Here is a 72089-nt window from a genome sequence, read left to right on the forward strand (position 1 = left end):
CTAAAACAGCTAATAAGTGGCAGTAAGCAGGATTTATATTCAAGCTGTCTGGCAACAAATATCATAGTTCAGTTGGAAACTGAAAAATGAAAGGATTTAATATACAAATGGAGAAAACATGAGTTGGTGTCTGATTAGATTCAGGCTAAAAAAAAATGTCACCAGATGACTGAGATTTTAAGCCTTGGGGTCCACCTGAGGTAAATGACCAGCTTGTTTGTGTGTGATGTGCAAAGCATAGTTTGTATAAATATTGTGGAAAGGTTGTTCAGAAGGGAGTCAACTGTGGCTGAAACTCTTAGAGAATGATGGTTGACTTGGGTAAAATGAGTGAAAAGATACGGTGCCACTAGGGAGAAACACAGCATTAAAGTAAAAGGACATGTGGGGGTAAACGAGGGGAAAATTTAGGTATGAATTATGAGGCCAGATCACATTTCATCGGTTTTGACCGTTATTGATTATAACAGTGCCTGACTTTTAGAAAACACAACTACAGGAAAGAACAGTAGGGAAGCGTCAGATTTTATAGTTGGAAGGAAGGAGCTTTTTCTTTTTCTTAACAAGAGCAGTAGGAGAGACCATTTTCGTTGTCGCCTGACTGGGCTTTCCCATTCTTCTTTTAGAAAGGCCTGTTAGCTAGCTCCAATTCCAATTAAACAGATAAAAACGTGGGTACTAAAGCAAAAGATTTGGTATCTGATCTCCCACTGCTGTGTGTGTCTATGTGTGCGTCTGGAAACAATAAAATACACAACTGCAGGATTATTAAATCCATAAGAGTTGACTACAGAGGATAGTCCTTTAGGTAATCTGAATAAAACGAGTAGGCCTGAATACAATCGTTGGTCGTTGACCTTCCTTGCTTTAGGGAGCTAGCTCTTTCATGCACTGAGGGAGCCAGCAGAGACTCCGCTGCCTTCAGAGGATGAGACTACCATCATTCTCAAGGATTAGCGCTAGGAAATCTCTATTACATCTCTGCCAAGAACACTAACTGATCCGCAATGCGCCTGCCCAAACCGCAGCAGCCAAGCTCTGCAGACATCCCACAACAGCAAAAAGAGCTGCAAGAGGAAATCCGAACCCGCGGCAGAAACCAACGGCGCGGGGAGCTAAACGTTTTATCCACCACAACTGCCTCGCTAGACTACAAATCCCGGCATCCACTCCTCTCACGGAAGCCAATGAGGAAGCTACAAGTTCCTTCAGCCAATCACATCCTGACTCAGTGTAACAACCCCGACTGCATTCTGGGATTTGTGGTTTTCACGTGGCAACACTATTCCCCCGTGGTGAAGGCGAAGTAGGCCACGCGTCCGATTCGAAATGAAAGCTCCTTTTAATAATTCTTATGTTGGTTGCCACGCTGCATCTTAATTATCAGTACTCTATCGCCTTATACTCCTTAAGAATCGTACAGAAAAAAAAAAAATCAAGTTATTCTCATATTACAGCATGCTCTTCCCCCTCACCCCCCCCGTCCTTTAACCGTCGCTTTCAAGTCTCGCGAGAACAGCCCCTTTTGGTCGTTGTCATGCTTTCTGAAAGGCGGGTCACGCGAAGACTGACGGAGTCTTCAGCCAACAGGATTGCCTTTTAACTAGCGTCTCTACAGCGTGCGTGGGGAGACCTTCGTGAACCCTGACCTCAGCTTTCCGTGGCGTCCCGCGTTCGCCGCCCCCGCCCCTGGAGCGAAGGAGGCGGGTTTTGGCCTCTTGCCCTAGGGAGCGAGTGCGGAGAGAGTGGGAGCGAGACGGATCCGAGTAGAGGCGTCTAGCTCCCCGGAGAGGCCCTGCTGTATTCCTCGCTGCCCATGAGCTCGTTCTCCTGCGAGCAGCGCCGTCGTTAGGCCGGCCCCGAAGCCTCTGCTTCCTCCGGGACAGGCCCGCTCCTCGCCGAGGAGGAGGCAGCCTGTCGAGGCGCCTCCCTAGTCCGCGTCGGCGTCGCGCTGCGACCCTGGAAGCGGGAGCCGCCGCAAGCGAGAGGAGGAGCCCCAGCTACAGCGGCGCCGGCAGCGGGCAGCAGCACCAGCAACGCCAGCGGGCGGGATCGAGGCCGTCAACATGGCGAGCGCCTCGTACCACATTTCCAATTTGCTGGAAAAAATGACATCCAGCGACAAGGACTTCAGGTGAGGCCGAAATCCGACCCTGCGCCCACCTTGGGGTGCCCCATCCGCGGCCCTGGCCCTCACACAGGCCTTGCCCCACCCCTTTGGTCTTGGCGGGTCCCTCTGCCTTCCCGAGGTCTCCGGCCCACCACCCCGCTCCCGCAGGCTCCTGTGCGCTCCCACCTTCCAGCCCCCTCCCCCCATTCTTTACTCTAGGCGGTTGCCCGCCGCTGCTCTGAGGCCCCTTCTGCGTCCCCAGACGCCGCCACTGCATTCCCTGCCCCCACCCCCAATCCCGAGACATGATTCTCGCGTCCCAGGTGGCGTGAGGGGGCAAAATCACCCGCCGTTGTGGGGAAGGGAGTTGCTCTAGGCTTGGGGACCCGGAGGCCGGGCCTACCGGCCCGCCCGCCTCAGGCACTAGGCCGCCCTGCTCGCTGGGGCTCTGGCTGCTGCCCACTCCGGGCCCCAGGTGCCGCCTCTTTTCCCGCAGCTGGGAGTGGGCCTAGGTGCATTCAGCTTCAATGATGTGCTTGTTTTGGGGCGGCTGTTCCTGGATTGGGTTATAAACTTTTTCTTTGGACCATTCCTTTCGGGAAGGTGGGAAGAAGGGGGTGGGGTGGAGGGGAGCCCGGCTGGGGAAACTTGACTCGCAGGGTTTTCCCGCCAGCGTCTCTTGTCATTTTTCCTTGTCAGGTAAAAACTAAGCAGGAATTGGGGATTCCAGTCTCATTTCCTTATATCCAGAATTACTGCCAGAAAGGTGAATTCCTGAACCTTAAACAGAAGAGTAAAATGAGCAAATGGATCTTACTGATAGAAGTTTTCAAATACGAGGGTGGTGAATATGAAGCCTCATTTATTAGCAGTTGTGTTCCAGAAGACTTGTACAATCGTTTCCAAACCTTGTAGCATGCATATTGAAGAAATATTATATTTTCACGGGTTATCTTGGTTTCTCTTGGTTTCTCTCTCTCTCTCTTTTATTTTTATTTTTTGCATTACAGTAATTGTTGGATTTCTTCCTTCCTACCTCCTATCCTTACTTATCACAGAATAAATAAGCTCCTGGTCTAAAAACAAGCTTTATATTTCTTTGATACCTGTTTTGTTCTCTAAGGCTCGTTGATTGTGTTTTGTGTGCATTTTAAAGAAAAGAACAGATAGTCTTCTATTAAAATCGTGGCTGAAGTCAAAGTCTTAAGGCTATAAGTTATAAGTCTACACAAGTTTTATGTAGATATGAACAGTACCCTTTAACACCTGAAAACCCATCCAGACCTTATCTGCCAGGAAGAAATTTCCCCATTTGTGAAAAGAGAACCATGAAAAATGTAATGATCACGTTCCTAATTAAATTGATGTGCTGGTGTATTCAAATGGCCAGTGAAATACAGTTCTGGTTCTGTGACTTCAAAGCCAGAAATGAATTTTTTTAAGTTTTGCTACCTAGGGAGTTAAGTATTGCATTTGAAACTTTTTAAACCCTGTTTGCTAATACCGAAGATTTTAGTGTTGTGACTTTTTGGAAGAGACATGTTTGTTTTGGGTAGTGTAGATCAAAATCAAGATTATTGGAGAAAATAAAAGTTTTTGGTTTTTTTGTGTTTTTTTTTTTGCTTTTTTTAGAGTTAGAATTCTGTTTACTTCCCTTTGGAGCTTTGCTTGCTCCCAGTGCAAGACACTGAAATTGAAATACATATTTGGGTGATATGTACACACACACATTTAAGTGTGTGTGTGTGTGTGTGTGTGTGTGTGTGTATTCATACTTACGGCTGTGTAGAGTGTGTGGTGAGATTTGCCCCCTTCCCATTTCTGTCAGTTTGGCTCATTCTGTAAAAGTACTCAATATCATTCTGATTGTATGCAATTTCGTACTAGAGGTAGGTAGCACTTTCCTATAATGGCACTGTTTTGGTCAGCCAGTGAGACTTGTGTATGGGTAATATGTTTGGTATAAACAAATCAAGTCATGTGAATGTTGCATATGTGATTTTTGACTGAAGATACTTAAATTTCTTATAAAGATAATACATACATGCTTTCATGTTTTCATTTTTAAATAAACTATATGAAAGAAATATTGCTCTGATGTTAGGTTATAGTCCGTGTTGAACTTGATAAGAATTATCTACCAGTTTCAGCCAGAGTAAATCAAAACACTGCTTGGTGGATTATTCTAAAAGTGTAATATTGATATATTTCTAATAGTTGGTGAACATTATAGAAAGATAAGTGTGGAAACCGTGACTTGAGCAATTTGACATTAAGATTTTTTAAAAAAAATTTTTAATGTTTATTTTCGAGAGAGAAAGAGACACACACACACACACAGAATGTGAGTGGGGGAGGGGCAGAGAGAGAGGGAGACACTGAATCTGAGGCAGGCTCCAGGCTCTGAGCTGTGATCACAGAGCCCGACGTGGGGCTCAAACTCACGGAGTGTGAGATCATGACCTGAGCTGAAGTCGGACGCTTAACCGACTGAGCCACCCAGGTGCCCCTTGACATTAAGATTTTTATTAACTCTGTTCTAAAGACATGTCTTATGTTCAAGCCATCTAGTTAACAGACAAGTCTTTGGAACTAAAGCACTGTGTATATTAAATTACAGATATTTAACAGATTGATTAAAATAGTGAGCACTTGAAGTCAAGTATTTTGAACATTTTTCTGTATAATTGCAGTACAGACATTTGAATGTATGTGTTCTATTTTAAAATTATGCCTTTTAACTTCTCACTTGAAATTTATTTTGGTATAAATATCATACTTTGTTGCTACATGTTTTAAAATATCTACCAACAGAAAGATCTTGAGGACAAAGTTAAAAGTCTGGAATATCAAACATGTGCAAGGGCACTTAGCACTACTTGTGCTAAGGGCAGAAGAAAACAATGCTATATCTAAAAGGAAAAAAAAATTATTCTCATGGTGGAATCCATAGAGAATATGACCTGCTGGTCACAAAATATGGGTTCTAGTCATGGGTTCTAAGGAGTCTTTTCTGTGAACCATCTGTGAAATCTTGGGCAGGCTACTTTATTTGGGATTAAATTTTCACTTTGTACATGAGTGATTACAAAAGGTCCCTAATACGCCTGAAATCTTAGGTCTCTGGATAACTACATAGTCCATTCATGTAAAGAAATGGGTATAGGCTTCAAAATTTTCAGATGTCAGCATTTTTAAAGAATCATTTTGTAAGATTTAAATCATGGGTTCAATTGGGGTGGGGGGGTCTAACGTCCTTTTCTTTCGTGTTTTAGTATTCTGTATTCTTTGAAGGTGGTATCTTTTTTTTTTAATGTTTATTTTTGAGAGAGAGTGAGCGCACCAGCATGAGCTTGAGAGGGGAAGGGCCAGAGAGAGAGGGAGACACAGAATCTGAAGCAGGCTCCAGGCTCTGAGCTGTCAGCACAGAGCCCGATGCCGGGCTCGAACTCACAAACTGGGAGATCATGACCTGAGCCGAAGTTGGACGCTTAACCAACTGAGCCACCGAGGTGTCCCTGAAGGTGGTATGTTAAGGTTTAGTGCCAGTAGTTAGGTAATTCTGTAGATAACAAAGTGAAAACTTTAGTGTTCATGAATCATGTGAATGCTCCACTTATGAATATTAATGTTGAAAATTCAGTGAGTTGAGGTAACTAAAGTTTTGCTTTTATTTTCATATGCTTCACCACTAACTGAATTATGGTATTACGAGGAATCAAGAGCTAAAGAAAATTTACCATTATTTTATTTTTTTCTACATAATAGTTAACATTAATGCTTACTGTCGACTTCGTACACTTGATCCTAATTATCTTTATTATGATACTAGTAAAGTGAATACTAACAATCTCTCTTCCAGTTGAGGAATCTTAGATGTGGTGATATTAATTAAGTACTTGCCCAAGGTGGGTTAGACATTAGATCTGGGATTTCCAGACACCCCCAGAGCATGAACTCTTAGCTACCATGTTATGTTACTTCTCCAGAATTTTGACTAGGGTGCATTTAAGACTAAGAACTTAAATATCAGTTCCTTCTCAGGCTTATGGAATATTTTGTGCTAGAAGATGCTTTTAGTAATTCCCTGAGAAGGACTACAGAATGTTTAAGATCTAGTGCTTGCCCTCAGTAATACTCCATGCTTGTGGAATGGTTAAGACATTTTTATAAAAAGGTGAAGAACCCAGGGCAGTATGTAGTTATTAGGCTTAAGTGGCAGAGAAGATGAAAGCCAGGAGGTTGATGTTCATAGAGTGATCTGAGCTAGGCCTTGAAATTGTAGGTAGAGAAAATGAGTATAAGTATGAAAGCACACTGTACAAAACTCCATTGGGGGAGAGGGAGTAGGTAATTTTGACTGGAGCTAGGGGTCAGTATTGTGTAGGGAACTGATTGAGGGTGGGGACCTTGTTTCACTGAACTGAATCCTGTACTGTTTTGGCCTTGCGGGTTCTTAATAGGTGCTTGTTTTAGTTGAATTGGATTTTAATTCCAGAGTTGAGAGAAAAGCATGTAAGGATTTTGGGAAATGTCTTCCAGAAACCACTGTAAAATCTCCCAATCTTTTTTTTTTTAAATATCATTTGATACAATTTAAAATAATTTTGTAGTGCATTGCAGAATTTCCTAGCTTGATAATGGTTTATGTTACCAAATTTATTTATTTATGTGTTGTTTTGGACATTAGAAGGTATTTTCTCTTGGAAACTTTAAAATGCTAATTAATAAAAACCTCAGGTCTGGTATGGAATCATAGCCTTTCAGAGCTGGAAAGGACCGTAGAGGTCTTACAGCTGAAAGTACTACATGGGCATTTACAATAATGTAACAATAAATACTAGCTAGGTTCTCTGGACAACTTGTACTTGTAGAAAAGTAAGTTTAATCAGAAGAAATAGATTTGTAGAGGTTAAGAAGGTGATGTCTGGGCACTTTTTACGTACTTTGCTGGTTGATGGCAGTAAGCTACTGGATTTCACTTATGTGATTTTTCTTGATAAAGGTGTACTGCTAACGCTGATTATCAGCAATGATTAAGGCTCACCACTGAAAAATAGAAGAAAGACCTCATTGAGGAAACTGGGAAGAAGAAAGAGTGCTAAAAATTAGTCTTATTTACATGAACAATACTAAGACTGTCCTAAATTCGTGTTCTAAGGGAATAAATAAGAAAAAATGAGATAGTGGTAAGTTCTTTGAAAGATAATTGGTTCACTGCATGATGCACTTGGCCGGTATTATTTAGCTTTCTTTTGGTAACAAGGGTAAAATTGTGTTTGTACATGAGGGGAGGGTTGTGAGAGCTGCTCATTGTGCAATACGAGGTGTCTGTTTCTACCACTGTTTCTACATCTCTACCTTGGATTTACTAGAGATGAATTAATCACCTCAAGGAACTTTCAGTTCAGTAGAACAAGCCAGGTGTTCCTAACTGCAGAGCCTGGCACGATTCCTAATGATGGTACCCCCCAACTGCTTATTGAATAATGAATGAAATGGCACTGCCTGTAGGTTACATCCACCTAGGACTCCTGTAGAAGCCTGGAAGTTAACGTTCTAACTTCCCTGTCTCCCGTCTTAAGCCATTTTTATTCTTATTTTGTCCTGTTAGATTACCATCTACCAGATGGCCCAATTTGGAAAACCTTGATGTCACCCTTCTACCTTTCTCTGTCTCATTTAGTTCCCTGATGAGTATTTCTCAAATTAGTCTTCCTGTCTCAGGCCTCTTTTTAATCCAGTCTGTTGGTAACTCTTCCACTGGAGTTTTCTTTCCTAATGTTACAGCTGATCATTGCCTTCCCCACTAGTTCCCATTGACTGCAAGACAAACTCTAAACTCCTTAGCTGTTGCCCACCTAAGATCACCGATGCTACTTTTCCCCAAATTTCTAACAAGCTCTATGTAACTAATTCAGTGGATATTTTCTTTGTTTATCTACTTGATATACAAGGACTGTTTACCACTTGTTACTCCTTGAAATTCTCTTGTAGAGTCATCCCTGACACAGGTTGGGTTTATTACCATTACAGTGAGGGAGAACACACACTATGCGAAGTCTCAGTAAAAAGATGTTGGGTCCTATTCATTTGGGTAATTTTGGGAAGGGTCTGAGGAAGTGGAGTTTCACATTAGATTGGATTGTTGGAAAGTGGGGCAATTCCATCATTTGACATCCTAATACACGGAGGGCAAGGCTAAAGCAGAGGCAAAACTAATTGGTGAAGAAGCAGCAGTCACTTAATGAGTTAGAAAGGGGATGTTCCGTATTTTGTGGTAAGTGAACTTGTCTGAGATGGATGTTCTATGAGGTTGTTTATGTACAGGAAAACAATATGTTTTAGCTGTAAGCATCAGATTGGTTTGAAATAACATTGAGATAGAGGTATAAGCCTCAGATCAGTTCCTGAAGTGCAGAGCTACAGTTTTTTTCCTTCTCAGTCCTCACTTTTGGCTGCAGGGCATTGATTTATGGTGTTCACACCTTCACTCTTGCCGAGATTTTGTTGATTAGGATTCTGAGGAATGGACATTCAGTGTAGTCTGTAGTTGAGGCAGGTTTCTTAATCGTTTCTCCTGTTGTAAGGTGAGTGGTTGAACCATCCAATGTGGCAGTGGCTGTTAAATCACAATAAGACTCCTGAAGGGGTACGTACCTGACTGTAACGCCCAAGTCCTGTGGTTTTCCTCCTCCTTCTTTGCCCATTTTCTAACTCATCCCTTACCATCCCCATATCTAATCCATTTCAAAGACTTACTTTAACCTTTTAAATCTCAAATGATTGGTTCTTACTATTCTCATTAGTTAGTACTATAAAGTTACTATGAATGTTGAATTAGTGATTCTAAGCCTTCTAGAAGTACAGTGGTAGGTTCCTGTGAGCCTCTAGTCACAACATTTTCATAGTTGGTTAGCTCATAACCTTGTTTTGTGTATTCCTGTTTAAAGACACCTTATTTAAACTATGTTGTTGATTCATTCACACGTGCTCACGACCAGCAGCACTAACTTCATGCTTGAAAGAAGCTTATCTAATACATGTATTTTTTTCTGGAAGATACATCACAGCCTTGTAGTTTGGTAACACTAGACAGTACTTCACTATGCTTGGGGTTCATTTTAAACAGCAAAATTACTAACAGAAAGCACAAACATGCAAAAGATGTGGCAATACATAGAGAAGAGGATACTCTACAGTGTGTGAGCTGAAACAAGAATGCATTTACTCTGCTAATAATGAGGATCGATTGTATGTCCAATTTTCTTCCTCCATTGATTGTCATAACCCTGATTCTGGCTACCATCATTTCTCACTTAGACTGCTGCACTAACTCTCCTAACTGTTCTCCATTCAGTTTGGCTGAAGGAAGCTTGGTTCTCTCCAAACTCTTACCATAGTGTATGTAGCTGGAGTAATGTTTCTGAAATGCACATTTAATCATTTCCATAGTCTCCCCATCTCTACCTCAGATGCCTTTCAGTAGCTTCCCATTGCTTTTCAAATAAAGACTAAAATCCTCATAAGACCCCCAAATCTCTTTAACCTCCTGGTCCTTGCTTACTTGGCCATCTCCCTGCTCCCCTCCCAAAAAAAAAATTTCCTGCTCGTGCTTCAGGTCTCACTCTTCCCTGGTGCACAACCCCCAATGCAGTCTACATCAGGTTATTTTGTTATACCATTGAGTTCTCTTTGTGCCATATTCCTTTCCTTCCCTTCTTAGCATTTATCTCTGTTCATAATTACATATATAATTAACCCATATATGTAGTTTTTTTTTAATTAAAATGTCTCTATTTGACTATTGTAAGCTTCAGGACCGCAGAACTATGTGCTTTTACCATCTCTTGTTTATGCAGAGCCTAGCATAGTACCTGATACATCATAGGTTCTCACTACATAGTCAATGAGTATATAAGACCTTTCTTATCCTGACCTCAACCTACATTTCCGTCTTCTTCCTGTTAGGTTTCTATCTGTGTCCCAGCCATTCTTAACTGCTTCTTGGCCCTTCACTCTGAAGCGTTACATCCCTCAGCATTGCTGTTGGTGCTACCAACCCCACCCCCACACTAACACAGACAAAAATGAAAATTTTAAATCCCAAACCAGCTTTCCCCATGCAAATTAACACTCAAAGGTGTTAATCCTTTGAGATCCAAACCAATAGTCCGTTCTTTGGTGTGATGATTGTCAAATGTCCTTGAGTATTTTTCAAAATCTGTAAGATTGGGATTTGTACATTTACCTGTCTGCCGTATTAGATGAAAAGGTTAAGAGGAAGGGACTGAGTCTGTTTTATCATCTTCGTTCTTAGCACCATACCTAAAATAGTAAATGCTTAAGAGACATTTTACAAATTGTCTTTTGAATCTGCCATGGACAGATTTTAAGCTCGTCAAACAACTTTCTTATAAGATGATTTATAGTGCAAATTTTTATATCAAATTAACAGGAAGAAATTCTTAGAACCTTCTGGTTTTGGGGTCACCATAAAAAGTAACTTTTGGTATAACTTAATACTATTTCAATCTGTTTTTTCTCATTTGTAAAAATACCTGTTGGTAATTTTACTGGTGCTTATTTCAACTTTAAAAAAAAAGTTTAACCATTAATCATAGGTTTTAATTAAAAAATACTTCTATTGAAGTATAGTTGACATACAGTGTTATATTTCAGGTGTATGACATAACGATTCGACAGTTTTAATTTTGTACATTACACAGTTGTCACCATAAGTATAGTCACTATCTGTCATCATACTAAATTATTACAATATTGACTATATTCCCTGTGCTTTACTTTTCATCCCTGCCATTTATTTCATAACTAGAGTTTGTGCCTCTGAATCCCCTTTAATACCCTCTAGGTCCATATATGCTGTTGAAAATGACAAGATTTCATTCTTTTTTATGGCTGAGTAATATTCCATCATTCTTTATCAATCAGTGGACAGTTAGGTTGCTTCCGTATCTTGGCTATTATAAATAATGGTGCAGTGAAGATAGGGGTGCATATATCTTTTTTTTTTTTTAATTTGTTTAATGTTCATTTATTTTTGAGAGAGACAGAGAGAGAGGGAGACACAGAATCTGAAGCAGGCTCCAGGCTCTGAGCTGTCAGCACAGAGCCCGACACAGGGCTCGAACTCACAGAGTCTGAGATCATGACCTGAGCTGAAGTCAAACGCTCAGCCAACTGAGCTTCCCAGGTGCTCCGTGTATATATCTTTTTGAATTAGTGCTTTTGTTTTTGGGGGGCAGATACCCATCAGTGGAATTGCTGCGTCCTATGGTATTTCTATTAATTTTTTGAGGAACCTCCATACTGTTTTTCCTAGTGACTATACCAGTTTGCGTCTTAACCATCAGGGCATGAGGGTTCCCTTTTTTCCACATCCTTGCCAATACTTGTTATTTCTTGTATTTTTGATATTGGCCAATCTGACTGGTGTGAGGTGATACCTTGTGGTTTTGGATTAATCATAGATTTTTGAAAATGAGTAGACTCCTCTGAGGTCAGGAGCCAAGGTTTATTTACTTTTTGTCCTTTGCTCATAGTCCAGCCTTTGTAGCATAATAGGCAGTGAATAAATAAGTGGTAAATAAAGGAAAGAACCTGTGTACCAGTAGACTCCCTTCAGAACCATAAAACAACTTTTTGCCTTTAGATTATTTGCTTTTTTACCTAAGTTGAAGATTGCCATATTCTCTTCAACCAGATAATAAGCGTTTCAGGGGTCTTTAGAGCGCCTAACTACTAACTACTGTCATTTTATTTCATGGATTTTATGTAAGTTGAATGGCTAAGATGTTAAATGGCTTAAGGTGTGTAGAGTGCCTGCATTAGTATGCTGCTCATTTTTGTTTTTTATTTTCTAGAATATCGTGTGGTTTTGATTTCATTTGTCATCATATAAAATGGAGAGGAGCTTCCAATTAGAACTGTGTTCATTTAAAAAAAGTGCATGCTTACTTTACCTTGTGTAATGCCAATTTGAACACAGGCTTTTCTTTATAAGCTGTTTTATAAAACTTGCTAAGAATTGTACTTGCATTATAGTTTAAAACTTTGTCAAATCAGCATTAAGTGAATGAACATACTAACTCCTTAAATTCCTAAATAAGTTGTTTTGCTAGTCCTTATCCCATAGTTTATTGCCTATATTGCCAGACTATCTGTGTAGCTATTTATCATTTCAGCTCCAATAGTTGTGTTTTTTAATTGACCTAAACATGGATTTGACATTTCTGTACGTAACATAAAATAACTACACTTTTCCTCAAACTGGATCTGGTTCAAATACAGGAGAAAAGCATTAAGTAATTGTTATTTAAGTAAGGTTATTTCAATAAGTAGAGAAGAACCAAGAACTATGGGAAAAATTCATTTGGCCCTTAAACAGATTTGAGAGGCTTTATTTCAATGTGATTATATATTACTACGAGAAATTACTTTTAAGACCATTGTTTGGTGAGGTATATGAGGAAAAAATCTGAACATCTGTTTACCTTATTTTTATCTCCTGTTAACCCTTTACTTTAAAGCTGAGATTAGACAGTTGATCAATCTGGGTTTTTTGTCAGACTATTCAGTATTAAACTTGTCTGTGGCAGTGGTTTTTGAGTGGTTTTTGAGGAGATGTCAGATGGAATGATGTTCTAGAATCACCTCTTTATCATTTTGAAAATACACCTGATACCTTGTGATGGGAGGTGGGGTAGAGGTGAGAATTTGTATTTTGGAGGTTTCCCAGTAATTTTGTAATGTGTGACCCACCTCCGTGCCCCAACACACATAATATTAAACAAGAAGGTATTGTTAATGTTTGTAGTTAAAGGCTTCCTAGATAATATTCAAACTGCATGCAAAGAAAAAATAAAGGCACCTTTCTCCTCCTGGAAGCAATGATGCTATTAATTAGAATGAAAGAGCATTCACTGTAGGTCCTGTCAGTAACTTAAAACAGGACTAACCTGGAGGAGAATCTTTTTTTTTTAATTAATGCTTAAAAATGTTTAATTACCAATCAATTTAATTTTTTGATAGGTTTATGGCTACAAATGATTTGATGACAGAACTGCAGAAAGATTCCATCAAGTTGGATGATGATAGTGAAAGGAAAGTAGTGAAAATGATTTTGAAGTTACTGGAAGATAAAAATGGAGAGGTACAGAATTTAGCTGTCAAATGGTAAGTGTTTTTTTACTTGCTTCCCACCTCCACCACCCCATTAAAAAATTTAGTGTAATAGTTGGTAAATTATCTTAGTCTTGTGCTGTGTCTTTCTGTAGTTTTCTTTAGGGTTTGCAGGTGAGTCGTGGGTGTTTAATGTTTGTAAGTGGTACATACACACTTCTTAAAGTTTCTATATTGACTAGATGTGGCTTTTTATGGTATTTATTATTTAAAAAAATTTTTAATGTTCATTTATTTTTGAGAGAGAGACACACACAGTGTGAGTGGAGGAGGGGCAGAGAGAGAGAGGGAGACACAGAATCCGAAGCAGGCTCCAGGCTCTGAGCTGTCAGCACAGAGCCCAACGTGGAGCCTCGACCCTTATACCTAGAGATCATGAAGTTGGACACTTAACCGACCGAGCCACCTAGATGCTCCTATTTATTTATTTTTAAAGTTTTGAGAGAGGGAGGGAGGGAGGGAGGGGAGGGGGAGAGAGAGTGGGAGAGAGAGAGAATTCTGTTGGCATGGAGCCCAATGCGGGGCTCAAACTCATGAACCCTGAGATCATGACCTAAGCTGAAGTTGGGTGCTAAACCGGCTGAGCCACCCAAGTGCACCTATGGTACTTTAATTTGTGTGAAATATATATATGAAACTTCAGAAAGAGTGGTTCTTTCACTTGTTTGACTTGATTTTTTTTTAGCTGGGTTACAAGGCCTCCCTGCCTCTATTCATCTCTGTATGAAAATTTAAGAACCAATGATCAAGGGAAATAAAAAATAAGAAGACTTCGTAAACAATAGCAGCAGTTAAAACCATAGTTAGTCCAAATTAACAGTGATGACACAGCAGTTACAAGAATTGTTCCTAAAAATTGTGGGAATTCCAATTGTCTTTGTGTACAGTGCAGTAGGAGCATCTAATTGGGCATGATATTGACAGTTTGACTCTTACTTTTAGTAATCAGGTACAGAATTTGAGTTCTCAGTAAATTCTGTTAACAAATAGTTTAATTTATGCATATCAAATACTAGAAAACCTTAACAATTTACATAGTAAGGTATTAGAAAGTATAACGTTTAGTTTCATATGACAGATTAGGGAATTTTGTCATTTTGTATGCCCTATGATAATTAGGCATCAGTTTAAATAAAGCATTGTCTCATGATTACTTTTTTATTGCATTTTATTTATAAAGGTTTTAAGTTTGTTTTAGGCTAAGCTTTTACATACTTGCTGTAAAAACAGGCAAAAATGTGAGAAATCATTGGTCATCATAGAATTTCTAGACCTGCAGTACAATTTTCTTTAACTTGGGACATTTGCAAGTTTAAAATAAAATGTGTCTTCAAAAGATAAGATGCAGAATAATGTAAATGAGTATAATTTACTTTAATCATGATTTTTTATCTTTTATTGTTTTTGTCTGTGCTTAATAAAATTAAGTTCTGTTCAAAATATATGCTGAGCATTTACCAGCTTTTGAAAGTAGTGTTTGTCCCAGGTTGAGAGTTGAGAGGTACATAGCTCTTACTTGGATGTATCATTAGGAACCTGAGCTTTTGATGTTTTGAAGACCTTTTATACTTAAAATTAACAGGTTGGGGGAAGAAATGACATATGTTCAGGAAAAAAGAAAGGAATTAAGATGTAAACAAAAGTAATACAGTAGGAGATAAAACCCAAGAGTGATTCTTGGAGGAGGGAAAATCACAGTAGGTAAATTACTAAGTAGCCTTATTGAGAATTTGGGAAAATTGTTAAAGAACCTATCACCCAAAAGAAACTCAGGCCCAGAAATCTTTCACACAAGTCTTTGAAACCTCAAAGAACAGATAATTCCAGTACAGAGAGTTCTAGGACTATTTCAGAACATAAAGTATGAAAACTTCCCTGTCTTTTATTTAAACCCAACTACTGATAACAAATCCTGACTGAAGATAATACTAAAAAAGAAAGGTACAAACCATTTAAATGTTAAAAGTATAATCCAACAATATAGTAAGTGTAATAGACCACGATCAAGTGAGATCAATCCCAGGAATATGAGGACAATTCAGTATTATGTGCTTGATCAGTATATCTCATCATGTTAACAGATAAGAGGAAGAAAAAACAGTTGTCAATGCACTGGTAAGATTCAGCATTGACAATTAAAAAACAACAACACAAAACACAACACTTAGGTCAACAACAACAACAACACAAAACAGAACACTTAGTTAGGTTACTTAGTGTAATTAGAGGAGTGAAACACCTTCCAAAGACCAATATCCTACTTAATATGTCATTGGAGTGAAGAACAGGTCAGGTCAGGGATGCTTTATCTGACTAGGGAAAATTCACTACCTGTTTCAAGGGAAACATTTAATAACATGGAGTTGACAAGACCTTTTTTAGCATTACAAGTACACAAACATATACATTCATACCTCAGCCCAAAAGCCAATAAATTACCAGATACCTTTACACTAAAATCAGCTACAAAGCAAAGATGGTCTCTATCTCCACTAGATTCTCTTTGAAGGTATTAGTCACTGTAGGACAAGTGGGTAATAAAACTGGACACGTAAGAATTGGAAGAGGTACATGGGAACGTGGGAAAAATCAAGGCAGTCAAAAAAATTTAACGCAAATAGGAAGAATTCAGTGAAGTAATACGATGTGAAAGTAATGAACAAAAATCTGTAGCTTTCATATAAGCAAGCAGTAACCAATTGGAATATCTCATGGAATCAAATGTTCATTTATTACAGCAACAGAAAGACAAAATGCCTAGGAATGAAATGTAACAAGAAATGTGAAGTGGTGACCTTGAGTAAGGGTATTGTATGGTGTATGTAAGGTTATAGTTTTATCTTTTTCAAAACTTAAGGAAAACTTTAAAATATTTTTGACCCCTAACAAAAATGTACTTGGAATAAATGGAAAGACATTCCATGACCTTGGATAGGATAACTCAACAAAGTTGTTGGTTCTCTCCAAGCTTAGTGCTAACTTACTTGTAAAAATCAGTTATTTCCACAAGCTAGACAAGTTGATTCTAAAGTACATTTTAATAAATATTTTTAAATTTTCTTTTAACGTTTATTTATTTTTGAGAGAGCACGAGATGGGGAGGGGCAGAGAGAGAGGGAGACGACGAATCTGAAGCAGGGTCCAGGCTCTGAGCTGGCAGCATAGAGCCCGATGTGGAGCTTGAACTCATGAACTCTGTGAGATGATGACCTGAGCCGAAGTTGGACGCTTAACCAACTGAGCCACCTAGGCGCCCCATTCTAAAGTATATTTTGATGGGAGAGGGAAGGAGGCAGGTGTTTGCCAAGAAAAGTCTGAAAAAGTATATCAGTTGCTGAAGTTGGAGAGGTATTGCTTAGCCCTACTAGATATGAAGAGACTTATGTTTCTCTAAGCACAGTAGTGAGGCATTAATGGACAAATGGAGTAAAATAGAATAGAAACTACGTGATGGAAAGTTGAACTTTTTTTTTTTTTTAAAGACTGGTTAACCATTTGAAAAAGATAAAATTGTATCCTTATCTCACATACAACATTCCTACTTAAGGTCACCATTGTTTTGTTTACCTTAAAGTAGTTTTGCCTGTTTTAGAACTTCATATAAATGGAGTTATACAGTATGTCCTCTTTTGTGTCAGCTCTTCTCACTCACCATATCTGTGAGATTCATCCATGTTGAGTGTATTAGTATTTCTTGACTTTTTATTACTGGTTAGTAGTCCATTGATATCTATTTATGTATTTGGTTTCTTTCTTGGGTTTGGCTATTTTGAATAGAGATAAAATGAACATTCTTGTATGAGTCCTCTTTAGGATATAGGTCTTTCCTTACGGATAAATACCTAAGAATGAAATTGCTGTTGTCCATTTAGATTTTTAAGAAACTGCCCAGTTGTTTCCCAAAGTATTGTATCATTTTACACGAATGTCCCAGTTGTTTCCACATTCTCCTCAGCGTTTGGTTTTGTCACTTTTTAATTTTAGCCATTCCAATAAGTGTATAGGTGTAGTTTTTTTGTTTTTGTTTTTGTATAGGTGTAGTTTTAACTACATGTCCATGATGACAGTGCTGTTTTGTGTTTGTTATACTTTTTTTTTTTTTTTTGCTGGACTTTTCCCAATTGAGGCGGGGAAATATATGCAATTCATATATATACATATATTTTATATTTTCTCCCAACTTGATAAGCTTAAGTTTTTAATTTTAGTTTTAAATTCAATTTTGTTTGATAATTTATAAATTAATTTTAACTTTCATGGTAATTGTTTTCCCTATCATAAGAAACCTTAGTTTTACCTTTTGTTGCAACAATTTTCTCTTGTTTTTTTCTAAAAGCCTAGGAGTTTCAGCTTTTACTTTTAGTCCTGTGATCTGTCTTGAATTTTTTGTGAAGTAAGAATTGAGTTTTTTTTGTTTTTTTTTTTTTTAATTTTTTTTTTAACGTTTTTATTTATTTTTGAGACAGAGAGAGACAGAGCATGAACGGGGGAGGGGCAGAGAGAGAGGGAGACACAGAATCGGAAGCAGGCTCCAGGCTCTGAGCCATCAGGCCAGAGCCCGACGCGGGGCTCGAACTCATGGACCGCGAGATCGTGACCTGAGCTGAAGTCGGCCGCTTAACCGACTGAGCCACCCAGGCACCCCTTGAGTTTTTTTTTTTAATTTAATTTTTTTAATGTTTATTTAGAGAGAGAGCACGTGTGCAAGTGGGGGAGGGAGAGAGGGATACGCAGAATTGAAGCAGGCTCCAGGCTCCGAGTTGTCAGCACAGAGCCTGATGTGGGGCTTGAACGCAGGAAATGCAGTATCATGACCTGAGCCAAAGTCGGATGCTTAAGCAACTGAGCTCCCCCAAGTTCATTTTTTTCACATAAATTTCCAGTTGCTGAAGCAACATTTCTTGAAAACACCTTCTTTTCTCTATTGAATTGCGTTGATATCTTTGTCAAAAATCATTGACTATTAAAATGTGGGTTTATTCCGAGGCTCTGTTGTGTTTCTGTTTGTGTATTCTTTTGCCAGTACAAAACTGTTACATTAGTGTAGTGTGTTAGTCAGCCTTGCCACTATTGACTTTTTGGGCAGATAATTCTTTGTTGTGAAGAGCTATCCTGTGCCTCCTGTGTACTGTAGGATGTTTAGTAACATCGTGGCCATTAGCCACTATTTGCTAGTACCATTCATTCCTTCTTCCCCCGGGAGTGACAACCAAAATGTCTCCAGACATTGGTAGCTGTCTGTTGGAGGGTAAAAATTGCCCTTTGTGCAAAAATGCTGGTATAGATCTGTAGAAGCCTGATGTAAGGTAGTGTAAGTTCTGTAGCTTTATTCTTCCTTTCCCAAGAGAACTTTGATTTTTAGTTGATGGTTTTTATTTTTGTTGTTTTGAATTTCCATGTAAATTTTAGAATCAGTTTGTCAATTTCTCTTCTTCAAATAAGTTTGCTCAAATTTTGATGGGGATTGTGTTGAAGCGATAGAGATTTCTGAAGAGAATCAACATCTTAACAATACTGAGTGTTTTCACAGGGAACCATAGTATCTCATACTTACCTGGTTAATAGTAGTTTTTGTTAATTCCTTGGGATTTTCTACCTAAACAGGGGTCATCAGTGTCATCGGTGAATATCCTCTTTCAGTTCTGATTTTGATAATTTGTGTTTTCCCTTTTTTTTTCCCTCAATTCATCTAATTAGGGATTTACCAACTTTACTTACTAAAGAATTAAGTTTTGTTAATTTTCTCTATTGTTTGTTGCCTATTTCATAGATTGCTTCTCTTTTACTATTTTCTTTTCATCTTCCTTTCACATTTTTAAGCATTTAAAGACATATATGTGCCTCTATTTACTTCTTGAGCTACATTATACAAATTCTGGTAGAAATCTATCTTTTAAGATTTTATTTTTATTTTATTTTTAATTTTTTTTAATGTTTATTTTTGAGAGCAAGAGAGAGCACGAGCAGGGGAGGAGCAGAGAGAGAGGGAGACACAGAATCCGAAACAGGCTCCAAGCTGTCAGCCTAGAGCCTGACGTGGGGCTCGAACTCACAAACCATGAGATCATGACCTGAGCTGAAGCCGGACGGACGCTCAACCGACTGAGCCACCCAGGCACCCCAAGATTTTATTTTTAAATAATCTCCATATCCAATGTGGAGCTTAAACTCACAGCCCTGAGAACAAGCGTTGCATGCTCTACTGAGCCAGCCAGTGCCCCTAGTCTGAAACATTTTTAATTCAGCGTGATTTTTCTTTGATCCATGGGTTATTAGAAGCAATTGTCAAATGTTTGGAGGTTATCTAGATGTTTATTTTTACTGGTATCTAATTTAATTCCATTTTGGTCAGAGAACCATACTCTTTAAAATTTCAGGATGTTTGTTTTGTCTACTTACTGAGGTTTCTTTTATGGTTCAGCGTGTGGCACGCCTTGGTGAATGTCCCATCTATACTTGGAAGAAAGTATATTCTGCAGTAGTTGGGTATAATGTTTTAGAAAGGTCAGGGTAGTTGATAAGGTTCAGATTTATATCCTTTGTGATTTTTTTTGTTGTTGTTGGTATTAAATACCGAGGAGTGTTTAAGATTTCCAACTATGATAGTTTATCTTTGATAATCAGTTTTTGCTCCCATGTATTTTAAAGCTATATGACTTAAGGGCATATACATTTATAATTATGTCTTCTTGATGTTTGACCTTTATGGGCATAGAATGTTTCTCTTTAAATATACCTTATTGTGAAATATATTTTCTCTTATGTTAATATGGAAAAGCCACCCTAGCTTTTTTTCAAAGCTTTTTTAAAAATGTTTTATTTACTTTAGAGAGAGAATAAAAACAGGTAGGTAGGGGAGGGGCAGAGAGAGGGAGGTGCCGAGGATCTGAGGCAGGGTCCGCACTGAGAGTAGTGAGCCGGATGTGGAGCTCAAACTCAGAAACCATGAGATCATGACCTAAGCCGAAGTTGGACACTCAACTGACTGAGCCACCCAGGAGCCCCCACCCCAGCTTTTTTAAGATTAGTGTTTGCATAATGTATCTTTTTTTTATTTTTCAGTTTAATCTGAATCTGTGTTTTTATCTTTAAATGCTGTGTCTTGTAGACAGCAGATAGTTAATTCTTGCTTTTTTTTCTTATTGTTTCATGGTTTTTGCCCTTTAATAGGAGTGCCTTTGTAGTCCATTGACATTTATTGTAAATAATTGATTTGTTTGGATTTAGGTGTGTGTCATTTTTCTTATTTTGTTTTTGTTGTGTTCTGGGTTCTTTTTTTTTCCCCTGCCTTCTTTTGGGTTAATCAAATATATTTTTTAAAAATGTTTATTTACTTTTGAGAGAGAGACAGAGACAAAGAAAGAACAGGAGTTGGGGAGCAGAGAGGGAGACAGAATCCCAAGCAGGCTATGCACTGTCAGCTCAAAGCCTGACTGGGCGATCTCAGGACTGCGAGATCATGACCTGAACTGATAGGAAGGGTTGACACTCAACTGACTGAGTCACCCAGGCGCCCCTGGATTAATCAAATATTTTATAGCAACAGTTCTTAAAGTTTGATTCAGGGGACCTTGGAACATCCCATGACCCTGAAAGTGTCAAAATTATGTGAATAATTCTAAGGTGTTATTTTCCCCTTGGCTCTCCATTTTCTTTTAAGTGCATGGTTTAATTTTCCAGAGGCCACATGACATGTGATATCACAACAGACTGAATGCAAAATCAGATAATGAGATCCATTTTTTTAAGCGCAAACATATAAAACAGTGCTATTATTCTCACCTTTTTTGAGAGTATAGTTTATTTTCATTACTTGTAATTTTTAATATGGTATAAACATCGACAGATACAGTGCACATAAAAGCTCTTTGGGATCTTGATTGATTTTCAAAGTGTTAAAACCAAAAAGTTGAGAATTGTCACTCTAGGGGTTATAAATTGCATCTTAAATTTATGGCAATCTATTAAAAGTTAATATTGTATAGTTGATATAAATTATATAAAAACCTTGAAACATTTTTCATTTACTTTCTTCCTGTATTTGTGCTTTTTTTTTTAAATATATGTATGTGTGTCTATAATACAATATTATAGTTTGAAGAAAAACTATATAGTCTTTTTAAATTTTAAATTTATTTATTTGTTTTTTAGTACTCTATACCCAGTGGGAGGGCTTGAGATCAAGAGTTGGCATGCCCTACCACTGAGCCAGCCAGGTGCCCCATATAGTCTTCTAAATATAGCCTTTTATGTTTACGCACATTTACATTTCTAGTAATCTTTGTAAATCTGAGTAACTATCTGGTTTAATTTTTCTTCAGCCTAAAGAACTTTTCTTTGGCAATTCTTATAGTACAGGTTTGGTGGTGATAAATTTTCAGCTTGTGATAATAAATTATCTTTACAGTTTTAAGGAATAATTTCATTGGATTTGGAGTTCTAGGTAGATCTTTCTCTGGTTTTAGTTACATCACTATCTGGCATTCAAGTTGTTGTTTTCAAAAATACAGTTTTAGAGAGTTGACAGACATTATTGCAGAAGGGTTAGTCCAACAAAACTATTTTGCCATTGCCAGAAGTTAAACTCTTTAAATTCCTTTTTGGAATCCCTTTTATTTTCACTCTTAATGTTTTCATTGTTTCACCTGGGTCTCTACATATATGCCATGTCTCTTTTGTCATTGCCATCATTTTGGATTGGACTGTTGTTGGAGAAATCCAATCTTCCTGATTGTTTTTTGTCCTCCTAATTCTCCAAATTGCACTGCCTTGGACTTCTCTAGTCAAGTAGTTGACAGCTAATTGAGCGTCTGTATATGAAACATTGATCTGACATTTATCAAATTAAACTATTTTTATCATGTCATGTATGCTTGACAAAGTGCACTGGCTCCCAATTTTACCACATCACATTTAAATTTGCTGGCCTGACTTTAAAGGTTTCCATAATGTCTCAGGGGCCTACCTTTCCTGTTTTCTTTTATGTGTATTTTGTATCAAACAGTTCTTTTCACCCCTCATTTCTTTCAGTATGCATTCCACTCATTCTGTTCTCTGATCTTTCCATTTGAAATGCTCTTCTTTTTTTAACAATATTCCATCAAAGTCCAGTACCTAAAAATCTGTCCCTAAGGTTCAGTCTCCTGTCCTGTAAATGCTAATAACATTGAATTTAAAAGTTTTTTTTTTTTTTTTTAAGAAATTGTGTAGAGTAGTGAATGCCTTCATTTCTCAAGTAGTTGTGTGAATTCCTTATCAACCAGTGGTAAATGTATGGAGATAGGAGCCATACTTTTCTTATTCAGTATAGTCTTGAATACAATGGCTCTTAAGTGAAAATTCATGCACCAAACATCTACTATCTTAAATTCTGTGGGAAGCATGCAAAGGAAGAACTTTTCTTCATCCTCAAACAGTTGACCTGCATGCAAACCTATAATAATAGTGTAAGATACTAATATGGAAGGAATATACAAGGTTCTTTGGGAAGACAGAGTAGTACTAACTTTTTGCAGCAGATTATTTAGTGCTTTAAAAATTTAAACAAAATAAGAGGGATGTAAATTTTTTTGGTTCACAAGATAGAGTTGGTGATGATTAGGAGGAAGGAAGGGTTAAAATTGGCAAAGTGAAATATTGGATGGCATTGCTATTTCATTTAAACTGTAGAATCCCTGTTAGGAGCAGACTCCTAATTAGCCTTTTTATTACTAAAAAAATGTGTTGTGTATTTGAAGGGTTGGGGGGGTGGTAAGCATCTTGTTTCATGATACCATGGTAGAAATCAGTGGGGAGATGTGGGAAACCCATCAATCAAATTTGTTTTAAACCCTTATTCATATACTATCTGTGATTCAGGCATAGTGTATTTGCTTTGTGCCGGTAGTTGCTAGGCAGAAGAAATTCTTTTACTTGTCTATTTTTCTGTTTTTGTATTTAATGTAAATTAAAAACTTTATTTTCTATTTTATATTACAGTCTTGGCCCCTTAGTGAGTAAAGTGAAAGAATACCAAGTAGAGACAATTGTAGATACCCTCTGCACTAACATGCTTTCTGATAAAGAACAACTTCGAGATATTTCAAGTATTGGCCTTAAAACAGTAATTGGAGAACTTCCTCCAGCTTCCAGTGGTAAGCAAGAGCACCATTTTCTTCCTAGTTCCTTTTTACTTGGAGGTTTTTGCCCTCCACCTTTTTTTTCTCCTGGTCAGGGAGGGAGAGCAGTGCCTGTCAAAAGGTCTTTGTAAAGATCCCATTGAACAATCAAGGGAAAAAAAAAGCCTGGAGTCCTATTTTTGCTTAAAAATAAATTCAATTTTCAGTTTTAAATGAATATCTTTTGATTGAATTTAAGTATCTTGTAGGAATACCAAGATTTTATATTGTTGTATGTACCATAACTACAGAATAGAGTTAATGCCAACCTATGCAATGAGGGAAAAGATAACCAAAATTTTGAGTTATTTCTGATTAGTTCTCTATTTTCAGTATTAATTTTGCTTTGTATCAAGATTTATGATGTGTAATACTTAACACCATTAAAACAGCTGTGGAAGAGTTGAGTTTACTAGTATCTTTAAGGCTGAATCTACAGCTACCTTGGTAATTTAAAACTACAATTAATGAATTTGTCTATTAATTAGATTTTGGTCTCTGGCACAAATATTTAGGTAATGCAGATTTTAGAATTGGTTTTGACTACTAAGCTATCAGCTAAAATCAGCAGGCTAAGGTTTTTGATAGTCTGATTCACAGATGGGGAGAAATTATTACCTCCCTATTTCATGGAAAGATGGAGACTGGTGGTAATGTAGTCTAAGTGTGTAGGTTTTACTCCTTTACTTAACAAGTATTTATTAATCATCTCTACTAGCTACCATGCTAGATGATTCACGTGTATTATTTCAGTTAGTCTAAAGATCAGCCATATGGGAGGTCTTAATATTTCCAGTGTATTGTTGAGGGAACTGAAAGAAAGACTAGGTTAATTCACCCAAAGTTTCGATTACCTGTTTGGGTAAAGATTCAAATCCTCCATTATCTTTTAATCCAAAGCTGATGCTTTTTCTACTGTATCTTACCAGTTTGTCCTTACTCTTATTAATTATTTCAATAAAATATCTCTTATATTATTACATTGATTAATTATGTCAATAAAATATCTCTTGTATTAGTTAACACTGATAATCATCCTTAGTTCTTTTCTCTCATTGAAACATGTTTTAGTTGGTTTCTGGTTCTAACAAGAATTCTAACCATTTAGATTATTTCTTGTTCCTTTTTTTCTTCCACTTGCCAGTAACAATACAAATCTACTTCAGAATAGTAATAACCTTGATTTATGAGTTCTTTGGAACAGCATTTCTACTTCATAATGAAGTTTTGGGATCTTTGGATTGGAGTACGAAGGATCTTATTTTAGGTTACAGCTCTCTCTCTCTCTCTTTTTTTTAAGAGACCATGTTAGGTATTGGAGATTAGAATATATTTGGTTTTTAGTTCACAGAAATTTTAAAATATCTAGGTTACTAGTAATAAGAGTATTCAAGTAGAAGAATAATCATTTCTGCTTTCCAGTCTAGAGGTGCAAACACTTATAGCCATTACTGGCTCCACAGGCGAGTCATTTCTGTATATAGAAGTAGTTGTCCAGGAGAGTCTGTTGAATTGGTATTGTTTTGCCATTGTCGTGTACTCCTTCTGCAGTTATTATCTCTTATTCTTGTTTATGTCTAATAAATTATTTTATTGGAAAACAATCTGTTTTGGAATACATATTTTTCTGACATGAATGTCTTGAGTCAGTCTTGATTATAATCAAGTTTTGAGTTGTTGAATATCTGGTAACCACCATAAATACAAGGTGGAATCAACATACTTACTTGCCTTGAAATTATAATTGGTTTATTATTTATGCAGGCTCTGCATTAGCTGCTAATGTATGTAAAAAGATTACTGGACGTCTTACCAGTGCAATAGCAAAGCAGGAAGATGTGTCTGTTCAGCTAGAAGCTTTGGATATTATGGCTGATATGTTGAGCAGGTAAACATGGCTGTGATTTATATTACTTGTAATACAAAAACTGTGCATTTATTAAAACGCCTTTTGATAAAAATAAAATTTGGCCTAAAATTGTTCATGTTTGTTTATTTTTAATATTGTTATTTTTTAATTGTTCATATTTAAATTGTGGCTGTTTTATAGATATGTGGTTAGGGGTAAGAGGAGAAATAAGCTAATTATTTATCATGTAATACTGCATAGCAAGCATTTTTTGTAGTTTTGAAAAGTAATTAAATTTGTCATTTGAATGTTTCATCACAGTTTTTATAGTTTTTTACTCTTATATTTTGAATATAATGATCTATTTAGATAAGAGTTGTGTGGGTAGAAGTAACAAATTTTCCAGTTAAAATAATGCTGGTATACATTTTAGCACCCATGATTATACTGCATGTTTTGGGAGGAGGGAGCTTGACTTTGTACATTTGTTCCGTGTTTGCTTTCATCTGGAGGTCAAACTTGGGAAGATAGGAAGATCTAAGCAACTGTTAGGGGGAATATACCTTAAAAGACCTGTCAATTTCATTTTGTCCCTAATTCTCCAAATCATTATGTCTTCATTGTATATTGTTTTTGCCTGATCCACTGCAACTTGAAAATAATCAAATGCCTTCGTCTGGTACATACTTATAGTGAAAGGTAAGAGCAGTCATCCTGGCACACACAAGAGCTTATATGGTAATATAGGAGATAAGGACAAAAATGACTACAATGTAAGATTGAATGAGACTAAATACTGAAACTATTAAGTGTATTTTTGGGTTTAAAATGGACGATTCCAAGATTCCAAGAAAGATTGGCATTTGAATTTAATTTTGAAGAATGGATAGGACACTGGTGTATGTGCCCAGGCTTAGAATATATTAGCATTAAGTAATCTTGGAGTTGGGAAACATTGTATTCTTGTTTTCCATCATATATGAAATGAATAGAAGAGTAGTAGGAAATCATTTTCATAGGTTGTGGTTATGTTGAAGAGGGTGAGGGATTTATACTTAATTTGGTTAAGTAGGAACTATTCAGTTAGACTTCTTGTCCTGTGACTGGATCAGTTGCAGTGTCCTGGCACATAGATGCTTAACTGCTATTGACTCCTTGAACTGCCCATGTGAAATGATTTAGAAGAGAGGGTTGAATCAATAAGATCAATGCAACTTTGTATATAGATGTGTTGAGGAAGGCAGCAGGGATAGTCAAGAGATGCTGAGATTTTGAGTGTTGTGAACTCCCAAAAAGCTATAATAGAGAAAAAGCTATTAATAGAGAAAACAATTAGAAATCTGGGAGGGGGAGAAAGGGACAAGACCATTGGTTTTTTCATGTATTCTCAAGCTTGTTGGTTGGATAGGGATACAGTTCTAGATTCCAGAAGGGAATTTTGGGATACAAATTTCAAAACTGTATTTACTTAACTTTTTAGTTGGGTTGGTAGAGAGAGTAAGAATTTAGTTTTACTTTAATTCTGAATATGAATTAATGCCTTCTAACATTTTTACTCTTTGACTACATTGGGGTCAGAGGCCAGATATTTAAGTAGTGCTCAAACATCTTGAATTTATTTATTGTTTTCTTTTTTATTTTAAGGCAAGGAGGACTTCTTGTTAATTTCCATCCTTCAATTCTGACCTGTCTGCTCCCCCAGTTGACCAGCCCTAGACTTGCAGTGAGGAAAAGAACCATTATTGCTCTTGGCCATCTGGTTATGAGCTGTGGAAATATAGTTTTTGTAGATCTTATTGAACATCTTTTGTCAGAATTGTCCAAAAATGATTCCATGTCAACAACAAGGACCTACATACAATGTATTGCTGCAATTAGTAGGCAAGCTGGTCATAGAATAGGTAAGAAATATTTAAATACTTTAAAATTTTCTTTAAAGAAAAAAATGAATATTTTTAAGAACCAATATGCTTTTCTTAGGTGAATACCTTGAGAAGATAATTCCTTTGGTGGTAAAATTTTGTAATGTAGATGACGATGAACTAAGAGAGTATTGCATTCAAGCCTTTGAGTCATTTGTGAGAAGGTAAGTCTTAAGATCTCTATTTTTCAAATAAAAATGTTCCCTTAGAGTAATAATTAAGCTCTAGGTTAGGTGGGTGTGGAGAAATGGATTGTTTTGACAGTCAGGATTTGAGTTTTGGATTTCAGATGTATCTTGATTAAATTATTAAGCTGATCATATAGTATTTGAAGTGGATATCATCTTATATTTCAGAATACAGTCTTTATTTTGAAATGTTTCCATTTCATTCTTAGGACTTGAACTTAGAAAGTCATTTATCGTTGTCTTTTAGTGTAATTTGATAATGTGGTTACTATCCTAAAGGGCATTAGGGTAAATTAATTATCTGGCCAAAAATCAATAGTGAATTTTATATCTTTTCAGCAATTGTTGAGGTTTATCACCTCCATTTTGCTAGGACAGTGGATCTCAATTTGGAAACCTTGGTTCTAATAATAAAATCTGCATTTATGTGCTAGAAGGCCATACTGGCTAAGTAGCAGATTTTTTTTTTTTTTTTTTTTTTTTTTGTGCCTTTGGTGAGAATTAAGTTTGGTAGCACAGTGTCTTGAGACTTCACTTGTTATCTGCAATAATCCTTTGTCCCACTCATGGTTTTGAGAAGCAGCTTCATGGTCATACCAAATATTTTTTTTTATGTTTATTTTTGAGAGACAGAGCATGGGTAGGGGAGGGGCAGAGAGAGAGAGGGAGACACAGAATTCGAAGCAAGCACCAGGCTCCGAGCTGTCTGCACAGAGCCCGACGCGGGGCTCGAACTCATCAACCATGAGATCATGACCTGAACCGAAGTCGGACGCTTAACCAACTGGGCCACCCAGGCGCCCCCATACCAAATTTTTAAAATCAGAAATTGTGGGATTTGTTTCTGTTCTTTTAATTATTCCTTTATTGTGGGGCATTTCTATGTTCTATCTCAGAACATATAGCCAGAGCTAGAACGTATAGCATATAGCTAGAAGACCTAGCCTAGTGTGCCCTGGCATTTTTACAAACAGTCCTAGTTGCTGAAGAGCATGTTCACTTGGGCTTGGTCTTCTAGTCATATGTTCAGAAGATAGACATAAATATACAGATTTCTATTCCACCCTAAATTAACCACAGTATATCATTTATTGTAAGAATCATCCTGATTTCAGAGATGTGAAAATGTGAGGGGGAAAGTTCATCTTAAAATTAAGTGTAATTTGAAAAGTAAATATTTTAAAATATGTCGAGTCATTGCTATTGAAAAGGCTAGGAACCACTTTTCCTGTGCTATGTTAAAGGGAAGAAAGAAATCTGGTAATAAAGCAAACTGTGTCAGATATTACATGAAGGGGAAAAATAGTTATTCAAGGCAGCTTTTATTTTTTTCTTCAGATGTCCTAAGGAAGTATATCCTCATGTTTCTACCATTATAAATATTTGTCTTAAATATCTTACCTATGATCCAAATTATAATTATGATGATGAAGATGAAGATGAAAATGCCATGGATGCAGACGGTGGTGATGATGACGACCAAGGTATTTCAAATTATATAGAAGCAATGTGTTAAATTTTCATCAAAGAGCCAGTGTTATAGATGGAGAGGATTCTTAACCCCAAATTGTACCATTTATTTATAATAGTGAAAGTGGAAATGACCTCAGTATTCAACAATAGCAAGTTGATTAAATAAATTATGGGGCATCTATGTATTAAACTGCTGTACAACATTTTCAGAGTCCTGTTCTAGAAAAATATTAAGGCACTTATTAATAAGCTTTGTGAAAAAGTGGGACAAAGTTATGTCCCAGTTTTATTTTTTTTTAATATACAGAAAAAAAAGATGTTAGTATTTTTCCCTTAGCTAGCAATATAAACGATATTTGTGTTTTGTGTGTGTGTGTGTGTTTTGTTTTGTTTTTATTTTTCTTTATTCAAATTTCTACAAAGATTTTGTAAGGAGGGAAAGGAAGGTTATTTTAAACTGTGATGTAGATATACATATTCAGTTGTTTGGCTGGTTGTATACATACTTTCATGAAAAATCCTAAATATTGTTTGAGGCTCCATTTAACTTTCATAAATAATCTAGACATTTCTCAGGCTCCTAAGATTGATGTCCTCATGCTGTGATTTGTACTCTGGAAAGGGATAGCACTTTTAGGAACATAGATGTTTGTGTTGTTTCTGCTAGTATTAAAAGAATCATAGTGGAGATAATTAAATAGGTAAGTTATGTGGTATATGGGTTGGTGGATTTCATGGTAGTTTTCATACTTTTGATTTTTGAATTTATGTCCTCTTAAGTCTATAATTTCATTTGTCTTAAAACAACAAGCAACTATAAAAAAAAATCTCCCTTAACCCAATATTACACTGGAAGCTAATGCCCAGTGTCTCTTACAACCGAACTGAAAAGAATGCTCTCCAATTCCTTTTTTCTTCTCTCTTAAATCTAGTCTTCAGTGATGGACAGGATCGCCAGTGATCTCAAATGTTTGCCTATTACTAAGTTCGGCAGTGTTTCTTGAACTTCCAGGGTACCACACTCTCCTGGGTATAGTCCTGTTTTTGCGATTATCCCTTTTCAGTCTCTGTGCTGGTTGCTCTTCATAATCCTGACCACTAAACTTCAGAGTATTCCAGGGCTTAGACTTCTCTGTGAACTCATATTCTTGTTAATTTTACCTAGTCTCCTAGGTTTAATATCCTTAAATGTCATTTAATATCATTATGCTGAAAACCTAAATTTTTCTTTATTCCAGATCTTTCCTGTGACTTTTAAGTTCATGTATACATCTGCTTAATTGATTCACTGCTTAGGTATAAAATATCTTCTCCCCACTTTTCCCCTATCTCCTGCCTAACCAGTTTATTCTTTAGCCTTTTCCATCTCATCTTAGTCTCTCAGGCCAAAAACTTTGAGGTTATACATAATTACTTTTTCTTGTATACCCCCCTCATTCAGTCTCTCATCTCCAGGCTTTCTTCTTTATTTATTCCTTCTCAGTGTTTTTATTTTCATTGCATTTAATCCCTTTTGACATATTGTAATTATTTTCCACATCTAGGATGTAAGTTTCATGAAGACAGTTTTAGTTTCTCTGTTGACTGCTTTATCCCAGTGCCTAGGGTAGTGCTTGACACACAGTAGGCACTCAGTAAATGTGTTGTATTAATGAAGGGATTATAATAGAATATCTTTTGGAAAAAGCAGTAGCAATATCTTCCAAGTTTTGATTGTTGGTTTTTAGTGTGCCAGGTACTTATGTTGAATAACTAACCAAGTCCTTTAGCTGTTACATCAGTTTTCATGGGTTATACCTAATGACTGTCTTTGCACCATAGTGTTATTGTAACATAAAAGCACCATAATTTCAGTGATTAGGATATTTAATGTTTTAATAACCCTTTTTTTCCAATAAAGTATATTTCTACAAAATAATTCACATGGGTTGCCATGGGGAAAACTTTATTTGTTTGCTTTTAAATAATCTATTTTGATATAGTACCTTTTAATTTTCAAATATGTATTTGCAAATAAGTCATATGCCTTGGGTTTAGTAGTATGTGGTTAGGTTTTCCTATAATGTGCCAAAATGAAATTAAGTAAACAAAACTTTAATATAATCCTAGGATTTTGTAAGGCATAGCTGGCCACATTTAGCTGTCACTAAGCTAATTGGAATATAAGCCAGTGAAGAGATGACATCTTTTCCCCCCACTGAGGAATCAGCGTGTCAGGGCTATAATCTTATCTAATAACAAAATTATTGTTAATTTTAGACTGTTCTAAGAACTGCTAGCATTTTTGCCATCCTCCTGACTTTATGTTGCCCAACTGATTCAGTCTGATAGTGTTGGAAGGAAATAATTTTCAGAGATTTTGTATGTAATGAAGCATACATAAGTGAGGTGGAGTTGATAATGCTTATACTTGGAATGCTTATTGTTTTAAGGTTTAACAGGAATTTGGAGAAGATGGTGCTTTGTTGTTAGAAGGATTTTCTTGTAATTGAGGAAGTATTGTGTTTTTAAACTGTCACGAGAATACGTTGAAAGGTTGGAAATACACATATTTTTTCCTAAGAGCCCATCATTAAATGTAATGAAAACCCTTGTAATCCCAAAGAAAGCTGATGTCAGTCAGGATTCTTTTTCTCCCCAGAAAATTAGTCTACAGCATGTCCTAGGATTGTAACCATGCTTTTTAATATATCATCTATAGTCACAAATCATATTTGCTGGTTTATTTTATTAACGCCTTCTGTGATTGATTGATTGCTTTTCCTATAGAGTCAAGTAAGTAAACATACTGTTTAAAAGGTTGGGATGAGAGATTTATGTTTTACAAGTATTTATTTTGGAAAGAAGTTTCATGTGTTAATAATTTAAAAATGATTTTAAATGATTTAAGCTGCTCATTACCCATAATAAGTGAGAAGATGATTAACGAGTTAAAAACAATTACGATTATTTTCTTTAGAGGTTAATTTATATGTAACTTGGTATAATTTCTATCTGTTTAAGTACTTGCACTTTTAACACTCGCTGTACTTAAGTGAAAAGTTTTAAAACTGTCTTAGTTTGAATATCGATTCACTTTCTGTATTCAATGATAAACTTTTCTTACCTGTTAACATTAAAACTTCTCTCTAGGGAGTGACGACGAATACAGCGATGATGACGACATGAGCTGGAAAGTGAGACGTGCGGCTGCTAAGTGCTTGGATGCTGTAGTTAGCACAAGGCATGAAATGCTTCCAGAATTCTACAAGACTGTCTCTCCTGCACTGATATCGAGATTTAAAGAGCGTGAAGAGAATGTAAAGGCAGACGTTTTTCATGCATACCTTTCTCTTTTGAAGCAAACTCGTCCTGTACAAAGTTGGCTGTGTGACCCTGATGCTATGGAGCAGGGAGAAACACCTCTGACAATGCTTCAGAGTCAGGTCAGTTTAAAATTATGATTGAGGGGCGCCTGGGTGGCTCAATCGGTTAAGCAGCCGACTTCGGCTCAGGTCATGATCTCGTGGTCCGTGAGTTCGAGCCCCGCGTCAGGCTCTGTGCTGACAGCTCAGAGCCTGGAGCCTGTTTCGGATTCTGTGTCTCCCTCTCTCTGACCCTCCCCCGTTCATCCTCTGTCTCTGTCTCAAAAATAAATAAACGTTAAAAAAAAAAAATTAAAAAAATAAATAGAAGTACAACTGAAAGTCATGTTCATAAATATGATCTTGTAAAATTGGGTTTTTATATGGAAATGTGAGTCTCAGGACATCTTCAGCGAAGCAGAGTTCTGGGATATACTTCTATAGGAGTTTATGTATACTCATTCATGCTATGTCACTTATAGTTTATGCTGATGGAGGTATTCTTGATTTATTAGATAAGCAATATTAAAATAATTTTAAGATTCAGTAAAATTATCTCTGATGTTAACAGAGGAATCTTAGGAGTGAAGCAAAGTATGAACACAAGTAGTGTGACTCCACAGCTCTAATTTAGCTGCATGATCCTGGACAAGGTAGTTATTTTTTTAAACCTCACTTTTCTCACGCGTAGTAATGGTTTACTTAGAATTGTCTACCCAGGGAAGTAAGAGATGAGATGATCTATGTAAACATTTAGTGTAGTGCCTAGTACATAGTAAGTATACTTACAGATTTTTATTACTAAGAGCTGGCATTGATATTTTTCACTTTAGGACATCTCTAAGATTCTAAAGATCAGAGCTAGATAGCTCCTATTGAATGTTTGGTGCACGCTAGGCATTTTCCTATCTTGTATTTAATCCCTACAGCAGCCCAATGGTGTACACATTGGTGCATTTTTATAAATTACAAAACAGATGTTGAGAGGGACTGAACAACGAAACTATGGGAGATGTACATACCGTATGTCTCTTGCTTCAAGTAGTACAAATTAACAGAAAATTCCTGGTGAACTTAAAGGTGAACATTGAAGAATTGCACTGTAGAAGGAAACGAGATAAAGTGTATGGAGGACACAAGCCATTAAATAAATGTATAGAAGTCAGGTAAAATCATGGGACATTCTGATGGTTTGACAAATCAGGTTGTTGTCTTTTGTCTCTAGCCCTCAGGTCACTCTTCAACATGGTATGTGTCTGTATGTATCCTCCCACCCAAATACCCTATGTATGTTTTACCAGCTAACAAAACGTTAGAAAGTTTAGAAGCAGATGTCTTTGAATCATAAACTTGCTGCATGTAGCTATATTTTGAAGTGAGGTCTTAATTTCATTGTGAGAGCAAACTAAAAGCAAAAATAAAGACCTGTTTAATGGTTTATTTTCCATAATTTGTCCCTTTTCGTTTAATGCATATCTGTGCTATTTTTGTTCAAAAAGCCATTTATAAATTATGTTGCTAAAATTTTGGTTGAAAATTTACTATTTGGTTAGATTTCTACTTAGTCTTATGTATTTCAGAATCAAAAATTAAGGAAGACTTGTTGCTCTGTTAGAGAGCTAATGCTAGCTTTTCTCTGTTATCAGTATAAAGCAAATACAGTTCAAAGAAAACAAATGTAGTGGGTACAACAAAAGCTGCATCAGACAATCTTGTTAGTAGATAGCGGAATTAGGAATTTGACAAAAAAAGATAAACTGTTCATTCTCCCCGTCCCCTATAATTTGTGGTAAGTGTACTGAGGAAATACCAATAGCTAATGAGTGTGTGATAATTCCAGGTTCCCAACATTGTTAAAGCTCTGCACAAACAGATGAAAGAAAAAAGTGTCAAGACCCGGCAGTGTTGTTTTAACATGTTAACTGAACTGGTAAATGTACTACCTGGAGCCCTAACGCAACACATTCCTGTACTTGTACCAGGTATGAAAGATAAATCACTTTGGGGACTTATCACAGACTATTATTAAGTCTTCGATAAGCTTAAATCGTTGTTTGCTTCAAAAGCGTAATTTGTGACAACTTAATTTGCACGTACAACTATCTTGAACTCAAGTTAGAAACTTTCAAGTACAAAGTTTAAAACCTTACTCTAACTTTCTTGGCTGTCCTATTTATTGTAGATTGTGGAGTCTCTACTACTTTAGAGATAGTATGACGAAGTGGAAACTTTAGTAATATTTTAGGGATTAGGTTTTAATTTTTTTCTTTCATGAAACTAAGAATTATTGGACTTTTTTTTTGTTGGCTTTTTAGGAATCATTTTCTCACTGAATGATAAATCAAGTTCATCAAATTTGAAGATTGATGCTCTGTCGTGTCTGTATGTAATCCTCTGTAACCACTCTCCTCAAGTCTTCCATCCTCACGTTCAGGCTTTGGTCCCTCCAGTGGTGGCTTGTGTCGGAGACCCATTTTACAAGATTACATCTGAAGCACTTCTTGTTACCCAACAGCTTGTCAAAGTAATTCGTCCTTTAGATCAGCCTTCCTCGTTTGATGCAACTCCTTATATCAAAGATCTATTTACCTGCACCATTAAGAGGTTAAAAGCAGCCGACATTGATCAGGAAGTCAAGGAAAGGGCTATTTCTTGTATGGGGCAAATTATTTGCAACCTTGGAGACAATTTGGGTTCTGATTTGCCTAATACGCTTCAGATTTTCTTGGAGAGACTAAAGAATGAAATTACCCGGTTAACCACAGTGAAGGCGTTGACACTGATTGCTGGGTCGCCTTTGAAGATAGATTTGAGGCCTGTCCTGGGAGAAGGGGTTCCTATCCTTGCTTCATTTCTCAGGAAAAACCAGAGAGCTTTGAAACTGGGTACCCTTTCTGCTCTAGATATTCTAATTAAAAACTATAGTGACAGCTTGACAGCTGCCATGATAGATGCAGTTCTAGATGAGCTCCCACCTCTTATCAGCGAAAGCGATATGCATGTTTCACAGATGGCTATCAGTTTTCTTACCACACTGGCGAAAGTGTATCCCTCCTCCCTTTCAAAAATAAGTGGATCCATTCTCAATGAACTTATTGGACTTGTGAGATCACCTTTATTGCAGGGGGGAGCTCTTAGCGCCATGCTAGACTTTTTCCAAGCTCTGGTTGTCACTGGAACAAATAATCTAGGCTACATGGATTTGTTGCGCATGCTGACTGGTCCAGTTTATTCTCAGAGCACAGCTCTTACTCACAAGCAGTCTTACTATTCTATCGCCAAATGTGTAGCTGCCCTTACTCGAGCATGCCCTAAAGAAGGACCAGCCGTAGTAGGTCAATTTATTCAAGATGTTAAGAACTCAAGGTCTACAGATTCCATTCGTCTCTTAGCTCTGCTTTCTCTTGGAGAAGTTGGGCATCATATTGACTTAAGTGGGCAGCTGGAACTAAAATCTGTAATATTAGAAGCCTTTTCATCTCCTAGTGAAGAAGTTAAATCAGCAGCCTCCTATGCACTAGGCAGCATTAGCGTGGGCAACCTTCCTGAGTATCTGCCATTTGTCTTACAAGAAATAACCAGTCAACCCAAAAGGCAGTATCTTCTGCTTCATTCCTTGAAGGAAATTATTAGCTCTGCATCAGTGGTGGGCCTTAAACCATATGTTGAAAATATCTGGGCCTTATTGCTAAAGCACTGTGAGTGTGCAGAAGAAGGAACCAGAAATGTTGTTGCTGAATGTCTAGGGAAACTCACTCTAATTGATCCAGAAACTCTCCTTCCACGGCTTAAGGGGTATTTGATATCAGGTGGGTACCTAGATTTTCTTACTTAAAATTTTATTAGCAGTTGGTAACCTTGAAAGATGCCTAATGCAGAAGCTAAAACAATCTTGTGTTATATGTAGAACCTGTTGCCATATTCAAGTGACATTTTGTTGTTTAAAAAGATAGAATAATAAGATAACGGTTACATGAATCTGTTCTAATTTCCAGGTTCATTATATTTCAGTGCTACTTTTTAATCTTAAAATTGTGGAAAAGACAGATGTTTGTTGAATTAATGTCTCCTAAGGAGCTTGGTACTACTAATTATAATACTAAAATTAATGAATTTAGTTCAAAGGAAAGAACCTAGGAGAGTTTTGTTTTCAGATTACCAGTGTTAACTCCTTTCGACCAAATAGGGGATAATAATAGCCATTGCTTTTTTTAGAAACTGCTTTTTTAAGAAATTGTGGGTTTAAACACTTCCCTTTTGTGAGGGCTTAGATCCCCCACTGCTGTTCTTCCAGCCCTTCTCCTTCCCAGAAGACATTATTTCTTTTGAAACCTAATGGGATTATAGTTTACGAGTAAAACTTTGCTTCCCTGAGAACAGTAAGTGTCACCCCTCTGGACCAAAGAGAATTTTAAGGAATTGAAGACACTGGTGTTAGTTGAAAGTGGTTTGAAAATGATACAGATGCCCGTGGATTTTAGTGAATTTACATACCAGTAGACTTAAAATTTATTTTTAATTAGGCTCATCGTATGCCCGAAGCTCTGTGGTTACAGCTGTGAAGTTTACTATTTCTGATCATCCGCAACCTATTGATCCATTGTTAAAGAACTGCATAGGTAAGTGGAAACAAAGATGAACATACTGATTAATAATTTCAGTAGCCAAAAATATTACCAAGGAACTAAAATGCTTTTAAGGGTCTGGTAATTATTTCATTAAAAAGATAATTGATAATGTGTGATTATCTATCATCCCTCAGTTTGCAGTTGTTACCAGATAATTTTGCAAATCACTGAAATTGGTAAATAACACTAGGATGTCCTTCAGAGTCAACTACATATTTGGTTCTTGCTTTATCTGTGGGAGCCCCGGTTTTCTGTTATTACTTGTAAACCCTCCAGCTCCTAGGGAGATCTGTGAAGACTTCATATGTAAGGTGAAAACAGTGGAAGAATAAAAAACTGAGTCGGGTAGAACTAAGATAGCCAAGAAAGACTAGGGCTGTCTCTTTTTCTGTGACGTCAAGAATTAGCTTCTAGGATTATTAGTAATGATTTTATAATTTCTTGTGTTGATTTCATCATCAATTTTCTTAGAGTTGGTAAAACTAAAAACCTTTAGAGTTTAGTTTGGTGTTTTCTTGGAAACAGCAATGACAATAACAGCAGAGAGAATAGAGGGATATGGCAAAGAAGCTTTGTAGTTTCGTGCCATTGTGCAGTAGGCCAACAAAGGGAAAAAACACAATTTAAAAGAATTACAGTGGATTACCTGGTGATCAAAAAGAAGGAAATCTTGTCATTTGTAACAACATGGATGGAACTAGAATGTATTACGCTAAGAGATAGAGCAAGATGAATATCATGATTTCACTCATGTGGAATTTAAGAAAACGAACATAGGGAAGGGAAGGAAAAATAAGGTTAAAACAGGGAGGCAAATCATAAGAGATTCTTAAATACAGAGAACAAACTGAGGGTTGCTGGAGGGGTACTGGGTGGGGAGATAGGCTGAGTGATGGGCATGATGGAGGGCACTTGTTGGGATGAGCATTGGGTGTTATATGTAAGTGATGAATCACTAAATTCTACTCCTGAAACCATGATTACACTACATGTTAACTAACTTGGATTAAATAAAAATGAAAATGGATTTTCAGTTAAGAAATGGATTACCAGTTAATAAGAGGGATGCAGGGATAAATGGATGCTATCGCTGGGACCTAGAAATAATTTAAAGAAGGTCTGTATTGGAAGATTCTTGCCTTTGTTCTCCTCACCGGTTTTTGGTTTGATATATTTGTTGACATTTTTTGTGTTGTACAAGATAGGACAAAGAATCCTGTGCCACATCTCTAGAGACATATTTCCAAGTTGACAAGTCAACTATTGTGTATCGTTTGTGTAGTTATTTGAGCAGATGATTGTCATTCTCTTTGAATTATGATCTAGTTTAGTATTTGTGACTAATATGAACATCAGAACCACCTAGGAAGCTTTTTAGAAATTATAATTTTTAAACTGAAGATTTGGGGATCTTTGATCCTAGTCCATGTCATCATTTGTCCATAATAATAGCAATATTTTAGATGCTTTTCTGAAAGCAGATAATTAGAATAAAGTATTATTCTCATTTACTGTCTTAGTAATTCTAAGCAAAGAGAGGGATGAGGAGATTTAGTCTGGTGTATTTGAATTCTTTTTGAATCCAAGGTATCTCCTGAACTTTTTTGTAATCAGAAGTTTCCTGGGGGGTCAGCCTTGAGTTTGCCCCCCAGTGTATGGTGTCTGAAGTATTACTTCCTTTCCATTTTTTCAAATTGCTGTTGTGATACAGTCAAGTGTTGGCACTGCTCTTTTTCCCCATGTATTCCAAAAGATTACTGATTGTAGGGTTGAGACTGCATAATGAAGATTGGTAGCTCCATAAGAATACCAGGTATGTCCCAGACTATTCAACAGTGTACATGCAGCTTATTCTACTCATGTAGTCTTAAAAGGTTTGGAATTCTCATTTTATAAGCTGAGAAACTGAGGCTCTTGCCTAACGTACCTTGCCAAAAGTCATAAAATTGGCAAATGAAGTGGTTTGGATCCCCCTCTGTGTGACTCCAAACATCTTTGCACTATAATTTCTTCCCCACGTTTGCAGTTTCTACTTTTTGTTCTGTGTTGAGTTTCAGGTTCCTCCTTCTGTATTCTTAACCTCTTACCAATTCATACATTCGGCATTAAAGATAGAAATAAAAGTATTTTGAAGGCGCATGTCTCCTTATCATCCGATAAATTGTGTACTTGTTAATAGTGTTCAGTTTATCAAGCAGTGGATCTGTCTCAGGCTAATTATTTTATTTGAACTCAGTTTTTTCTATTTTTGTTGCTTTTAGTGAAAATACTAATTTGGAACTCTTGAGTGCACCATTAGCAATATTTTTATAGCTGCTGGTTCCGTCACTTCTCTGTGCAACCTACCTTTTTTTTAAATTAAGTATCTGTAAACGTAATTGAAGAACTTTTGGGACTCACTCATTCCATACCCTCTGCATTATATAATGGTGCTAAGAATCGGTTATCATGTCTGAATGTGAGTGGGTTTAATTGATTACCTGTTGCCAAAAGAAGTTCTGTATTCCACTTATCATGTCCTTCTGTCACCTGCATGGAAGAAATAATATCAACATAAACTTAGCCATTTAGAAAAAATATATAATGTATATTGTATTTTAACCCTACCATGACTATATGATGTTTCTCTTAAAATTTTCAGGTGATTTCCTAAAAACATTGGAAGACCCAGATTTGAATGTAAGAAGAGTAGCCTTGGTCACATTCAATTCAGCAGCACATAATAAACCGTCATTAATAAGGGATCTTCTAGATACTGTTCTGCCACATCTTTATAATGAAACAAAAGTTAGAAAGGAGCTTATAAGAGAGGTAAGTTAGTTACATTACTGTTTATCTAAGCTTGTCCTTTACTTTTAAGTATATCCACACCTTCTTTTTTGTTTCAACAGGTAGAAATGGGTCCATTTAAGCATACAGTTGATGATGGACTGGATATTAGAAAGGCAGCTTTTGAGTGTATGTACACACTTTTAGACAGTTGTCTTGATAGACTAGATATCTTTGAATTTCTAAATCATGTTGAAGATGGTTTGAAGGACCATTATGATATTAAGGTAAGATATTTGTGCCTGTTTATAAATTGCTTTAGAGGAAGACTTTGCTATAGTGACTTTCACCCTTGCAATTTACTCTTGTGTATTAAGAAAAATCGATTTGCTTGTCATGATTTAATAAGTGTACTATAAACTAGAATATGCAAAAGTAATAGTAATACAGTGTAACATTACAGGGAAAATCCAGAAACCTCATTGGAGGAGGAAGTCAAGTCTAAGTTATGGATGGAAAATTCTCAAATTCTGTATGTCAGCTTGCTTTAATGCATAGACCAGAGATCTTTCCATTACTTAAAAGAAGAGTCCAGGCAGGTTTTGGTGTTCAGAGTATAAGGAGTGAAATTATTACTACTACTACTACTACTACTACTATTTTTTTTTTTTTTTTTTTGGCCTGTCTTAATATTAGACAGTAATCTTCTCAAGGGAGTTTTTTTTTTTTTTTTTCCTTTTTAGTTTTCCATTAGTGTCTTGGCTAATTCTTTTGTCTGTCTTTAGAGCTGTTCTATATGATAACTGTTTTACTTACATGAATGGGGGATTTTTATTTTCCAGTATAATAAGCTTAATATCAAAAGTATTGTTAAAGGATAATACAGAAGGACTGTTTCCACATATACATGGCAATCTGTAGAAATTAGAAATACCCTTCAAAGTTTTAGAGTAGGAACTTTGCATAGCTGCTCTTTGTTTTATTTGCTCATGTCCATTTTAAATATGAACTATAAAAGGGTGATTTAAAAAACGTTCATTGTCTCTTCTTCAGGCCCTTTAGTCAAGCAGGGCAAAAGTGGTAGTTGAAAAGTAATTCAGCCATACTATCAGAATTCCAACTTGTTTCCTATGTGGTAGTAACCTGACCCTCCCAAATTCAATGAAGAGAACCCCAAAAGAAGTAATAGGATCCTCCTGTTTTATTCTGTAGTTTATAGTGTAAGAGAAAAAAAAGATTATGAGTTACTGGGCTTTATATGGATAACATAAGGATAATAGAATATATATATTATTCTATACATATAATCTATATATTATATATATAATCTATAGATTATATATATAATCTATATATAAGGATAATATAAGGATAATATAATATATGGATAATATAAGACTGAATAACCAGTCTTTTTGATTTTTTTAGGAATATCTGCTAAGACAGTGGAAACTTATTACAGAGCTTTTCTCCTAGTTATTTTCTTGTTCAGTGGTTTCCATTCTGTTACACACAAGGCTTTTTAACAAATACTGTATCTGTGACCCTATCCTGACAGGTTAAGTAAAAATCTCTGGGAAAGGGGTTGAGGAATTGGCAGATTTCTAAAGCTTTCCAGCGCTAATGTGCAGCCAGGATTGAGAACCACTTTACTAGTTTTGGACTCTAGGACCACATTATAAGGTCGATCTGCCTAATGCTCATAATTAATATTCCTCAGAATAAAGTTTGAAACAAATTTATGTGATTCCAAATGGCAGATTACATTAAAATGAAACTTGATGGTACATGCTATGCATTTCCTCTTAGAAGCTTTGTCAGAATTTGGAATTTTGTCTTTAGAAAATAATGCAAAGTCTAAATTTTTTGTTTTAATTTCTAATAGATGCTCACATTTTTAATGTTGGTGAGACTTTCCACCCTTTGTCCAAGTGCAGTGCTGCAGAGGTTGGACCGACTTGTTGAGCCATTACGTGCCACATGTACAACTAAGGTAATCACTGATAGACATCACCCTAGGCCAGACTTGGTATATTCAAGAATCCTAGTTGATTCCATACTGTAGTTTTCCAGATTTAACCATGCTAGCACTCTATGTATTAGTTGGCTTTAAAAGTGAATCTTTTAGGGGCTCCTGGGTAGCTTAGTTAAGCATCCGACTTTGGCTCAGGTCATGATCTCGAGGTTGGTGGGTTCGAGCCCCGCGTTGGTCTCTGTGCTAACAGCTCAGAGCCTGGAGCCTACTTCAGATTCTGTGTCTTCCTCTCTCTCTGCCCCTTCCCCACTCACACTCTGTGTTTCTCTCAAAAACAAACATTAAAAAAAAATTTAAAAAGTTAACCTTTTAGATGTGGATGTTTTAGAAAACGTAGCACCATTAAATGCCATTCTTAAAAGCTTTTAATGTTATAGATATGTATCATACGTTGAAGTATCAATTCTGAGACCATAAAGGAGGAAATGGTGTATTCCGGTAGAGGAGGTGGTGAGTGGGAGTTCTAGAAAACTTCATATGAGCACGATGACATGTAAAATGGACCTTGAAAAGTTAGAATTATTTTTAGATTCAGAAGGAAACAGGACTTTTCATAGAAGAAATACATAGTACATGGCAGTACATGACATGTTTGAGGAAAAATGAGTGAACAGGGTAGCTAGAAGAATAGTTTCTTAGAGGCCAGAGTAGGACTTGCTTAAGCAGGTAAGGCTCTGGGTCCCATTCTGTTTTCAACCATGAGGGCTCTGAATTTTGTTTTTATAAGGGGGCTTTGTATAAAATGTTCCCTCCAAGGAAGAGAGCTACTGCTCAACAGTTTAAAAATAACTGTGTTTAGGTATAATGTATCTTTTGGACCTATAAGACAGTGGCTTTGCTTTATTTACCAGAAATTTCTACATGCTTAAATTTTGTTCAGGAGCTGTCTTTATAACCTATAATATAAATTTACTCAATGTTACAGGTGAAAGCAAATTCAGTAAAGCAGGAGTTTGAAAAGCAAGATGAACTAAAGCGATCTGCCATGAGAGCAGTAGCAGCATTGCTAACCATTCCAGAAGCAGAGAAGAGTCCACTGATGAGTGAATTCCAGTCACAGATCAGTTCTAACCCTGAGCTGGCGGCCATCTTTGAAAGTATCCAAAAAGATTCATCGTCTACTAACTTGGAATCAATGGACACTAGTTAGATGTTTGTTCAACACGGGGACCATTACTTTGACCATATGATGCACTGAATTGACAGGTTAAACATAAGACATGGAAAGAGAAGTATTTAAGGCTTCAAAATGTTCCATTTTTTTCCCTCTTCTCATGGAGACAGTTTGGCTTTCTTCCATTGTTGTTTTTGTAGCATTTATTTCAGAAACATGTATTTCCACAATCTCCAGAGGTTGTAAAGCCACTAATGTTTTAGTGGTTAGGGCAACATTTAAAAAATGGAAATTAAAATTTAGGATTTATGGAGATAGGGTCCAGTATCTATTTGCCCTGTAATGTTTAGGATTAAAATGTTGAAATTTTGTGACCATGAATTTCTTTCTTTTATAATTTTTCTTTAAAAAAAAATCAAAATTTTACAAGACGAAAACCATGTTTTTCTCGTATAACTTTTTGTTTCAGCAACATAAATCGATTTTTAGCTGGCAGACAAGAATATCTATGTAAGATTTGTTACGTTTCAGAGGGTTTGGCAGTTTAAAAAAAGATAAGGTATCATTTTTTTTTAAGTATGGGGATTAACAGTATCCCTATTGTGCACACTAATTTTGCATGAGCAAGTTTACAAATATGTATTGTCTGTAAAGCAGCATGTGCAGATTATTCATAATAACAAAAGTTAAAATAGTATTATTGTATTAGTGCAATTTTCAGATATTTATTTTTGCACAGAAAACATATCTGGAGAAAGAGAGAGAGAGGAGTAAATCTTTGAAACTTTGGTTTTCTTAATGCCAGTGTGAATTTGCAGATGTTTTCAGCAAATCAAGTCACAATAACAGTTTGCCACTTTTTCTATTATAAATTTTCTTACACATTTAAAATTTGAATATTTAAGTACTCAGTTTTTCTCAGTTACCCATTTGTGTGCGTGTGTTTCCAACTTAGAAATTTTTAAAGCCAGATGTTTCTTTCATTCCCTTTGGATCCCTACATTCCTTATTGAAGGATACAAATACTGTGTACGCTTTTGAATTTTATTTTTAGGAAAATTCTGAAGCTGTCACAGGTTTGTTAGCTAATATAGTGTTTTCTTTTAGTTGAGTTAGATTCCCCCCCCTCTTGTAGCGCTAATTCACATATTGTATTTGGTCCAAAGTGTTGACTACTTTTCCTGATTAAGGGGTCTGTGCTGGGGGGAAGCAAAGCTTTGCAGTACCTTATATTGTAGTTAAATTTTTATTTAACATATCCTTCAGTGAGCTCATTTCACACTGTAGCCTCTTCCTTCAAATTTGTGGTGCTCCTGTAACAGTAAGAACTAACTTCTGAAATAAAAGACATCTCCTAATGCTGTGCAAACATAGTTTACATGTATTGAGGGAGGCAGTTGTTAAATCGACCAATTTAAGCAATCAGATATTTGAAAACTGCACCCTTTATTTTTGAAACTGTGAATTAGAAATATTTTTCCTGCTGTATAACTTCCTGCTTTAACATCTGAATATGCAGTGATTTTAATTGATAACATACTGTGGTTATTCGATTAACAGCTTGATTTCAAATGTTCAGATGATAATGCATAAGACATCATTACCAGTAAGGATTTTAGTACATTAATCTAGAACGTTACATGAAGTTGGTGCCATTTCAAAATGTGGCAGGTGATAATCTTCTACCATAATTTGCATAAAACTGTAATAGAAATTTATTTCGAGATGTTAGTATATTATGTACTATGCATTACCGTGGTATAGATGTTGTGGATATATTTAAGTATTTGGTTACATGGTTTCACAATAAATTACAATACTGCAGGCTCTAGGACCATATAGGAGACTGACATGCATATGTTGTGTGACTGTCTTAGTTAATTGTCTAACGTTAAATCCAAATACTTCTCATGTATTGGATTTTTTTTTTTTTAACTTCCAAGATGCATGGTTTTTTTGTCTTGGAAGACGGCTGATTTTTCTAACAGCTGAAATTCTATCTTTTAATACGAAAGTAGATTACACTTTTTTCTAGTAGTAGATCTGGTTTTAGTAGTTTTTAAAATACATATATTCACATATATATTTACGTACATGACAAAATTAGTTAACAGAGAAGAATACTCCGATTTTAAATGTTGAGTCATACTGATTAACTTGGTACTTCTAGTGGCGATGTACTAATTCTGGAACGGAGGTTGCGAGGTGTGGGGTCTGGTCGTAGTCTGCCATTCATACTACTTACTGGTCTTTTACCTACTATGGACAACCATTAAGCAAAACCTCCTTAATATGTAGGTTTCTCTGGAGAGCTACAAGTTAATAGAAAACAGCTGTTTGCCGATTTTCTTGAGGACATATAAACTGTTTAGATCTGACTTTAAAAAAAAGTTCAATACAGGGTTGCATTTTGAGGCTATTTTATGAAACCAAGGCAGAAAGGAAATTTGGTATGGCAAGGCCTAACCTAAAAATTTTTATATAAAATCAATAGCACTGAATGATAATCTTTAATTTTGGAGAGTGTAAGCAGGGGAGAGGAGATGAGAGAGAATCGTAAGTAGGCTCCATGCTCCACGCAGAACCCGGCATGGGGCTTGATCCCGTGACTCTGGGATCACTACCTGAGCTGAAATCAAGAGTCGGATGCTTAACCAACTGAGCCACCCAGGCACCCCTGAATGATAATTTTTGAAAAGGTAGTCATGTCTTCAGTAGTGATGGCTAAAACTTTCTGACCATTGGGAATTAGAATGCTTAAAAGATTGAATAGTTACAAAAAATTTTATGTAACCATAATTACTCAAATCAGTTTTTTGTTTTTTTGGGGTTTTTTTTTGTTGGTGAAAATAGATACGCTCGTATGTTATTTACCCATTTCTAAGGGATTTTTGTTTATACCTCGTTCAGGCTCGGGGACAACAAACGAATATGATTATACAGTCATGGTTGAAGTTCAAAAGAATGAGATATTTAAAATCCCTAGTCACTGAAACACTTCACTAGTTAATAAGCCGTGAGCTTTATTCAGCCACGTGACAAAGTATATAGCAATACTTCACAATTAAAATGTTGAAGTAACATTTTCTGCCCACATTAAATTTTACCAAAAATTTAAATTGTTAAAGTTAACTGCCATTCTTTACATATATTATGCTTCGTAAATATTTTGATATTAAAGAGCTTAAAAATCTCAGTATGTTTTGGATTCTAGCTCTATCTTAAATTGAATCCTGTTTTTCAAAGCAATGCCACCCCAGATCCATCTTTTTAAAATCTTATTTAATCTGTAGAATGGAAAATGGAGTAACACTTCATATTACTGTTTGGGAAAAGGATATTCTGGTTTTAAATGTGATAAGTTTTCCTTTGATACCTTTGGTTGTAAATATGGAACACTATGGAAGTCTTTGGTGGCGAGCTCCCAAAGGGCTCACCAGAGGAGGCCATTTTCTCAAGCATACACAGTAAAATTACTTCTTTTCCTATTCCTAGAAAAGATGTTGTGAACACCTATGCTACACATTAGGACGAGATCTATCAGCAACACGTTTCTGCTTATAAAGTTCTAATTGAAATTGGGATTTTTCATTGGGCATCATAAAACCAACTTCAATTAAAACTACTAGAGGGGATATTGCAGGTTTTACTTTATTTAGACCCTGTGATGTCAATGTGTGTCAGGTTTCAGAATAGAATAAAATTTTTACTAGAGGGAATCTTAATACCCTGACCTCCTCCTACCTTTTAATTCTGATCTTAATTATTCTTGATGATTTTGGCAAATTGAATTGTTTCACTTAGGTCTTAGAAAAAGCTTACATTCTATCAACTGAAAATTTTCCAGATTAGGTAGTACTGGAATTAGTGTGTATTTAGCCATTATCAGTAACTAAGGACATTGAGTGATACTGTTCTAGAATGCTCTCTCTCTCTCACACACACACACACACACACGTAAAGAATTGTACTCCAGAACTGGTTAATGTATGGCATCATAGTAACCTCATGTTTTAATAGCCTGGACTAATAACCCTGTTATTCTGAAAAGCTGTTTTACTTGTTTCACAGACATTTCACTTTTAATAGAAGCCCAACTACTTTCTTAGGTAAGGGCAGCTAAATGTGTGTGATGGTAGCTTACTATAATCCTAGTGTAGTATTTTTAGAAGACACACAAATGTGTGATTCTGTTTGGAATCATTACCATCTATGAACTCCGTTTAGTTAGGCTTTCCTAAAAGGGCTGGAAATAAACTCCTGGCTCTTTATTCTAGATCTAAAATCCGTGCTTTCCTCCAAGGTTTAGATTTCAATGGAGAAAGACCTGTTCTTTTTTAGACCGGGGTTTCTTATCCCTGGCACAATGGACATTCTGGACTAGATAATTCTGTATCATGAGGGCTGCCCTGTGCAGTAAGATATCCCCTTGCCTCTACCCACTTAGATACCAGTAGTACCATCACCAGCCCCAGAACTACCAAAATTGTCCCCAGATATTGCCAAATGTCCCTCCCCCGTGTATGCAAAATTGCCCCGATTAAGAAACATTGTTGCAGAGATTTCTTTCTAGCAGCTAAACCCAACCGAGAACTGTACATGTAGAAGCTTTCAGACCTTGTGTCAGTTCATCTTCCTAAGTACTACTTCAGATGAACCTATTTTCTTCCTAATCGTTAAGTTCAAGTCTCATGATTTAGTGAAAATAGGTTTCTACTCTGTATACTGTTCGCGCCTCTGATTGAAATGGGTGGTCTTAAATCCCTTAGCACACACTTTTTCTCTGGCTGTAAAATGCTTTCTGCACACCTAATAGAAATACGAACATAAAGGGGCTGCTACTATACAGGCGACGTGAAGCAGTTTGAACGCTTTGGGATCAATGCGCTGCTGTATACAAAAGTTTAGGAACAGGAGCCATGAGCAACTGGTAACGTTTTCCTTAATTCTTACAAAAAGAATAAGATTTGTTCATTTTCTCTTCAAGAGAGTAGTTGATTAATCCACCTTATTGAACTAATGATTTCTTTCCCAGTACAGGTAATTTCCTATTTAGCTAGAATATGTGAAGACCTGCCGAATAGTGCTGTTTTTTGTAAGTCCAAGGCAATATCTATTTGAACTTTGAAAAGCTGACTATAGCAGATTTTTGCTATTTTTCTGGCATTAGTTGATGTTTGGAGACAACAAAATGCTTCCGTATGAATCTTGATACCCACACATGGGATTTTAAAGACAGATGGTGGTAGGCAAGTGGCAGAAAAACGACCTCAAGGTTGCCTATTCTTTGAAACAAGACTACTGTGTGAGTCATCTTTCAAGTACCACTTGGGAGAATTGGCATAAGCAAAAATAAGAGTTTCTCTCCTTTTACATGATACTGAAATATTAATGAGGTTATTTGTTCACAGCGTAGGTCCAGAATAACCTTGACAGATCAGTCTTCAAAATTGCCATTTAAAAGATTCAGAAATTTGTTTCAGCATCAGTTGTCTTCTAAGATGCAGTCAAGGATTATCAGAGGACCATGTGTTGCTCTCCAGATAAGAGCCCTGACTGATAAGTGTTCTGCAATAGCCCCTACTCACAGAGTTCTACATGTCAAGATTTATATAAAATATACTACCATGCTTCCCTTCCTGTAAATGTATCAGAGGCAAAGCTAATGACCTCCCCTCCCCCACCCACCTTTCCTTGGTACCTCCTACTTTTTAGTACTATGTGCTTGGTAGTGGAGACAGTACCTACAGGGAAAACACACTGCATAATTACTATTAAATAGTGTTGTAATAGAGGAAATACAAGGTTGTGCATGGTTTGTACCACAGTGGTTCCTGGTCTGGGGTTCAGAACAAGCCTAAGCCAAGGAAGCTGTGTACTCCAATGGGAACAGAACTGGCAAAAGTGTAGAGAGACAAGGGGTCATGGCATATTCAGAAGCTGAGTATGGCTGTACTTGGCAATATAATAATGAGAGGCTAAAAAGGGCAGATTATATGGGGGCCTTGTAAACAGTTTGGATTTAATTTCAGGGATGAAGACACACCATAGAAAGACTTACAAACTAGGCAGTCATGTGATCAGATTTGTATTTTTTTTTTTTTTGAAAAATTAGCTAGTTTAGAGAATGGGTTAAAGGGAAGGTCAGACATTTGTTGATGAATTAGGACATTGCTGGTATAAACAGGTGAGAAGGAATGTTAACACTGAACGAATAATGAATATAGTTTGGAATGGAAGTCAGGATGTTTGAAATAAAATGGACAGAAGTATATACAATAATACTGCAATATGAACAGTCCCCCAAATAGGGAGTTCAGGACAACCTGTTTATTATTCTACACGTCTACTGTAGGTAGCATGGGGGGTCGCCTTCCCATCTCACTAGGATGCAGTATGACCAGGCTATCTGTCCATTGCTCTGACGGAGGGAAAGTGAATCACATCTGTCTCCTATTGCTTGTGCCCAACCATGACATATCACTTATCACATTTTGATGGGCAAGAAGTCATGGCCATATGTAACAGCTGAACGTTCACTCACAAGGCAATTGTGATAGTAAGCTGAGTTGTGATTTTTGTTTTTTAAGTAGAGGCAAGGGATGTAGAAGAGTTGTCACTTTGCATGCTCCACCACAACTCAAAATTAGATGTTCCTACCTATAACAAGTTCTCTTCAATCAACATGCTGAGTTTCTCTGAAACTACTTCACTCAGTGCCGGTGTCTGACTCCTCTCCATCTTTTCTCTTTATCCTCTATGATTACCCTCACCCTTTCCAGAATAAATTTTACGTTTTCAACACTGGCACCCAGGGCCATGGGAAATGGATCACCTACCTCAAGTCCCCTTCATCCCTCCCCATTTCAAGTGTATTCAAACAAAAGTACCAGCAATGTTGGTTATTTTCTAACATACATATGTAGATAACCAACCCTATGATCTCTCCTTTTATCAACTTTTCATCTTTACTATTTCAACCAACCATTCTGAGGGATACGGCTTATTTTCATTTAGAGCTATTTGAACTTAACCCCAGATATCCTACTTCAACTACAACTTCCTGTCCATCAAATTCTGTGCTCACTGGCTCTAAACTGATCTTGACCTCATAGAGTCCTGCAGCCTGTATTTCCCACACTTTTGTTCTCAGTCCTTCCTAACCTGTTTTCCACCCAGTATTGATCTCCTGGTTTGATTTTCTAAATGGCTCACTCATAAAATTATTTGCATTTAAGGATGCTCACTCACTCCCTAAATCTTGCTTTAAGTTTTATACTTAGCTTTCTTCTCCATACCTACTGGATTACCATTAGTCTAATTTTATCAGTAAAATTAAGGTCATCCTTCCATCTAAAATTCTCACATCCATTCCCATCTTCACTCATACCCTCATCTCAGAGATTGAGTTGTTACCTATTAGCTCAAGACCAACCATTAGCTCCCAGAGCCCTGCGCTCTCCAGCCTTTCCCAGGTTTTGGTTAAGTTGGTTCATTTCTTCCCTTTATTCTCAACACCACTTCCACTGATTCCAGCTGCTGGCCGCAAAAGTACACTGAAGTCTCATCTTAAAAACTTCATTTTGTTTAATTGCATATCCACAAGATAACCTGTTATCTGTAGAGAATGAGGTTTGCTTTCCCAATTTTTTTGCCGCCTTTCCACCGAACATAGTCTAATCTGGCTTTCATCCCTTTATTAGTGTCGTCTTAGATGCCAAAAGATGAATGGCCTTTGTTCTTTTGGCCAAAAGATGGACTTCGTTCTTTTTCTTAGTTGAATGTATGGATACTAACACTGTTCACTTCCTTCATGAGACTACCTGCTGCCTTGGCTTCTAAGACTCTGCTGTCTCCCGGGGTTTCCTTATGAGGCCCCTGCATCTCAAGATTCCCTCAAATATTGTTCACTAGGGCTTTCGGTCCACATGTCTTATATACACAGGTTTCCCCTGCTACCAAAAGTTGAGCCTTCTATCAAAGCTTTCATAAGACGAAATGGCATAAAGTGAAGATGCAACTATCGTTGACTTACATGGAAACATTTCTGAGTGTTCCCAAAGCCAAAAAATAACCTGCCACCTTTTCTGACACCTTTGAACGCGTCTTTCCAACAGAATGAATGAATGAATGAATGAAAAAATGAATGGAGACAAAGCGCATCTGCCCACAGACACAGTTCAAAGCTATGGCAGGTTGTTGCTGAGCTGCTGAGTGGTTCCAGGGAAGGAGTTGGTGGCGCCACTCTCGGAGCATGCACTGCCTCTATTAACTGCTGCAAAACAACCGCTGAATGCTGTTTTTGCTTTCTTTCATAAAAGCAGAAACCCTCTTGGGGTTTCTTTTTGTTAGTGAACACACGTACTCATGTAGGCCTCTCATAAAAGCACAGCGGCGTAACATTAACTTTTGAAAAGTGGGGATACCCGTAACAAATACTTCCTAGGTCACTGCATCCATTCTCATTGTTTACATGTTGGTTTTAAAATCCGTATACTGAGCCCAGTTCATGCCCCTGTATTTCAGACTATTACATCAAACCACTGGCTAGACCCCCTGCCAAGGTATGTGAAACACAGCATATCTAAGGCTGACCTCAGCATCTTCCCCGAGTTTTTCCTGTCTTTACGTCTTTGGGGAAGGCCCTCCGTTTACCCAACCACTCAAAATCTTAGCACAAGTTTGGAGGCAGAATAATGTCAAGCCCAAGGATTCTGCTGCCAAACATTGCCTGGGTTTGAATGTCGGCTGAATATTAGCTGCTCGACTTGGGTAAATTTCTTAGCCTCAGTTTCCTCATTTATAGCATGGGGATAAAAATAGTAGCTACCTCATTGGGTTATCATGAGGATGAGTAGAAATACTTGTAAAGCCCATAAGACCGCTTGGTACAAAGTAAGTGCTATGTAATTGTTAGCTCTTATTAGCATCCTGCCCATTTCATTTCCTGAACACTTCTCAGGTCCATCCCAACTCCTCTTGGCTCAAGACCTCACTTTCTCCTTAGCTCGATTGGACTACTGCAAATGCCTCCTAATAGGTATTTTTTGTGTTCATGCATTCAGCAAGCTAATTTATTAAGTGGTTTGCTAGGTCCTGCTGGCCTGCAAAGGCGGGTGAGAGACAGTACCTGATACGAAGAAGTGGGCTCATTGCCACGACAGAACAGACCTACAGAAGCACCACAAAATTCTACTATATAAGGAGGGATAGGGGACTGAGAGGATGACAATGGAGAATATGATCCACTCTACCTGGGCGAGGCAGAAAAGGTTCGTAGGAAAGATGAAATGCTTCAAGGTAAGAGGTCTCCCTTAGAAGAGTGGTTTCAAGTGAGTATGCGTCACAATCACCTGGAGGGCTTGTTAAGACAGATCGCTGGGCCCTACCTTCAGAGGTTCAGGTCCAGTAGGCTGGTGTGGGGCCCAATAATTTGCGTTTCTCATAAGTTGCCTGGCCCGGATTCTGCCTCTCCAGACCACACTTTGGGAACTACCATATTAAAATACCCGGAGAGCATGCATTCCCAACTCCTTTCTCTACACAATTGCCAAAACAGCGGTCTTGACCATTTCATATCCTTGCAGTACATCCCTCAGTGGTTCCCTTCTGCCCATAGGGCAAGTACAATCTCCCGATGTGGTTACTTACTGTCTGTCCTGCTAGCCTTAGCATCTGTCACACCAAGGACTGACCTTTATCCTCTGGCAAGAAAGAACTGTTTTCCTGAGCCACCACACTGTTCTTTACCTTCGTATCTTTGCTCAAGTTTAAAAGATGCCTTTGACTAGAATATATTGTTTTCTCTTCCCTTTCATATGACTGGATACTGTCTTGTAGGCTGAGACAAGGAGTCCGGGGAGTTTTCCTTGCTGCTAAGTGACAAAGAGGGCATAATCTAGGGGCTGACTCCCATGTTTGGAGCCTGTCCCATTTCCATACATGTAGTATAGTCCAATTTTTTTTTTTTTAAAGCACCTCTGTTACCGTTGTGCTGACACTGCTATTCCTCATGCCATTGCCTATGATTGCTGAGTAGGGGAGGACAAAGGGAAGAGTTGACTGAATCAACTGTTCGCAGACAGTCCTTTATGTATAACCTAATACTACCAGCAACCCGGGCCTCCTCTGTACCTAATGTCTCAGTTTGGAGTCCTCTCTGGGACTTGGCTGGCCTAAAAGATTCCTGTTTTGTCTGGTTTGTGACTTCCTTTATTCCATTGCCCACCCTGCTTTCTGTCTTCTAGAAATTTGCCAGAATTGCTGAAATACTTGGACGTTCCCTTTTGCTCTCTATATTGTTTGGATTTATATTTTACAAATGTTTGCTATCATTTCAGTAGAATTTTGAAACTGAATAAATAGTACGTGACATATGTCTGCCATCTTGAAGCTTCTGTTATTTCTTGTTCTTTCTCATGGATTAATGGGAAACCTTATGACATAGTTGGTGACAGCTCAGGCTGTGATCCTGAGTTCAAATCTGATTCTATCTTAACTGTGGGACTTTGGCCAAATTATTAATGTCCTCAGGTCTGTTTCTTCATCAGTAAAATAGAATCAGGCATACCAGCCTCAAAAGATTGTTAAGAAGGTTAACACACACATACCCACACCGCAGAGGATGGTACATAATTTAGCACTCAAATATATTTTGAGAAATACATTTATTCATACATGAATGACTATGGGAGCTTAATAGTCCACCTACAGATTTTCCTTATATTACTCCCATTGCTGACTAGTTGGATTTTTCCAAATGGGGAGGAAGGGATATACTTTGAGGGGGAACATTTTACACCAAATTTTGAACCTGCTAGTGTGGCTTAATATTTGAAGCCATAAAAACGTAAGTCATTATACTAGAAAACCAAAATACTAAAATTATAGAGTAGTTACCAGAAATGATAATAAATAGTATCCCGAATGGTGAAACATTAAAACAATTTGATTTAAAGTAAGGTGCTAGGCCATCAGCATAATATAGTGTTTTCCTGGAGGCTTAAAAAAAATGAAAGAAATGGTAATGAATGTTATTAATTAGAAGAGAGAGGGGCACCTGGGTAGCTCAGTCAGTTAAGAGTATGACTCTATTTCGGCTCAGGTTATGATCTCATGGTTGCGAGATAGAGCCCCGCATCAGGCTCTGTGTTGGTGGTGCAGAGCAGGCTTGGATTCTCTCCCCTTCTCTCTCTCTGCCCCTCCCCTAATTGTGCTCTCTTGCTCTCTCTCTCTCTCTCAAAATAAATAACTTCAAAAGAGAGAGAGAGAGAGAGAGAGAGAGAAGAGGGTGGTTCCAGATGGCGATGGAGGAAGATCCTAAACCCAACTCCTCCCATAGACACATTGAATCTACAAGTACACGTGGAAAAATTTGCTCTGAAAAAGATCTGAAAGCTAGCTGAGCAGCTCATTCACATTGGCAAACGAGAAAGGGGACCACATCAGGGTGGGTAGAAGAGGCTGAGACATGGTCTCACCATAAAGACCATCCCTGGTGCAGCAATCTGCAATTGAGAGGGAAATCATAAATGAGAAATATCTCCCCGAAGAGTGAAGGATTTGTACCCCACATCAGGCACCCAAATTTGTATCTCCTGCACAAGATGACCCCTCAAAATATCTAGCTTTAAAAACCAGTGGCTAGTTGGGTGGCTCAGTTGGTTAAGCACCCAACGTTGGCTCAGGTCGGGATCTCATGGTTTGTGAGTCCCAGCCCCCATCGGGCTCTGTGCTGACAGCTCAGAGCCTGGAACCTGCTTCAGATTCTGTACCTCCTTCACTCTCTGCCCCTCCCCCACTTGTGCTCTGTCTCTGTCTCTCAAAACTAAATAAATGTTAAAAACAAACCAACAGCATACATGCTGGTGAGACCCAAAGGAGACAGCAGAAGTCTCTCAAAGGGCTAACACAATTACTCATCCCAAAGATCAGCACAAAAGCAGCCATTTGAAGGATCCCCAGGCATTATTATGGGGAAGAGATTCATTGGCTAATTTTAAAAAATGTTTTATTTTATTTATTTTTGAGAGAGAATGTGGGGGAGGGGCAGAGAGAGAAGGAGACGGAGAATCTCAAGCAGGCTCTCTACTATCAGCAGAGAGCCCCATGTGGGACTCGAACTCAAGAACCGTGAGATCATGACCTGAGCCAAAGTCAGGCATTTAGATGACTAAGCCACTCAGGCACCCCAAGATTCATTGGATAATCTTAATGTATAATCAGTAGGGGCAGGGACACATTGGGATACTCTCTGGGAACAAGGGAAATAGTAAGAGTCAGCTTTTCTTTTTTTCCTTTGTCTTAGGAAGTGCCATCTTCACAATCTGCTTCTGCCACTATCGACAGTCAGTATATCCTGAGGGAGCGAATGCACAAAACTGATGTCCTGATTTTTATGGCCAAGGCTAGAATACACCACTTGTCACTTGATCCTGAAGAGCAGGGAGGTTAAAATTCAAAATATATAAAGAAAGCATACAGCTCAACACCAAACACCTAAATACTTCAACTGAAAACAAAAATGGGCAGAGGACCTGAATAGATATTTTTCCAAAGAAGACCTACAAAGGGCTGACACATGAAAAGATGCCCAACACCACTAAATATCAGGGAACTGCCAGTTAAAACCACAATGACCTATCACTTTACACTGTCAGAATCACTAAGCTTAAAAAGCACAGGGAATAACACGTGTGGGGTAGGATAGGAAGAAAAAGGAACCCTCATGCATTGTGGGTGGCAAGGCCATGTAGTGGAACCGCTGTGGAAAACGCTATGGAGCTTCCTCAGAAACTTAAAATAGAATTACCATAGGCTCCAGTAATTTGACTCCTGGGTATTGACCCAAAGGAGATGAAAAACACTAACACCAAGAGGTACATGCACCCATATGTTTCTTGCAGCATCATTTACAATAGCCCAGGAATAGCAGCAACCCACATGTCCAACCACAGGTGAATGGATACAGAAAATGTGGTGTCTGCCTAATAGAATAGTACACAGCCAGAAAAAGGAATGAAATCTTGCCATTTGCAGCAACATGGATGAACCTAGAGGGTGTAAGTCTAAGCGAAATAAGTCAGTAGAGAAAGACAAATACCATATGATTTCACTCAAATGTGGCACTTAAGACCCAAAACAGAGGAACACACAAAGAAAAAAGAGACAAGCACAAAAAACACAGTCTTAAATACAGAGAAATATTAATCATTGCCAGATGAAGGTGGGAGGGGGACAGGTGAAATGATGAAAAGGATTAAGAGTACACTAATCTTGAGCACAGAAAAATGTGTAGGACTGTTCCATCATATTATAAACCTGAAACTAATATAACACTGTTAATTGTACTTCAATTTAAAAAAATCATCAGGAGAAAAATCCAAGTCTAAGTGGACCCACGCAGTTCAAACCTGTTGTTAAGGATCCACTGTATCAGTACAGTACTAAAGAAAGTCATCAAACCACAAAGGAACAGAGCAAGGGAGAAAGAAAGGAATAGAGAGACATTATGAAAACAGCCAGAACATAGTAACAAAATGGCAGTAAGCACATGCCTTTTGATAATTACATTAAATGTAAATGGATTAAATGCTCCAACTAAAAGACAGAATGGCTGAATGATTGGCAAAACCAGACCCATCTGTCTGTGGCCTAAAACAGATTCATCTAAGATGTAAGGACACACACAGATCAAACATGAATGGATACAGAAATATGTTCCATGCAAATGGAAACCAAGAGAAACCTGAAGGAGCTATGCTTCTATCAGACAAAACAGACTTAAATGGGAAGGCTGTTACAAGAGACAACAAAGCACATTATATAATAGTAAGGGGTCATTCCAACAGGAAGACATGACAACATTTATAAATATTTGTGCACCCAAAGGGGCACCTAAATATGTCAAACCAATATTAAAAGGCTTAAAGGGAGAAACAAAGTGACAGCAGGGGGCTCTAGTACCTCACTTACATCAAGGAATAGGTCATCCGTCAGAAAGTCAATAGGGAAACCTATTAGCCTTCAGTGACACATTAGGCCAGATGGACTTTGTGGGTATATATACAATACCCATCCCAAAGCAGCACAGCATACATTTGCTCATGAGCACAAAGAACATTCTCCAAGATAGATCCTATGTTGGCCCACAACACAAGCCTCGATACATTTAATAAGACTGAAATGCTATGAAGCGTGATCTCAGGACACTCAAGTATGAGAAGGAAACTGGGAAATTCACAACTATGTAGAGATTAAACCCCATGTTCCTGAACGACCTGTGAGTCAAGGAAGAAATTAGGAGGAAAAACTAAACAAAGCAAAACAAACCCTGAGACAAGTGAGAACAGATTGGCATCATACCAAAACTAATGGGATGCAGATAAAGCAGTTCTAGGAGGGAAGTTCGTAGCGATACATGCCTACCTCAAGAAATCAGGAAAATCTCAAACAACCAAAGTTTACACCTCAGAGAACTTGAGAGAGAAGATCAAAAATGAATCCCAATGTCAGGCAAAGGAACAGAATAACAAAGATCCCCATGGAAATAAATAAAATGGAGTCTAACAAGGCATTAGGGGAAAAAAAAAAAAAATCAATGAAACTAAGAACTGGTTCTTTGAAAACAAAATTGACAGTCTTTAGCCACACCCACCAAGAAAAAAAAAGGGGGGGAGCCTCAAATAAAATCACAAATGAAAGGGGAGACGTTCCAATTGATACCACAGAAATGCAAAGGATCACAAGAGACTCCAATGAGCAATTATTTTCAGAAAACAGGGGACACCATGGAAATGGATAAATTCCTGGAAACCTACAACCTCCTAAGACCAAACCCTCAAGAAATAGAAAATTTGATTGGACCAAGTACCAGTACCAGCTTGTGTCAGTAATCAGAAGCCTCCCAATAAGAATCCAGGACCACACAGCTTCACCAGTCGATCCTACCAAGCATTCAAAGAAAACAAATACCAATCCTTCTCACACTCTTCCCCACACAGAGAAGAGGTGAGGACACTTCCAAACTCACTTAATGAAGACAACATCACCCTGATAGCAAAACCAGGGCACCCACAGAAAGAAAAATAGAGGCCAATATCCTTGATGAACAGAGCTGTAACAAATTGTCAACAAAATACTGGCAAAGCAAATTCAACAATACATTACAGTAGTCATACACCATGATCCATGGGGATTTCTTCCTGTGAGACACTGATGGTTCAACATCCATAAATTTGCACGTGTGATACACAAATAAAATGAAGGACAAAAATCAGAGGCCCCTCTCAGGAGATTCAGAAAAAGCATTTGAAAGTAACCTTCATATCTGGTGATGGCCAAATCTCTCAACCAAATGGGTTGAGAGGGAACATACTATAGGCTGTACATGGCAATGCCAGAGATGACATCATACTCAGAAAGTGCAAATGGAGTGTTTTTCCTGTAAGAGAAGGAACATGACCAGGATGCCCACACTCTTGTCATGTTTAGTCAACATAATGGTGGAAGTCCTGGCCACAGCATTTAAGCAGGGAAAAGGAGGAAAACTCCTCCAAATCAGAAAGGGAGAAGTAAACAGTCACTATTTGCAGGAGGCATTACACTACACACAGAGTACCCTAAAGATTCTGCCAAAACACAGAACTAGGAAACAAATTCAGTAAAGTTGCAGGATGCAAATTCCATATACAAAAATTCTGTTTCATTTCTACACACCGACCATTAACCAACAGAGTGAGAAATAAAGAAAAGAATCCCACTTACAAGTGCATCAGAAAGAATAAAACATTTCAGAATGAATCTGTTTCAGGAGGTGAAAGACCTGATTACAGAAAACCACAACACATGAATGAAAGTGAAGACAATAAGCCAATGGAAAGATACTCCTTGCTAGTGGATTGGAAGAGTTAGTGTTTTTAAAATGTCCACACTACCCTAAGTCATACACAGATTCCATGCAACCCCTATCCATGGCATTTTTCACACAAAGAGAAAAACCCTGAAATGTGTATGGTGGTGGGGGGACTCTGAATAGCCACAGCGATGCTGACAAAGAAGGAATCCCAGTCCCAGAACTCAAACTATACTACACATCTATGCTGATCAAAACAGTATGGTGTTGGCACAAAAATAGACCAATGTTCAATAGAACAGAAAGCCCAGATACACCCACAATGATATGACCAATTAATCTATGGCACAGGAGGCACGAATACACAATGGAGGAAAGACAGTATCTTCAACACATGGTGTTGGCTAAACTGGACAGCCACATGCAAAAGAATGGATCTGGGCTCCCTTTGTATACCATAAAGAAAATTAAACTAAAAATGGATTAAAGACTTTAATGTTAAGTCTTGGAACCATAAAAATCCTAGAAATATTGATAGAGAAAATGATGGTAGAGTAGGAGGATCTTGACCTCACCTCCACCCAAGGACAAACTTACGCAAGACCATCATGTAATGCAACTTACTCTGAAAATTACCTCAGAATCAGAGATCTTATACAACTAATGGCATAAAAAGTTTTCATTTAGAATGTAGTTGCTATGAAATGCAGTATAGAATAAAATTCTGCAGTCCAACAGCAACCTCACATGAGAAGGATATCACAGACATTCCCTGAGAAGGAATAGGATTAATACTCAAACTGGACCTGCTGGCCTTGAGGAAGTAGACTGTGGTGGCAATTCCGTATAGCGTCGGCCCTTGAAAAATCAGTAGTGCATAACTCTGGGGGAGCTACAGGCTTAAACCAAGTCTCTGCTGTTAAAGGGCCAGCACTCTATATCACTTGTCCTGAGACCTAGCATGAATCACCAGTTTGAAAAACAGCTGCAGTGTATGTGAAGGTGATTCACTGACTAATTTAGTATATGTGCTAGAGAGGCAGGAATTTTCAAGGATGTCTCTGGGAATGGATGTACCATTTTCTTTCCTTCTTGTTTGCCTAGCCAGATAGCTGCTTACTGGAACTAGTACTGACACGATCTATCTACATTGCTAGCACTGCTTGGCCCACCTAGGTATTTCCCTGTGGACCGAACCCACTCACACTGGCAGGTGGTCCTCCCATGTGGCTCCCTCTCTACCACACCAGCAAGTAGCTTCTCTGATGTTCCCTCGGAGTGACTACTGCCCTGCCATACTTGGCAGGCAGTCCTTGCTGTCAACAGCAAGTTAGGCACACAGTTAGGTCAACTCCCACCCTGGGGACATGGGGGCAGCAAGCCACATCCACCAGCATGCCTGCTGTAGCTATATCTGGGTTTCTTATTTAGCTGCTCCGGGGCAAGCCCTGTCCATCAATGCTCCCAGAGTAGTTGCGGCTCATCCACAACAAGAGGGCTCATGCAACCCACACAGGGGATATTTTTTTTGAATGTTTAGTTCTGGTGACCAGGGGGGATTATGCTTCTAGTCACCACAAGAGACCTTTTATATAAGCCCATTACTTACGAGGCCAGGGGACATAGCTGTCCTACACAATGTATAGTAACAAACAGGATTCAGACAAAAGGAGGAGACAGGAATAATATCCAAACGAAGGAACATGACAAATTTCCAGTAGAAGAGCTAAATAAAATGGAGGCAAGCAACATATTTGATAAAGAGTTCAAAGTAATGGACTTAAAGATATCCACTGAAATAAGAGAAGAGTGAGTGAAATTAGTGAGGACTTCAGCAGGACCTTCAGCAGAAGGTCAAAAACATAAAAATGAACCAGCCATAGTTGATGAACACAAGAACTGAAATTAAAACAAGCTGGAGGGAATCAATAGCATATTAAAGAATGCAGGAAGATGGATCAGCACTATGAAATAGTGGAAAGAAAACCAACCTGAACTGCAAAAAGAAAAAGAATATAAAAACAAGATTAGGCTAGGTTAAGGTATCTCTGTGACGACATGAAGCACCCCCATTATAAGGATTCCTAAAGAAGAAGAGAGGTAAAAGGGTAAAAAACTTATATGAAACAATACAATCTGACCACCTCCTTAACTTGAGAAGGAAACAAACATCCAGTTTCAGCATATACAGAGAGCCCCAAATAAGACAAATGCAAGGATGTCCACACCAATACTCATAATAATTAAAATGGCAAAAATTAAAGATAAAGAGAAACTTAAAAGCAGCAAGAGAAAAGCAAATTGTTACATACAAGGGTAACACTGTAAGGCCGTCAGATGATTTTTCAGTAGAAACTTTGCAGGCCAGGAGGAGAGGCAGACTAGGCAGACCAGAGTGACTGCAAGCACTAGCCAGAGAGGCGGTGGCAGAGATGGGGGCCTCCTGGCTCAGCCCACCATTGGAGAGGGCCTCCAGTGTGCTGGCCCCTCCCTGAGCCTGCCCTGGGCTGGTGTGCATTGGTCATTGAAGCCCAAGCTGCCTCCAATATGGTCTGTTCTTGAAATCATGAATCCTGTTTATAGTCCTGGTTCTTTTGGGGTTCCCTATGCAAATGTCAAAGCAATTATTATCCAGTTGATTTCCCCATGGGCTATGGAGCCACAGCTCCTGCCTACTCTCAACATGTGCCCTGGAGTGAATCCTACCTTCCAAATAGGTTACATTCCTAACACCCCTTACAAAGCATCCTGTTCCCCCACCAGCATGACAGTGCCACCATATTCCTGCTCCCCCAACACCTACCAGACCACTGTGTACCCCATGTGGAAGCACTTATCCCCAGCAGAGTCCCTGTGTACAGCAAGGCCATGTACCACACACAGCCACTGTATGCAGGACCCCCTCACATCATCCACCACACCATGGTGGTACAGCCCAATGACATGTTAGTGACAGTGTACCCTGTTCCCATCTCTCCACTTAGGGGCACCAGTGTTACTATAGGCATGGTGGCTGGAACCACTATGGCCATGTCAGCAGGTATCCTGCTGACCGCCCACTCCCCAACTCCTATTGCCCCCACCCAGTCACTGTGCTTACATATTGGGCTCCAAGAATGCCCACCTACAGCTAAGTTCTCCCTCAGTGGTGATCACCCTGCAAATGTTCAAGGATGGAGCTATGCAGTCACATCGAGGAGGTTTCACAGCAGGTGCTGCAGACCTACTGCCTCAAACCTGGACTTTCTTCTTCATGGTTTTGACATTTTAGCTAAATGCTACTATGGCCTGGCCCTGCAAGTCCCAGCACCATTAGTCACCAACTAACTCTGTGTGTTGGTCTTAAAGCAAATCCTGCCTTGTGGTCTCCTGGCAATTTTTTAGATAAGTGTAATGATAAAAAGGGAATATTAATCTATTCTGATTCATATATAGTTGAATGCACTTGGAAAACCCGGAAGACTCCACCAAAATCCACTAAAAAACTGCTAGAACTGATCCATGAATTCAACAAAGTCGCAGAATATAAAATCAACGTACAGAAATTGTTTGCATTTCTCTACACCAATAATGAGGCAGCAGAGCAGAAAGAGAAATCAAGGAATCGATCCCATTTCCACTGACACTGAAAACCATAAAATACCTAGGAATAAACCTTACCAAAGAGGTAAAAGATCTATATGCTGAAAACTATAGAAAACTTATGAAAGAAATGAAGAAGACACACACAAAAAAATGGAAAAACATCCCATGCTCATGGACTGGAAGAACAAATATTGTTAAAATGTCGATACTACCCAAAGCAATCTACATGTTCAACGCAATCCCTATCAAAATAACACCAGCATTCTTCACAGAGCTCAAACAAACAATCCTAAAATTTGTATGGAAACAGAAAAGACCCTGAATAGCAAAGTAATATTGAAAAAGAAAACCAAAGCTGGAGGCATCATATTTCCAGACTCCAAGCTGTATTACAAAGCTGTAATCATCAAGACAGTATGGTATTGGCACCAAAAAAAAAAAAAAAAAAAAAAAAAAAGACACATAGATCAGTGAAATAGAATAGAGAACCCATAAATGGAGCCACAAATGTATGGCCAACTAATCTTTGACAAAGCAGAAAAGAATATCCAGTGGAATAAAGACAGTCTCTTCAGAAATGGTGTTGGGAAAACTGGACAGCAACATGCAGAAGAATGAACTTGGACCACTTTCTTACACCATACACAAAAATAAACTCAAAATGAATAAAAGGCCTAAACATAAGACAGGAAGCAATCAAAACCCTAGAGGACAAAACAGGCAACAACCTCTTGGACTTCAGCTGTAGCAACTTCTTACCTGACAGGTCTCCAGAGGCAGGGGAAACAAAAGCAAAAATGAATTATTGGGACCTCCTCAAGATAAAAAGCAAAGGAATCAACAAAACTAAAAGGCAACTGATGGAATGGGAGATGTTTGCAAATGACAGATAAAGGGTTAGTATCCAAAATCTATAAATAACTTAGCAAACTCAACATCAAAAAAACAAATAATCCAGTGAAAAAATGGGCAAAAGACATGAATAGACATTTTTACAAAGAAGACATCCAGATGGTTAAGACACACATGAAAAGATGCTCAATATCACTCATCATTAGGGAAATACAAGTCAAAACCACAAGGAGATACAACCTCACACCTGTCAGAATGGCTAAAATTAACAACTCAGGAAACAACAGATGTTGGTGAGGAGGCAGAGAAAGAGGAACCCTTTTGCACTGCTTGTGGGAATGCAAACTGGTGCAACCGCTCTGAAAAACAGTACGGAGTTTCCTCAAAAAATTAAAAATAGAACTACCCTACAACCCAGTAATTGCACAACTAGGAATTATCCAAAGGATACGAAAATGTGGATTTGAAGGGGCACATGCACCCCAGTGTTTATAGCAGCACTATTGACAATAGCCAAAGCATGGAAAGAGACCAAATGTCAATCGACAATGAATAAAGATGTGGTGTGTGTCTATACACACACACACACACACACACACACACACACACACACACTAAACGGATTACTTGGCGATCAAAAAGAATGAAATCTTGCCATTTGCAACAATGGAGATGGAACAAGAGTGTATTATGTTAAGCAAAAGAAGTCAGTCAAAGAAAGACAAATATGATAAATTCCACATATGAGTGAAATAATAAGAAACAAAATAGATGAACATAGGGGAAGGGAAGCAAAAATAAGATAAAAACAGAGAGGGAGACAAACCATAAAAGACTCTTAAATACAGAGAACAAACTCAGAGTTGCTGGAGGGATGTTGGGTATGGGGATGAGCTAAATGGGTGATGGGCATTAAGGGGGCACTTGCTGGGATGAGCACTGGGTGTTATATGTAAGTGATGAATCACTAAATTCTATTCCTGAGATCATTATTACACTATACATTAACTAACTTGGATTAATTAAAAAAGTGGCTCGGTTGAGTGTCTGACTTCAGCTCAGGTCATGATCTCACACGCCATGAGTTTGAGCCCCATGTCGGGCTCTGTGCTGACAGCTCAGAGCCTGGAGCCCGCTTCAGATTCTGTGTCTCCCTCTCTCTTCCCGTCCCCTGCTCATTCTCTGTCTCTCTCTGTCTCAAAAATAAATAAAAACATTTAAAAAAAAGTTTAAAAGAAAAAAAAGCTAAAAAAATCTCCGTAGAAATAAAGCTTGATCAATCTACCTGTAGTGACTAGTGAAAAATCATCATATGCAAAACCCAAAGGAGTGGAAAACATTTTACAACCTGTATCACCAATGCACTGTTGTAATGTACGCAGTCTTAAAGTTATGTGTTAATGTGAAAAAAAAAAAAAAAAAGAACTTTGCAGGCCAGAAGTGAGTGGCACAATATATTCTTTTTTTAAAGTTTATTTATTTTGAGAGAGAAAGAGAAAGACAGGCAGAGAGAGAGGGAGACAGAGAAGCCCAAGCAGGATCCACACTATCAAGGCAGAGACTGACGTGGGGCTCAAGCCCACGAACCGTGAGATTTTGACCTGGACCACGATCAAAAGTTGGACACTCAAATGCCCAAGCCACCTTGGTGTCCCAGCATGATGTATTCTAAGTGCTGAAAGGAAAAAGCCTACAAACTAAAATATGTTACATAGCAAGGTTGTCAGTCAGAATTGAAGGACAGATAAAAAGTTTCCCAAACAAAAGTTAAAGGAGTTCATTAAACTGCCCTGACAAGAAATGTTAAAGAAATTTTGTTCAGTGAAGACAAAAAGTCATAAGTATAAAAAAATTATGAAATGTGGGAGTCTGGGTGGCTCAGTCGGTTAAGCATCCAACTTCAGCTCAGGTCATGATCTCATGGTTCGTGAGTTCGAGTCCCACATCGGGCTCTGTGCTGACAGCTTACAGCCTGGAGCCTGCTTCAGATTCTGTGCCTCCCTGTCTGCCCTTTCCCCACTCACACCCTGTCTCTCTCTGTCTCTCAAAATTAAACATTAAAAAAACTATGAAAGGAAAAAACTTAATTGGTGGAAGCAAACGTACAGTAAAAGTAATAATCAGTAATTTTTAAAGCTATCAAGAAGATTAAAAAACAAAAGTAGTAAAATCAGTGAGAGCTACAAAAATTAGTTATGGGATACACAAATAAGATGTAAAATAGGACATCATATATGTAAAACATGGAGGAGGGGGTAAAAAATGTAATGCATTTAGAATGTGTTCTAATTTAAGCCACATTAACTTAATATAGATTGCTATAAACCAGGATGTTCTGTATCAACTTCATGTCGACCACCAACCAAAAACTTGTGATACATAAAAATTAAGAGAGAGGAATACAAGCATAACATTTAAAAAAGTCATCAGGGGGCGCCTGGGTGGCGCAGTCGGTTAAGCGTCCGACTTCAGCCAGGTCACGATCTCACGGTCCGTGAGTTCGAGCCCCGCGTCAGGCTCTGGGCTGATGGCTCGGAGCCTGGAGCCTGTTTCCGATTCTGTGTCTCCCTCTCTCTCTGCCCCTCCCCCGTTCATGCTCTGTCTCTCTCTGTCCCAAAAATAAATAAAAAACGTTGAAAAAAAAAATTAAAAAAAATAAAAAAGTCATCAGATCACAAGGGTGGAGAGCAAGAGGAGAAAAGAACAGAGAAAAACTACAAAAGCAGCTAAGAAAATAATTAACAAAATGGCCATAAGCACATAGCTATCAATAATTACTTCAAATGTAAATGGACTAAATGCTCCAGTCAAAGGATACAGGGTAACTGACTAGACAGAAAAACAAGATTCATCTATATGCTTCCTCCAAAAGACTTACTTCGGACCAAAAGACATATACACACTAAAAATGAAGGGATGGAAAAAATAGACCATGCAAGTGGAAGAAAAAAATTGCTGGGTAGCAAATTATATCAGACAAAAATAGACTTTAAGACAAAGACTGTAAAAAGAGACAAAGAAGGCCATTCTATAATGATAACAAGGTCAATCTGACAACTATATAACAACTGTAAATATCTATGCATATAGAGGTACCTAAATATATAAAGCAAATATTAACAGACCTACAGGAAGAGATTGACAGTAATAAAATACTAGCAGGGACTTAACACTCCCTTACATCAATGGATAGATCATGCAGACAGAAAATTAACAAGGAAACAGTGGCTTTGCAAGACATTAGACCAGATGGACTTCACAGATGTATACAGAACATTCTATCCAAAAAGAGCAGTATACACATTCTTTTCAAGTGCATATGGAAATTTTTTTTTAGGATAGATCACATGTTAAGCCACAAATCAAGTCTCAGTAAATTTAAGAAGTTTGAAACCATATCCAGCATCTTTTCTGACCATAATGCTATGACTCTATAATGGTAGAAATCAATAACAAGAAAAAAAAATTGGGAAAAAACAAACACCTGGAGGTTAACCACCATGCTAGTAACCAACCAATGGATCAATGGAGAAATCAGAAGAAATAAAATAATATCTAGAAACAAATGGAAATGGAAACACAATGGTTCAAAATCTTTGGGATGCAACAAAAGGCATGCTAAAAAGGAAGTATAGAGCAATACAGGCCTACCTCAAGAAACAAGAAAAACCTCAAACAATATAACCTTACACTTAAAGAAACTAGTAAAAAACAAAGCCCAAAGTTAATAGAATGAAGGAAATAATAAAGATTAGAATAGAAATAAATTAAATAGAGACTAAAAAATTATAAAAAGATCAATAGAACTAAGTGTTGTTTTTTTTAAAAGATTAAATTGATAAACCATTAGTTAGACTCACCAAGAAAAAAAGAGAGAACTCAAAAGCAGAAATAAAAGAGAAATTACAATAGACACCACAGAAATACAAAGAAATATAAGGTTCTACTATGAAAAATTATCTGTCAACAAATTAAACAACCTTGCAGAAATGGATAGACTGCAAATACAATCTCCCAAGATTCACTAAGAAATAGAAAATCTGAATTGACCAATTACTACTAATGAAATTGAATCAGTAACCAAAAATTCCCAACAAAAGTCCAGAACCAGATGGCTTCACAGATAAATTTTACCAAACATTTAAAGAAGAGTTAATATCTATCCTTCTCAAACGATTCCAAAAAAGAGGAGAAATTTAGGCTTCCAAGTTTAGTTTACAAGGCTAGCATTAGTCTGACTCTAAAACCAGATAAGGACACACACACACGCACACACACACACACACACACACACACACACACACAAAGAGACAACAAAAAAGAATAACAGACAATTACAGACCAATAGCCCTGATGAATAGGTGAACATAGATATAAAAAAATGCAAAAAAAAAAAAGCAAAAATATTTAGCAAACTGAATTCAAAAATAATTTAAAAAATAATCCACCTCATTTAAGTGGGAATATTCCAGGGATTCAAGACTTATTTATTATCCACAAATCAAAGTAATACACATTAACAAAATGAAGGATAAAAATTATTATGATCACTTCAATAGATGCAAAAAAGCATTTCACAAAATTCAACATCCATTCATGATAACAATTCTCAGCAAAGTGAGTTTAAAGGGAACACACCTCAATATAATAAAGGCCATGTAAACAAACCCACAACAAACATCATAGTCAATGGTGAAAAGCTGAAAACTTTTCCTTTAAGATCAGGAACAAGACAGGGATGCCTACTCTTGCCACTTTTATTCAACATAGTACTGGAAATCCTATCCACAGCAGTCAGTAAGGAAAAGGAAATAAGAGACATTCAAATGGGTAAAGAAGAAGTAAAAATGTCTTATTTACACATGACATTGTAAGATATGTAGAAAATCCTAAAGACTCTACCAAAAAACTATTAGAATAAATAAATTCAATAAAATCACAAGATACAAAAATCAATATACAGAAATCTGTTGTAAAAAAAAAAAAAAGAAATCTGTTGTGTTTTCATACACTAATGACAAACTATCCAAAAGAGAAATTAAGACAGCAATTCCAATGAAAATTGCACCAAACATAATAAAATACCTACAAATAAATTTAACCTAGGAAGTAAAAAGTTGTTCTCTGAAAAATAGGACATGGATGAAAGACACCGAGGATGGCACAAATAGAAGATATTCCATGCTCATGGATTAGAGGAATATTGTTAAAAAGCCCATACTATTCAGAGTAATACCCAGATGCATTGCAATCCCTACCGATATTCCAATGGTGTTTTTCACAGAAAGAGAACAAAGAACCCTGAAATGTGTATGGAGACACAAATAGCTCTAAATAGCCAAAGCAGTCTTTTCTCTTTTTTTAATTAAAAATGTTCTTACAGGGGCACCTGGGTGGCGCAGTCGGTTAAGCGTCCGACTTCAGCCAGGTCACGATCTCGCGGTCCGTGAGTTCGAGCCCCGCATCAGGCTCTGGGCAGATGGCTCAGAGCCTGGAGCCTGTTTCCGATTCTGTGTGTCTCTCTCTCTCTGCCCCTCCCCCGTTCATGCTCTGTCTCTCTCTGTCCCAAAAATAAATAAAAAACGTTGAAAAAAAAATTAAAAAAAAAAATGTTCTTACAGTTTATTTTTTGTGAGAGAGACAGAGTGCGAGTGGGGGAGGAGCTGAGAGAGGAGGAAACAGAATCTGAAGCAGATTCCAGGCTCCAAGCCATCAGCACAGAGGCAGACGCAGGGCTTGAACCCATGAACCATGGGATCATGACCTGGGCTGAAATCAGACGCTTAACTGATTGAGCCACCCAGGGGCCCCAATAGCCAGAGCAATCTTGACGAAGAAGGACAAAGCTTGAGGAAACACAATCCCAGAACTTAAGCAATACTACATATCTACAGTGATCAAAACAGTATGGCATTGGTACAAAAATAGATCATAGTTCAGTGGAACAGCATAGAGAGCCCAGATAAACCCATGCTTAGTGGTCAATCTATGACACGGGAGGCAAGAATACACAGTGGGGAAAAGAGGGTCTCTTTAACATACGGTGATGGTTAAACCAGAGAGCTACATGTAGAAGAATGGAACTGGGCAGCTTTTTTACACTGTATATAAAATTCAACTCAAAATGGATTAAGGATCTGAAACCTTAAAACCCTAAACAAAACCAGAGGCAGTAATCTCTTGGACGTTGGCCCCAGCAATATTTTTATGGATATGTCTGCCCAGGCAAGGGAAACAAAAGCCAAAATAAACAACAGGGACTACATCAAATAGAAAAGCTTTTGCACAGTGAAGGCAACCATTCCCAAAAGGAAAAGGCAACCTGATTTGGAGAAGATAGTTGTAAATTGTTTGGTGTGTTGTATTTGGGAATGGTTGCCAAACACCCAAATACTTAAACTGAAAACAAAAATGGGCAGAGGGCCTGAATATGCATTTTCCAAAGAAGACATAAGATGGCCGACACGCACATGAAGGATGCTCAATGTCACTGATCATCAGGGAAATGCAAATCCAAATCAAAACCACAATGAGCTATCACCTCACACCAATCAGAATAGCTAGTATAAAAAAACTCAAAAAGTAAGAAGTGGCAAGGATGTGCAGAAAATGGAACTTTTATGCACTGCTGGTGGCCATGCAAATTGGTGAAGCCACCATGGAAAACAGTATGGAGGTTACTCAAAAAATTAAGAGGAGTAAAAAAAGTTAAAAATAGAAGTACTATAGGACCGAGTAATTCCACCTCTGGGTGTTTTCCAAAGAAAATTAAAACACTATTTCAAAAAGACATGCACTTTTATGTTTACTGCACCATTACTTACAATAGCCAAGATATAGTAACAACTTAAGTGTCTCCCAATAGATGAATGTTTAAAGTCCATAAAATGGACTGTTACTCAGCTACAATAAAAAGTATGAAATCTTGCCATTTGTGACAACATGAATGGACCCAGACGGTATTATCTTAAGTGAAATCAGTTGGACAGAGAAAGACCAATGCTATGTGAATTCAGGTATATCTTGAATCTAGAAAACAAAACAAATGAACAGCCAGAAAGAGACTCATAAATACAGTGGACAAATGGTGGTTTTCAGAGTAGAGGGAGTAGAGGGATAGGTGAAATAAGTTAAGGGGATTGAGAGGTACAAACTGTCAGTTATAAAATAAAAGTATAGCATAGAAAATATAGTCAATAATATTGAAATGAATGTGTGCGAGGACAGTGGTGAACATTTCATAATGTATTTGTTGAATTAGTAGGCTATGCGTCTGAAACTACTATAACTTTATATGTCAACTGTACTTCAATTAAAAAACTTCTAGGGGCACCTGGGTGGCTCAGTTGGTTAAAGCATCCAACTTCAGCTCAGGTAATGATCTCGCATTTCATGAGTTCTAGCCCCATGGTGGGCTCGGTGCTGACAGCTCGCAGCCTGGAGCCTGCTTTGGATTCTGTGTCTCCCTCTCTCTCTGCCCCTCCCCTACTCACACTCTGTCTCTCTCTCTCTCTCTCAAAAATAAACATTAAAAAAAATTTAAAAAAGAAACTTCTAGAAGAAAACACAGGTAGTAATCTCCTTGACCTCAGTCTTGACAGTCATGTTTTTAATCTGACACCAAAAGCCAAAGCTACAAAGGCAAAAATAAGCAAGTGGGACTACATCAGATTAAAACTTTCTGCACAGCAAATAAATGAATGCATCAACAAAATGAAAAGGCAATGTATTGAAAGAGAAAATATTTTCACATCATGTACCTGATAAGGGGCTAATACGCAAAATATATAAAAAACTTGCACAACTCCGTAGCAAAAAAACCCACAATCCAATTAAAAAATGGACTGAATATTTGAATAGGCATTTTCCAAAGAAGACATACAGATGGCCAACAGGTATGTGAAAAGATACCCTACATTGCTCATCAACAGGGACATGCAAATGAAACCATAATATATCACCTCACTCCTGTTAGAATGACTATTATCAAAAAGGCTAGAAATAACATATGTTGGTGAGGCTATGGAAAAAATGGAACTTCTTTTGTTGGTGGGAATGTAAATTGGTACAATCACTATGGAAAACAGTTTGGAAGTTTCTAAAAAAATGAAAAATAGAAGTACCTTATGAACCATTAATTCTACTTCTGGGCATTTATCTGAAGAAAAGGATATATGTACCCCCAACGTACATTGCATCATTATTTACAATCGTCTACGTGTTCATTGATGGATAAATGAATAAAGAAATCATGAGATACACACCACACACATACATACAGGAATATTATTCAGCTATAAAAAAAAAAAGAAACTATTGCTATTTGCAACATCATGGAGGGACCTTAAGGAATTATGCTAAGTGATATAAGTCAGATAGGGAGAGCTCTATTATAGGTGGACTCTAAATAAAAGGGAAAAAGCACGCACATAGATACAGAGAACATACTGCTGTTTGCAATATGCAGGTGGGAAAATGGATACATTTTTTGTTTTTAGTTTAAATAAAGTGACTTAAAACATATTTTAACGAAGTAATTTGTAAACCCATTGTTCTTTTCTTCTCTTTTGGTTTGTTTTGACCACACGAAAATGTCCCTATTAAAAGTTCAACATATTTAGCCTTACTTCATCATCAGCTACCATTCCTAGGGTGTGAAGCAGGATCAGTATGGGTCAGATGGTCTCTGCAGTTGCCCTGTTACTGAACTTCTTCCTTACTATGCTCCATCGCCCCCAGTGCTCTATCTATCCTGCCTCTGAACGATGCTGCAGGCAAGCTGTATAACCAGGAGGTTACTGCACTGCCATCCATTTTCCAAAGCATATTATCTGCACATTTTCTAATCTAGATTTTATAAATTATTTTTCTTTGAGCATTATTAGTGTCCATTTTTACTAGTAAGTCATTGCTTAATGAAACATTGTTTTCAATCTGAAAATCCTGAGAATGGATTCTAGACCCTACGAGTCACAATTATGCTATTGTCAACCTTCCCTGAGAGTGAG

General features: G+C 37.6%; 1 protein-coding gene and 1 pseudogene across 2 annotated transcripts; both read left to right on the forward strand.

Annotated features, from left to right (window-relative positions):
* The first annotated feature begins 1546 nt into the window (after positions 1 to 1546).
* On the forward strand, positions 1547 to 53165 carry CAND1 (cullin associated and neddylation dissociated 1). Of its 2 annotated transcripts, XM_049627397.1 has the most exons (15): positions 1547 to 2134; positions 13163 to 13306; positions 23291 to 23445; positions 25234 to 25357; positions 26963 to 27219; positions 27299 to 27404; positions 28767 to 28912; positions 32034 to 32326; positions 34086 to 34227; positions 34561 to 36054; positions 36769 to 36864; positions 39515 to 39684; positions 39765 to 39929; positions 41528 to 41635; positions 42603 to 53165. In XM_049627397.1, exons 1-15 carry the CDS (start codon positions 2067 to 2069, stop codon positions 42825 to 42827), a joined length of 3693 nt encoding a protein of 1230 aa, XP_049483354.1. In that variant the 5' UTR covers positions 1547 to 2066; the 3' UTR covers positions 42828 to 53165. The 2 variants fall into 2 exon arrangements, with proteins under 2 accessions (XP_049483354.1, XP_049483355.1); XM_049627398.1 differs by lacking the exons at positions 1547 to 2134; positions 23291 to 23445 and having other exon boundaries at positions 13218 to 13306.
* Positions 53166 to 61210: 8045 nt separating this feature from the next.
* On the forward strand, positions 61211 to 61796 carry LOC125920279 (myelin-associated neurite-outgrowth inhibitor-like; annotated as a pseudogene).
* Positions 61797 to 72089: the final 10293 nt, after the last annotated feature.

The sequence above is a fragment of the Panthera uncia genome, chromosome B4, assembly GCF_023721935.1.
Source record: "Panthera uncia isolate 11264 chromosome B4, Puncia_PCG_1.0, whole genome shotgun sequence".
NCBI lineage: Eukaryota > Metazoa > Chordata > Mammalia > Carnivora > Felidae > Panthera > Panthera uncia.

Coding starts and splice junctions, on each gene's coding strand:
- CAND1 (XM_049627397.1), top strand. CDS start 2,067: ATGGCGAGCGCCTCGTACCACATTTCCAATTTGCTGGAAAAAATGACA. Junction 2,135..13,162: donor TCCAGCGACAAGGACTTCAG/GTGAGGCCGAAA, acceptor ATTTTTTGATAG/GTTTATGGCTACAAATGATT. Junction 36,055..36,768: donor TAAGGGGTATTTGATATCAG/GTGGGTACCTAG, acceptor ATTTTTAATTAG/GCTCATCGTATGCCCGAAGC.